Source organism: Cetorhinus maximus, chromosome 10, assembly GCF_964194155.1.
Source record: "Cetorhinus maximus chromosome 10, sCetMax3.hap1.1, whole genome shotgun sequence".
Lineage (NCBI taxonomy): Eukaryota > Metazoa > Chordata > Chondrichthyes > Lamniformes > Cetorhinidae > Cetorhinus > Cetorhinus maximus.
Window position 1 is genome coordinate 83,355,536 of NC_135888.1, and position 72,089 is coordinate 83,427,624.

The 72,089-nt window shown below is 44.7% G+C and overlaps 1 long non-coding RNA gene across 1 annotated transcript; it reads left to right on the top strand.

Annotated features, from left to right (window-relative positions):
* The first annotated feature begins 1,660 nt into the window (after nucleotides 1-1,660).
* LOC144685262 (uncharacterized) lies at nucleotides 1,661-49,182 on the top strand. The gene is made up of 3 exons (XR_013577686.1): nucleotides 1,661-1,686; nucleotides 47,848-47,993; nucleotides 49,154-49,182. It is a non-coding gene; the product is annotated as an uncharacterized LOC144685262 (long non-coding RNA).
* Nucleotides 49,183-72,089: the final 22,907 nt, after the last annotated feature.

Below are 72,089 nucleotides of genomic sequence, written 5' to 3' on the forward strand. Positions count from 1 at the left end.
TCTTGGTGTCGGGTTGATAGGGAGTTCTTGTTGTCGGGGTCACGGGGAGTACTTGTTGTCGGGTCACGGGGAGTTCTTGTTGTCAAGGTCACGGTGAGTTCTTGTTGTCGGTGTCATGGGGTGTTCTTGTTATCGGGGTGACAGGGCGTTCTTGTTGTCGGGTTCATGGTGAGTTCATGTTGTCGGGGGGTTGGGGAGTTCTTGTTGTCAGGGTCACGGAGAGTTCTTGTTGTCGGGGTCACGGGAAGTTCCTGTTGTCAGGGTCACGGGGTGTTATTGATGTCAAGGTCACGGTGAGTTCTTGGTGTCGGGGTCATGGGGAGTTCTTGTTGTCGGGGTGATGGTGAGTTCTTGTTGTCAGGATCATGGGGAGTTCCTGTTGTCGGGGTCGCGGGGAGTTTTGTTGTCGGGGTCACGGAGAATTCTTGTTGTCGTTGTCATGGGGAGTTCTTGTTGTCGGGGTCATGGGGAGTTCATGTTGTCGGGGTCACGGTGAGTTCTTGTTGTCAGGATGATGGGGAGCTCCTGTTGTCGGTGTCACGGTGAGTTCTTGTTGTCGGGGTCACCGGGAGTTCTTGTTGTCGGGGTCATGGGGTGTTCTTGTTGTCAAGATCACGGTGAATTCTTGTTGTCAGGGTCACGGGGAATTCCTGTTGTCTGTGTCACGGGGAGTTCTTGTTGTCGGGGTCACGGTAAGTTCTTGATGTAGGTGTGATGGGGTGTTCTTGTTGTTGGGGCCATGGGGAGGTTTTGTTGTGTGGTCACGGGGAGTTTTTGTTGTCGAGGTGACGGGGAGTTCTTGTTGTCGTTGTCACTGGGAGTTCCAGATTATCGGGGTGATGGGGAGTTCCTGTTATTGGGGTCATGGTGAGTTCTTGTCGTCAGGGTGATGCGGAGCTCTTGTGTCGAATTCATGGGCGTTTTTGTTGTCAGCATCATGGGGAGTTCTTGTTGTCGGGGGTCACGGGCATTTTTTATTGTCGGGGTGATGGGGAGTTCTTGATTTCGGGATCATGGTGTGTTCTTGTTTTCGGGGTGACTGGGTCTACTTGTTGTCGGTTCACGGGGAGTTCTTGTTGTCGACGTGATGGGGAGTTCTTGTTGTTGGGGTCACAGAGTGTTCTTGTTATCAAGGTCAAAGTGTGTTCTTGTTGTCGGGGTCATGGGGCGTTCTTCTTATCGGGGTGATGGGTAGTACTTGATGTCAGTTCACGGGGAGTTCTTGTTGTCGATGTGATGGGGAGTTCTTGTTGTCGGGGTCACAGGGTGTTCTTGTTATCAATGTCAAGGTGAGTTCTTGTTGTCGGGGTCACGGGGAGTTGTTGTTGTCGGGGTGAAGGGGAGTTCTTGTTGTTGGGGTGATGGGGCGTTCTTCTTATCGGGGTGATGGGTAGCACTTGTTGTTGGGGTACGGGGAGTTCTTGTTTTCGGGGTGATGGGGAGTTCTTGTTGTTGGGGTCACAGGGTGTTCTTGTTGTCAAGGTCACAGTGAGTTCTTGTTGTCGGGGTCACGGGGAGTTCTTGTTGTCGGGTGATGGGGAGCTCTTGTGTCGGGGTCATGGGGAGTTCTTGTTGTCAAGGTCATGGTGAGTTCTGGTTCTCAGGGTCATGGGGAGTTCTTGTTGTCGGGGTCATGGGCAGTTCTTGTTGTCGGGGTGATGGGGAGTTCTTGTTGTCGGGATCATGGTGTGTTCTTGTTTTCGGGGTGACCGGGTCTACTTGTTGTCGGTTCACGGGGAGCTCTTGTTGTCGGGTCACAGGGTGTTCTTGTTATCAAAGTCAAGGTGAGTTCTTGTTGTCGGGGTCACGGGGAGTTGTTTTCGGGGTGATGGGGAGGTCTTGTTGTCAGGGTGATGGGGCGTTCTTGTTGTCGGGGTGATGGGGGCTACTTGTTGTCGGGTCACGGGGAGTTCTTGTTGTCGTGGTGATGGGGAGTTCTTGTTGTCGGGGTCACAGAGTGTTCTTGATGTCGGGATCATGGGGAGTAATTGTTGTCGGGTCACGGGGAGTTCTTGTTGTCAAGGTCACGGGGAGTTTTTGTTGTCGGGGTCATGGGGTGTTCTTGTTACCAGGGTGACAGGGCGTTCTTGTTGTCGGGGTTACGGAGAGTTCTTGGTGTCGGGGTCACGGGGAGTTCTTGTTGTCGGGGTCACGAGGAATACTGGTTGTCGGGTCACGGGGAGTTCTTGTTGTCGGGGTCACGGGGAGTACTTGATGTCGAGTCATGTGGAGTTTTGTTGTCGGGCTGATGGTGAGTTCTCGTTGTCGGGGTCATGGGGAGTTCATGTTGTCGGGGTCACGGTGAGTTCTTGTTGTCAGAGTGATGGGGAATTCTTGTTGTCGGGGTCACGGTGATTCTTGTTTTCGGGGTGACGGGGAGTTTTTGTTGTTGGGTTCACGGTGAGTTCTTGTTGTTGTCATGGAGAGGTTTTGGTGTCAAGTTCACGGGGACTTCTTGTTGTCAAGGTCATGGGGAGTTCTTGTTGTCGGGGTCACGGGAAGTTCCTGTTGTCGGGGTCACGGGGTGTTCCTATTCTCGGGGTGATGAGGAGTTCCTTTTGTTGGGGTCATGGTGAGTTCTTGTTGTCAGGGTCACGGCGAGTTCTTGTTGTCGAGGTCATGGGGAGTTTTGTTGTCGGGATCACGGGGAGTTCCTGTTGTCGGGGCCACAGGGAGTTCCTGTTGTCGGGGTCACGGTGAGTTCTTGTTGTCGCGGTTATGAGGAGTTCTTGTTGTCGGGGTCACAGTGAGTTCTTGTTGTCGGGGTCACAGAGAGTTCCTGTTGTCGGGTTCATGGGGACTTCCTGTTGTCGGGGCCACAGGGTGTTCTTGTTGTCAAGGTCACGGTGAGTTCTTGTTGTCGGGGTCACGGGGACTTCTTGTTGTCCGGGTCACCAGGAATACTTGTTGTCGGGTCACGGGGAGTTCTTGTTTTTGGGTGATAGGGAGTTCTTGTTGTCAAGGTCATGGGGCGTTCTTGTTGTTGTGATCACGGGGAGTTCTTGTTGTCGGGGTCATTGAGAGTTTCTGTTGTCGGGGTCACGGGGAGTTCCTGTTGTCGGGGTGATGTGGAGTTCCTGTTGTTGGGGTCATGGTGAGTTCTTGTTGTCAGGGTGATGGGGAGCTCTTGTGTCAGGGTCATGGGGAGTTCTTGTTGTCAAGGTCACGAGGAGTTCTTGTTGCCGGGGTAATGGGGTGTTCTTGTTATCGAGATGACGGCGCGTTCTTGTTGTTGGGTTCATGGTGAGTTCATGTTGTCAGGGGGATGAGGAGTTCTTGTTGTTGGGGCCACGGGGAGGATTTGTTGTCAGTTCGCGGGGAGTTCTTGTTGTCAAGGTCACGGTGAATTCTTGTTGTCAGGGTCACGGGGAGTTCCTGTTGTCGGGATCACGGGGAGTTCCTGTTGTCGGGGTCACGGGGAGTTCCTATTGTCGGAGTCACGGGGAGTTCCTCTTGTCGAGGTCACGGTGAGTTCTTGTTGTCAGGGTGATGGGGAGCTCTTGTGTCGGGGTCATGGGGAGTTCCTGTTGCCAAGGTCATGGTGAATTCTTGTTGTCGGGGTGACGGGGAGTCCTTCTTGTCGTGGTCACGGGGAGTTCTTGTTGTCAGGGTCACGGGGAGTTCCTGTTGTCGGGGTCACGGGGAATTCCTGTTGTCGGGGTCACAGAGCGTTCTTATTGTCGGGGTGATGGGGAGTTCCTGTTGTTGGGGTCATGGGGAGTTCTTGTTGCCAAGGTCATGGTGAATTCTTGTTGTCGGGGTCACGGGGAGTTCTTGTTGTCGGGGTCACGGGGAATACTTGTTGTCGGGTCACGGGGAGTTCTTGTTGTGAAGGTCACGGGGAGTTCTTGTTGCCGGGGCAATGGGGTGTTCTTGTTATCGGTGTGAAAGCGCGTTCTTGTTGTCGGGTTCATGGTGAGTTCATGTTGTCGGGGGGATGAGGAGTTCTTGTTGTTGGGGCCATGGGGAGGTTTTGTTGTTGGGTCACGGGGAGTTTTTGTGGTCTAGGTCATGGTGAGTTTTCGGTTTCAGGGTCACGGGGAGTTCCTGTTGTCGGGGTCACGGTGAGTTCTTGTTGTTGGGTCACGGCGAGTTCCTGTTGTCGGGGTCATGGTGAGTTCTTGTTGTTGGGGTCACGGTGAGGTTTTATTGTCGGATCACGGGGAGTTCTTGTTGTCGGGGTCACGGGGAGTTCTTGTTGTCCGGGTCACCAGGAATACTTGTTGTCGGGTCACGGGGAGTTCTTGTTTTCGGGTGATAGGGAGTTCTTGTTGTCAAGGTCACGGGGAGTTATTGTTGTCGGGGTCATTGAGAGTTTCTGTTGTCAGGGTCACGGGGAGTTCCTGTTGTCGGGGTCATGGGAGGTTCCTGTTGTCGGGGTCACGGGGAGTTCCTGTTGTTAGGGTGATGTGGAGTTCCTGTTGTTGGGGACACGGTTCGTTCTTGTTGTCAGGGTGATGGGGAGTTCTTGTTGTCGGGTTCACGGGGAGTTCTTGTTAATGGGATCACAGTGAGTTCTTGTTAACGGAGTCACGGGGAAGTTTTGTTGTCGGGGTCACATGGAGTACTTGATGTCTGGTCATGTGGAGTTCTTGTTGTCGTGGTGACGGAGTGTTCTTGTTGTCAAGCTCACGGTGACTTCTTGTTGTCGGGGTGCCAGTGTGTTCTTGTTGTCAAGGTCACGGTGAGTTCTTGTTGTCGGGGTGATGGTGAGTTCTTGCTGTCAGGGTGATGGGGAGCTCTTGTTGTCAGGGTTACGGTGAGTTCTTTTTGTCGGGGTCACGGGGAGTTCTTGTTGTCGGGGTCATGGGGAGTTCTTGTTGTTGGGGTCACAGGGTATTCTTGTTGTCAAGGTCATGGTGAGTTCTTCTTGTCAGGGTCACGGTGAGTTCTTGTTGTCAGTGTCACGGTGACTTCTTGTTGTCGGGGTCACGGGGAGTTCCTGTTGTGGAGGTCACGGTGAGTTCTTGTTGTTGGGGTGATGGGGGATTCTTGTTGTTGGGGCCATAGGGAGGTTTTGTTGTCTGGTCACGGGGAGTTCTTGTCGTCATGGTCACGGGGAGTTCTTGTTGTCAAGGTCATAGGGAGTACTTGTTGTCGTGGTCACGGGGAGTTCTTGTTGTCAGTGTCATGGGGAGTTCTTGTTGTTGGGGTCACGGGGAGTTCTTGTTATCGGGGTGACGGGGAGAACTTGTTGTCGGGTCACGGGGAGTTCTTGTTGTCGGGGTGATGGGGAGTTCTTGTTGTCGGACTCGCAGGGTGTTCTTGTTGTCAAGTTCACGGTGAGTTCTTGTTGTCGGGGTCACGGGGCGTTCTTGCTGTTGGGGTCATGGGGAGTTCTTGTTGTCAGGGTCACCGCGGAATACTTGTTGTCGGGTCACGGAGAGTTCTTGTTGTCAAGGTCACGGGGAGTTCTTGTTGTCAGGGTCATGGGGAGTTCTTGTTGTCTGGGTCACAGGCAGTTCTTGTTGTTGGGGTCGCGGGCTGTTCTTGTTGTCGGGGTGATGGAGATTTCGTGTTGTCGGGCTCACGGTGAGTTCTTGTTGTCGGGGTGATGAGGAGTTCTTGTTGTCGGGGCGATGGGGAGCTCTTGTGTCGGGGTCATGGGGAGTTCTTGTTTTAAAGGTCATGGTGAGTTCTTGTTGTCAGGGTCATGGGGAGTTCTTCTTGTCGGGGTCACGGGCAGTTCTTGTTGTCGGGGTGATGGGGAGTTCTTGTTGTTGGGGTCACAGGGTGTTCTTGTTATCAAGGTCAAGGTGAGTTCTTGTTGTCGGGGTCACGGGGAGTTCTTGTTATCGGGGTGATGGGGAGTACTTGTTGTCGGGTCACGGGGAGTTCTTATTGTCGGGGTGATGAGGAGTTCTTGTTGTCGGTGTCGCAGAGTGTTCTTGTTTTCAAGGTCACGGTGAGTTCTTGTTGTCGGGGTCACGGGGAGTTCTTGATGTCAGGATCATGGGGAGTACTTGTTGTCGGGTCACGGGGAGTTCTTGTTGTCAAGGTCACGGGGAGTTTTTGTTGTCGGGGTCATGGGGTGTTCTTTTTATTGGGGTGACAGGGCGTTCTTGTTGTCGGGATCATGGTGAGTTCATGTTGTCGAGGGGATGAGGAGTTGTTGTTGGGTCCATGGGGAGGTTTTGTTGTCGGGTCACGGGGAGTTCTTGTTGTCAAGGTCATGGAGAGTTCTTGTTGTCGGGGTCACGGGCAGTTCTTGTTGTCGGGGTCACGGGGAGTTCCTGTTGTCGAGGTCACGGGCAGTTCCTGTTGTTGGGGTGATGGGGAGTTCCTGTTGTTGGGGTCATGGTGAGCTCTTGTTGTCGGGGTGATGGGGAGTTCTTGTTGTCGGGGTGATGGGGAGTTCTTGTTAACGGGGACATGGGGAGTTTTGTTGTCGGGGTCACGGGGAGTTCCTGTTGTCGGGGTCACGGTGAGTGCTTGTTGTCGGGATCACGGGGAGGTTTTATTGTTGGATCACGGGGAGTTCTTGTTGTCGGGGTGATGGGGAGTTCCTGTTGTTGGGGTCACGGTGATTTGTCGGGCTCACGGGGAGGATTTGTTGTCAGGGTCACGGGGTGTTCTTGTTGTCAAGGTCATGGCGAGTTCTTGTTGTCGGGGTCACGGGGAGTTCTTGTCGGTGTTACGGGGAGTTCTTGATGTCGGGATCACGGGGAGTACTTGTTGTTGGGTCACGGGGAGTTCTTGTTGTCAAGGTCACGAGAAGTCTTTGATGTCGGGGTCATGGGGTGTTCTTGTTATCGGGGTGACAGGGCGTTCTTGTTGTCGGGCTCATGGTGAGTTCATATTGTTGGGGGGATGAGGAGTTGTTGTTGCGGCCATGGGGAGCTTTTGTTGTCGGGTCACGGGGACTTCTTGTTGTCAAGGTCATGGGGAGTTCTTGTTGTCAGAGTGATGGGGAGCTCTTGTTTTCACGGTTACGGTGAGTTCTTGTTAACGGGGTCACGAGGAGTTCTTGTTGTCGGGGTCATGGGGAGTTCTTGTTGTCAGGGTCACAGGGTGTTCTTTTTATCAAGGTCAAGGTGAGTTCTTGTTGTTGGGGTCACAGGGAGTTCTTGTTGTCGGGGTGATGGGGAGTTCTTCTTATCGGGGTGATGGGGAGTACTTGTTGTCGGGTCACGGGGTGTTCTTGTTGTCGGGGTGATGGGGAGTTCTTGTTGTCGGGGTGCCAGTGTGTTCTTGTTGTCAAGGTCACAGTGAGTTCTTATTGTCGGGGTGATGGTGAGTTCTTGTTGTCGGTGTCACGGTGACTTCTTGTCGTCGGGGTCACAGGGAGATCCTGTTGTCGGGGTAACGGGGAGTTCCTGTTGTGGAAGTCACGGTGAGTTCTTGTTGTCGGGGTGATGGGGCATTCTTGTTGTTGGGGCCATGGGGAGGTTTTGTTGTCTGGTCACGGGGAGTTCTTGTTGTCGGGGTGACGGGGAGTTCTTGTTGTCAAGGTCATTTGGAGTTTTTGTTGTCGTGGTCATGGGGAGTTCTTGTTGTCGGGGTGACGGGGAGTTCTTGTTGTCAAAGTCATGGGGAGTACTTGTTATCGTGGTCATAGGCAGTTCTTGTTGTCAGGGTCTTGGGGTGTTCTTGTTGTTGTGGTCACGGGGAGTTCTTGTTGTCGGGGTGATGGGGAGTTCTTGTTGTCAAGGTCATGGGGAGTTTTTGTTGTTGGGGCCAGCTCTTGGTTGTTTGTTGGCCTGCATTATCTCCAAATTAAAGCAATGCCTTAATTTTAAAGATCTTACCATTGTGCTCAAATCCCTTCATGACCTTGTGCTCGCCATCCTTGAAACCTTCTCCAGCCTTCACTCATCCATTGGCAACCTTATCTTAACTTCAAAGGCCCTAAGCTCTGGGATTCCCCACTAAAACTCTCCACCTCTCTACCCTTCTCCCCCATCTCCCTATTCAAGTCACCTGTTCTAAATTCTCTTTACTAGGCTCAATAAGTTGCTTTAATTTGCAGTCAGCAAGTGAAGCTACAGAATAACAGATCTAGCAAATCTCAGGTCAACCTCTGTCCCTTTTTGTGCATAACCTGCTCTCTCTGATTTTTAAAATAAGTTTACTTCCTCTGGATCTTTCTTGATCAATAAATATGTATTGTTATTACATTAAAACTATGTCCCGTATATCTACATTGATGAGGGAAAGAAATCTCACTGGATGAATTATCATGATGGATAGTATGTAAGCGAAGATATCCGTAGGTACTTGAGCTTCAATATTAGAATTAATTTAGAAGAATTTGTCTGATGTAATAAATATAAGTATAGTGAATGGATGAGTATAAATTGGATCCAGAGCATCATCCAGCTTCAGTTACTTTGGAAGTTAAATTCATTTGGAAATGAAATGTGAGACAATACTTTTTTTTGGAATAAACAACTCACGAACAAACTCACATTCTCGCTTATTTCAAAGCTGTGTACTCTCACAGTTATGTGAGCAAGCCTCTAATTTTGGTCTTCTCAATATTTTGTTTAAAAAATTGACTGCACCCCAAATAATTAGAAAATATAATTGCACGTGTGGGCAAGGATATTACTTAATTAAAACACACCGCTTCATGCAATTAAATTTAGTGGAACAGAAATAGCAGAGAGGTAGTAAGTCTACTTGAATTTATATTGAACGAATGGAGTTAAATTTGCACCTTTATTCTCTATAATACGAGGGACCATTTATGCCACACTGTCTTAAATGACCAAAATACAAAGCGGCCATCATCCAACATGATCTAACTTTACATCTGGGCATAATTCCAAAGAATGAAATTGTTGCTTTGGAATCCATTACAGTCTCTACCACTTGCTTATCACCAGCAGCCGTTAATATCTGGCGGATAGAATTAGCCACTTGCGAGTGCCATGGGAGTGCATTGCAAAGGGACTGCTTATAACATATCAAAAATGCCAATACTATTTCTGGCAATTCAACCTCTTGTATTCAGTGATGTAATCAGTGGAGATAGTGGGCTAGTGGCTATGCTACTGGACTAGTAATCCTGAACCTGGAAAAATGATCTAGAGATGTGAGTTCAAATTCCAGGGCACCTGGAAAAATTAAAATCTGTTAATCAAATGAATCTGGAATAAAAAGCTGGTATTAATAATGTAATGGCCGGATTGCAGCTAAAAAAAAACCTGTTCACTAATGCCCTTCGGGGAATAAAATGTGCCGTACTTTGTCTGACCTATATGTGGCTGTTGACTCATAGCAATGTGGTTGAGTTTAACGGCTCTCTGAAATGGCCGAGCACTCAGTTGTATCAAAATACAAGTATAAAGCTGGATCGACAACTTGGCATCAACCTAAGGATCAGATTCGGTCATGACAAAGGCACACCCAGTCCAGCTGATTCTGCAATACCCTTCTCAGTAACATCGAGGGACTTGTGGAAAAATTGGGAGAGCTGACGCACAGATCAGTCAATCAAAAGCTTGGGATAGTCGCACTCACAGAATAAGACCTTTAAGCCAATGTACCAGACACCATCAGCACCATCCCTAGGTAGATCCTGTCCCACTAGAAGGAAAAACATGTTAGCAGTGGAGGCATAGTGGTCTACAGTTGGGAGGGCATGGGTCTGAGCCCCTCAACTCCGGACCTCATGAAGTTTCACAGCATCAGTTCAAACATGGGCAAGGAAGTGTCCTAATGATTACCACCTTCTGCCCTACTTCAGCTGATGAGTCAGTCCTACTCCATGTTGAACACCACTTGGAAGAAGCACTGAGGACAGCAAAAGCAAAGAATGCCTGAATGGGAGACTTCAATGGTCATGGCCAAGCAGCGCTACTAACTGAGCAGGCGGAGACCTGTGGCAGTTGGTGAGAAAACCAACACAAGGAAAAAAACTACTTGATCTTGTCCTTGCCAATCTATCTTTTGCAGATAGATCTGTCCATGACAGTATTGGTAGGAATTTCAACTACACAGTCTTTGCGGAAACAAAGTGCTGAATGAGACGGTGGTATAAGGTTCTGGTATGTCCAGGGTTAATGTGAGACTGAGTACAGTACCACCCATACAGTGATGTAAGAAGTCACATGACCTGTACCTAGGGTCAGTGTGGTATTGGCCAGAGATATGTTAAGATCGAGAGATAGAGATAGCTCCATGCCTGTACCCTTTACTGTATATATGTATATAGTTACAAGTAGTTAATAAAGACTTGCTATTAACATTCACAAGACCACAAAGACTTCCTTAACAGACACGCTCTGTAACCAACACCATTATGACAGAGAGAGATCCTGAGAAGATCTAGCAATTCAACCTGGGCACCAATGAGGCACCATGGCTCATGACAGCGTGAGATAATCTTTTAGTCACTTCTTTATAAGCTGGAAAACCCAATTTTCTTTAGTCTCTCCTTCTGTAGACTAACCAGAATACTCATGTTCCAGCAACACTGGGAAGGCAATCCTTCAATAGAGTGCAGGACCTCCCATAAACCACTCTCCAAGCTCAAACAGATACCAAAAATACTGTCAAAAGCCACCAAAATACTCTTCAGTATCTATCAAGAGTAAACAGAAAATTACCTTAAAGGAGACGAGTATTCTTTTAAATAGCATTGCAGGGATCTTCAATTTTGGGTTGGGAATTGGCGTTGGTTCAGTTCCGGATCCCAAGCCTGCATAGAATGTTCCAGACCAGACTCTTGGATTTGTCAAGGGCCAGGCCAAATACTGTCAAGGAGCAGGCTTGCCATCCAATTAAGGTTGGCTGGTGGGCACCCAGCGCTAGAAGGCCAATGGGAGGACTTCCAGCAATAACACATCAGCCTCACCACCAGCCGAGGTTGGCACTACAGATTCATGGTGTAGAGGGTGAGGGAGAAGGCCAAGTAAGTTTATTTTTATTTTTTAAAATGGCCACATTCAAACTGATTTCGTTACACCGTCCTACATTAGCATAATTGCTTTACTTTATTTGCAAGGAGTTGAGTAGTTCTCAGCAATGGGAGATAATACATTTTGTTACAGCTAAGAATTTGTTTATAGGGAGTTTAAGTTTTTAAAATGACCACAGCTGCTTGGCTATGACCCTGGAGAGGCAACCTCTCCAGGGAACGGCCAGCAGCTGCAGCCATTATGGGTCGGGAAGTCCTTCCCATGATTCCTCATGCCCCAACACCACTCTCTGAACATGGTCCTGCCAAAGTGGGCTGCCAGCTTTGCTGACTGAAAATATCAGTTGACATGGGAACTGGCTTAAAATAGGCCCTGTGACGATCATTAATTGGCCTGAATTGGCTGTCCACTAGGAAGAGGTGGGCAGCTGATCAGACCCTGAGTCACCCTAGCTCATTGAAAATGGCTCAGCGTTAGGATATTTGTGAGGTATGGGCACAGAGGCTGGCAGTGCCAAATTGCTTGCCTGCCCGCCTCCTATCTTGGCCCCAACCCATTAAAAAATTCGGGCCCATGCCTGCAGCACGTTTCCTGACTGCTAAGACAATGATTTCCCGGTCAAGATTAAAACTTGGCAAAAAAGCTACACTTAAATTTAACAATTGGCTGCTTAGATGCAGGACACGATTTTTAAGGCAACTGCCTAAATAACAAAAAACCTCTCCAGACAAATTAAGTAGTGTAAATCTAGCACAGATCATCATGATGCTAAATTCATCAGTGTCATACTCATGACCTGCCTGAAAAATGGGTGTAACCAAGTGTAATTTAGAACCCGGTATCTTCAATTCAAATGTTTACTTCTCAGTTGTGAAGAAAATAACTTATGTCAGAGTTCAATTATGTAAACTGAGCTGGTATCCTATATTGTGTACAAGAGGAACAAACAAATTTTGGAATTACTTTGGAACGTATTCATGCAGATGCACAATTGTTGTCACTGACCTTGAACATAAGTAGCTGTATGATTCATCAAATGCCATCAAATTAATTTTAGGCTGCTGTATATTACAAAACAAACAATTTCTATATTTAAATGGGAAGGGGATTATGCTGTCATCTGTTTCAGTGGCATAAGTATCAGAATCACAAAAGAATTCAATAAATGATTTAATTTAGCTCCACTCGGAGGAAAAAGGTACTTTTAAAGTAATCCCCATTCAATATTAATAGCACAATTCCTATTTCACTATAGAGATGTGTCTGCTTCATCGTCAGTAACCATTGGGTTTAAGAAGATTGATTCTACTTGTAAACATTGCCATCCCTCACTTCTTATGAAATTATGAGCAGAATCTTAATTCATGGATAAAGCATGCACTTTGATTGGACTTCTATGCTCTACAACAAAACATGTTCATTTGTAATTTCTGTGATTCTCCATTTTACATTTCACCACTTATATCATCATCTTATCCCCATTCTAAGTGTTATTTAGCTGGTTATATCAGATTTCATGCATAAAAGACAAAATTAGCTGAACCTGATTTCCAAGGATTTTACATCTACTTAAAATTGTTCAAAAAGATTGAGACCATATTACAACATATTCTTCAAATAACTACTTAGGTTATAACTCTGTTATCTGTCGAGAAAGGGGAAAAAAGGAAAGAATTATTCTGAAGAGAAATATCACGAATTGGGAAATTCACGCTGACCTATTTTGAATGTGTTTATCAGCATTGAGCAGACCAGTTTCTCATATTTCAAACTGACTTCATTACACCATCCTATGTTAGCATAATTGGTTTACTTTGTTTGCAAGAAAAGGAATAGTTCTCAGCAATGGGAGATAACATTTTGTTACAGCTAAGAATTTGTTTATAGGAAGTTTAAGTTTCAATGACAGACAGAATATTATGTTTGTCTTGTCATGAATGACAGTATGAAATATAGGTCCATAGTTTGCAGAATTGGTGCAACTCACAGCAAGCAACATGAACTGGATGTTTTTAATCATTCTTCAGATCGTGTTATGGTTGTGCCTCAAATTCCTGTCCATGCAAATTAATAATGGCACAATGATGCCAACATTGCATCTGAGATCTCATAAACATCATACAGGTCCACATTTATTGACACTTAACGAATTAAACAAATTGATAAGGAAAAACACAGTGAATCACAGAGAAGAAAACAGGGGTTGGAATCGTCCCAGATTTGCGCTAAGTGTAGTAGCGGGCGGGTAAAACGATGTTTTAGCTGCTGGCCGCAATGATGGCTTTTCACGCCGTATCATCCCAAACCTGCTGCATTAATGAAGCATTCCCGGGAAACACACTGTTTCCATGGCGGACGGGCTCTCATTCGCCTGCCACGCTGTCACCTCACGACTTCGTCACACCGGGCACCATATTTAAAGTGCAGCTGCACGCACACCTCCCTGTGCTTCCAGCTCACGATGGCTGCAAAAACGACATGGCCCTGAAAGGCAAAAAGACTGCAGCCCCCAGGTTCAATGACGCGTCCCTCGAGCGCCTTTTGGACGCAGTGGATGCTTACCGTGAAGTCCTCTACCCCTGCTTTGGCCGCAAGATGGGCAGTGACCTCACTAATCCAGCTTGGGAGGCGGTGGCAGCAGTGGCCAGAGCCAATGCCCTGAAAAAGAGGACAGCCACCCAGTGCTGCAAGAGGATGAATGATCTCCTCCATTCTGCCAGGGTAAGTCACTCTTTTCATCAGTCCCAACACACACACTCACAAGCCTATCACACATCCACAATTCCCTCACTCGCTGCCAGTGCAAGGGACATCGCTATTCACTCTCTCATACACACCTTCATTGTCCTCATCCTGTCATTCTCTCTGTGTGCCCTCAGCACCTTTAAGGTGGGGCTGGCCCTCATCTCTTCAACATTTGTGCTCCTGAAGGGGTCAGGTGCTGAAGGCGGACAAAGGATCAGATGCTTTTAAAGTTTCATGGCTGTGTCACTATGATATGACCCTGATCACAAAGTGCAAAACAGGAATCAGACATTCTCAGAGACTATGTGAAGATCTATGGAGTGTCCTCACTGCATGTCGTCATCATCCTCCTGAAATCAAGTAACTATTAGAGCCTCCACCGCATCTCCAGGAGCATTATCACAGAGGGTAAGTGCGCTGCCATAAGCCAGACTGGAGTCAAATGTTCATTGATCCAATGTGAGGATGTTACGGTGTCTCTTCACTGCATGTCGTCATCATTCTCCACAAATCTAGCAGCTATGAGGGCTTCCTGAGCATGCCTGCCTCGTCTGGCCAGTGTGAGGGCTTCACCCTGCCATTGTTGCCTTCGAGGACCTCCTCACCCTCATCATCATTAATGTCCTCCTCATCGGAGGAGACCTCCAGCTCCTGCATCTCCTCCTCAGCCAGCTGCTATCCCTGTTACAGCGCCAGGTTGTAAAGGACGCAGCAGGTGACGACAATGCATGACACATTCTGTGGCCTATATTGCAGGGCTCCACCAGGCCGGTTCAGGCACCGGTACCTCATTTTCAGCATCCTGATGGTCTGTTCCACCAAGTTGTGAGTTGCAGCCTGAGCCTCTTTATACCTCTGCTCTGCTGCAGTCTGAGGCCGCCACACAGGTGTCACCAGCCTTGTTCCCGAGCAGCCAACCCTGCAGCCTCTGTGGCCTCTGGAAGACGTTAGGGATCTTTGACTGATTGAGAGTGTAGGAGTCACGGACACTCCCTGGAAACTGTGCGCGTATCTGCAGGGTGGGTTGGTGGTGGTCACACACCAGCTGCACATTCAACAAATGGAATCCCCTGCAGTTGACATAGTTGACCCCTTGTTGTGATGGAGATCTGAGCTCAATGTGAGTGCAGTCGATGGCACCTGCACCTGTGGGAAATCCAAGATCTGGGCAAATCCAATCGTTCTTTCATCCTGGCTGTCCTGGTCCCAGATGTAATTCACAAAGTTGCGTGCCCTTGTGAAGGTGTCATCCATGACCTTACGGATGCGTTTGTGGACGGAGGCTTGTGATATCCCAGAGGGGTCACCTGTGGAGCTCTGGGAAGAGCCACTGGTGTAGAAATTGAGTGCCACTATCACTTACATGGCCACTGGCAGTGGATGCCCTCCATGTCCCCGTGGTGCCAAATCTTGCAGTACTGGCAGATGTGGCCGACCAGTCCCCTAGACATGCGCAGTCTTCGGTGACACTGGTTGTCGGTCATCTGCAGTAATGAAAGGCGGCGTCCCTAGGCCCTGGTCCTAGCGAGGAGCTGACCAGTGAGAGCTCACTGTAGCTCTTCACAGAATCACAGAATCACACAGTACAGAAGAGGCCCTTTGGCCCATCGAGTCTGCACCAACATGTGAGAAACACCTGACCTACCTACCTAATCCCATTTACCAGCACTTGGCCCATAGCCTTGAATGTTATGACGTGCCAAGTGCTCATCCAGGCACTTTTTAAAAGATGTGAGGCAACCCTCCTCCACCACCCTCCCAGGCAGTGCATTTGAGGCAGTCACCACCCTCTGGGTAAAAAGGCTTTTCCTCACATTCCCCCTAAACCTCCTGCCCCTCACCTTGAACTTATGTACCCTTGTGACTGACCCTTCAACTAAGGGGAACAGCTGCTCCCTATCCACCCTGTCCATGCCCCTCATAATCTTCTACACCTCGATCAGGTCGCCCCTCAGTCTTCTCTGCTCCAACAAAAATAATCCAAGTCTATCCAACCTCTCTTCATAACTTAAATGTTTCATCCCAGGCAACATCCTGGTGAATCTCCTCTACACCCCCTCCAGTGCAATCACATCCTTCCTATAATGTGGCGACCAGAACTGCACACAGTACTCCAGCTGTGGCCTCACCAAGGTTGTATACAACTCCAGCATGACCTCCCTACTTTTGTAATCCATGCCTCAATCGATAAAGGCAAGTGTCCCATATGCCTTTTTCACCACCCCACTAACATGCCTCTCTACCTTCAGAGATCTATGGACACATACGCCAAGGTCCCTTTGTTACTCAGAACTTCCTAGTATCATGTCGTTCATTGAATACTTCCTTGTCAAATTATTCCTTCCAAAGTGTATCACCTCACACTTTTCAGGGTTAAATTACATCTGCCACTTATCTGCCCATTTGACCATCCCGTCTATATCTTCCTGTAGCCCAAGACACTCAACCTTACTATTAACCACCCGGCCAATCTTTCTGTCATCCGCAAACCTACTAATCCTACCCCCCACATAGTCATCTATGTCGTTTATATAAATGACAAATAATAGGGGACCCAGCACAGGTGCCTGTGGTACGCCACTGGACACTGGCTTCCAGTCACTAAAGCATCCTTCTGTTATCACTCTCTGTCTCCTACAACTAAGCCAATTTTGAATCCACCTTATCAAATTACCCTGTATCCCATGTGCATTTGCCTTCTTTATAAGTCTCCCATGTGGGACCTTGTCAAAGGCTTTGCTGAAATCCATATAAACTACATCAACTGCACTACCCTCATCTACACACCTGGTCACCTCCTCAAAAAATTCAATCAAATTTGTTAGGCATGACCCCCCTCTGACAAAGCCATGCTGACTATTCCTGATCAAACCTTGCCTCTCCAAGTGGAGATAGATTCTCTCCTTCGGAATTTTCTCCAATAGTTTCCCTACCACTGACGTGAGACTCACCGGCCTGTAGTTCCCTGGCTTATCTGCACAACCCTTCTTAAATAGCGGAACCACATTAGCTGTCCTCCAGTCTTCTGGCACCTCCCCCATGGCCAGAGAGGAACTTAAAACTTGGGTCAGAGCCCCTGAGATCTCCTCCCTTGCCTCCCTCAACAGTCTGGGACACAAATCATCTGGACCTGGAGATTTGTGCACTTTTAAGCCTGCCAACACCTCCAATACCTTCTCACTCCCTATATCAATTTGCTCAAGAACCTCGCAGTCTCTCTCCCCAAGTTCGATACCTTCATCCTCATTCCCTTGGGTGTCTTCAGCGGTGTGTGCGGGAGCCCCAGCTGCCCCTTCTCCCTGAGGGTGCTGCTCCTGCCTCTACGCAGCCAAGCGCCTTAGTTGTTCTCTTCTCTATCGTCTTCCTTCTTTGTTTGCCACGAGGCATACAGTTAGTTCACCAGGCTCCATGCTCCTGATGTACTCCTCTTGCAGGATGAAAGAGAGAGAGAGATGCATGGTTTAGCATTGGTGTACTAAGAACCTCCATTGATTAAGTTTGAAGGCCCCTTTAAGCATCTCGGAGAGATTGCTGACCAACACTTGGATGGCCAGAGTTTAGTGTGCTGCATGGCTGTTTGAAACCCGACCCACCTCCGCTCCACTCCACCTGACTGGTGGCAGCATGCTCTGCTCTCAGCTCAGGCGCAGGCATTCTCCTAACCTGCACTGCAAGGCTGCACTGTTAGCTTGAACCATGGGGGAGACTGGTCCAAACTGGGATAATGACATTGCAAGGGGCTGTGTGTGCTTCCACCAGTGACTGCACCATGACCACCTGTTGCAAGGAGATTGTGCGATGTGCCCAGTTGTCCAACTGTTCTGCCGTCCACTAAAAAGCTCATTAGTTTGCAGTCTGTGTCCAAGGGGTGAAAAGCTCTAGAGCACTTGGTAGCACTTTGATGCCTCTGCGTTGCTTGAGTGGGCAGATAAACTAAAGGCCCGACTCCAGTCATATCAATGTGGCTGTGCCTGAACTGTCTCAGCTGCAGAGGAATGGTCACTTAATACAATGTGTCCTTAATGCGTGGCTGCTTTCCTTACTCACTACTCCCGCCCCGCACATGCTTGTTGCTACCTTCAACCACAGGGCAGCCTTTGCTCCCGCCCCAAATGCGCCTCAACCTTGCTACCTTCAACCACAGGGCAGCCTTTGCTCCCGCCCCAAATGCGCCTCAACCTTGCAATCCACCAGCCATCCCTTGTGACCACTTCACTATGTTACTGTGCACTCAACTCCGAGTTCCCCTCAAAGTGCAGCTCGCTAAGTGCACATCTTTTATGTGCTGTTGTGAAACACGTCGACGTGGTGGATGATCCAGCAGAGGGGGAGATGAGTCTGGCGGGCTGGCCTTATAATGAAATGCAGATATATATTACAATGAGGCTTCCGATGTCTGATGGCGGGAAACGTGGCCCATCACTAATGGGCTGAGTGAACAATCGCAATCTGGATTCACGACATTGTGAAACTGATTTTTGGCTATCTCGCCATATTGCCCACTCATGCCACTGAACGTGTGGAACGCTAGCGGGCATGGGCGACTCTGCCCGGGGTAAATGAGAGACAGTAGAGAAATAAAGAAGGGAATTCAAGAGAGTGGATTGGGAGAGAGAGAGAGAAGGGACAGGAGGGAAAAGTAAGACACAAACTTAAAAGGACATTGTAACCCAGTTATGTTTGTGATGTGTTTTAATGGTCCTTGAGAAGTTATAAATGAATGTCATGGTACAGGCGCTAACTATACAAACATACTTGAGCCATGAAGTAATAAATAAACATGAGCATCACGATCAGGAACAGTGAAACTGCTTTCGTAGGAATTCTTGGACATAAAAGTCCAAGATGCATTTAGTTTTCCTTCTACCATCCTGGTAGTTCCATGATGCAATGATAATGGGGGTCATAACAATCAGTGTCTGTGAATTGATTGTCATATCCCAGTATACTCTGAAATTCAAACTCGTTTTTATATTTTTTAAAACTGACTGCAAATAGCTGCAAAAGATTGCTGGCTGAGGATCCCCTGACTTCTTTTGTGGATTGAAATCACTCCCCTGTCTCAAAGAGGAACCAAAGGAACATTTCAGATGATGTTGAATCAATGCCTTTTCCTGAAACTAATTCAAAAGAGTATTATCAATTGAACGGGTCATTCAAAACAAAGACACTGGCTGGTTCAAACTTTGAAGGTGTCAAATAACAACAAAAGATGTGTAATCAACACACCAGCCTTTGTTTGGAAAAAGGACTTTGAACTTGTTAAAATCACATGATGAAAGAGGCTATTTTGTTTGTCTGCTTTAAATTCAGCAAAAGCTGCTTTCAGAGAGACAATTCCACCAAAAGCCATTGGACCATTTGCAGGTCATTCAAGCAGCCAAGGTAATTGTGAGGAACTTGCTTTCCAGAAAATTGGAAGGACATTGAATTTTGGACACTTTCCCTCCTGAGTTGTTTTTAAAAGTCTATTAATTTAATTCTGGGCTGTGAATATGCCTATTTTTCAAGAAACCACAGGTCAACAGCTCAATGCCCAGTGGGGACACCTGATGAGAGGAGAGTTACTTTGTTTGCCGGAGTTAAAGAAAAGCTGCTGTTGCCAGGCTAGAGACTCTTGCCGATTGGTTCAAAACACTTGACCTGGGAGAAGTATTTTCTAAACATTTTATTCTTTTTGAACTCAGGTTCAGAAAATCTGTGTGTTCCTTGAAATGAGGCTGCAAAAGGAAGACTTTCTCTCTCTCTCTCTCTCTCTCTCTCTATACCCCCACATGCTTTGTGTTACATGCAGTCCAGAGTGAATTAACCTTCTGTCAGAAATTTCTAATCAGAATAGCTCATCTGTATTTTTGAAAGTATGCACAATTGTGACAAATGAGAGTTATCAAAGACAATGTTTCACTGGAGATCCATCTGAAAGGGCTTCCAGATCTACTGTGACTAGAATTCTGTTAGGTCAACAGCGTTGAGACCTTTTCGAACCTTTTAAAAACATTCCTATACACCAGCCTCTGCAGAGACCATGTTTGCTTTGCCCTGTTTTGTGTTTGTGTGTAAGTGTTTGGATGTTGGGATATCTGTTTTGTAAAAAGGGTAAAATTATTACTCTTCCAAATTACACATTGTATGTTAACTAGTTTAGCAACTCGTTTTAAAAAAGATTGTTTTATAATAAATTACTTATTCTGTGTTTATTGAAAGAATCCTGCTGAAAGTCTTTTAATGCTTGGTATAGCGGTATCAAAGGTAAACAATTGGCCATTTTGGTGGGTGAATTAAACATTTTAACTATTGTTGCGACCTGTGGAGAAGTGGGGCTAAAATTAATTGTGCATTCCTCCCACTATGGTCCATGACACAATAAACAGCAATACCTTTAAAGTGGGAGAAGGCATCCCCCCCCCTCAACCTGTTCCAACTTGGAATTCACCTGAGAACCAACCTCCTGGAAATTCGACTATAAGATGCCTTGTAGCTTACTGAGAATCCTTACCAGACTTTCACTTTAACTTTGAAGCATCACCTCCATCTAAGAAACTGCAGTTCTGTCACAAAAGAGTCTGAGATAATTATAAGCTCAACCATATTGTTTTACCTTCATCTGTGTCTAATCTTTGTGTATGTGAGATTGTATATGAGACATCGTGTTTTGCAATCTGGGGTGAGTGCATGATAATACACAACCATCTTTATTTTAAAACTCACAAAAAAACTTGCTGCTGGACTTATTTAATTGGGGAATTTCACTCCGAGAGTATGAAAACTCACCTCTCTTTCACAAACATACTGATCATGGGCAGTGAAAGGAAACACATAAATTCTGTCTGTGACATATTCTACAACAGACCCAGACAAGAGGTGAGGAATGACTGAGGGTTGGAGAGCTTTTGGAATTGTAGGTCCAAAGTCACATTTGTTCTTCCAAGCATGCTATATATACCACATCATGTTTTATCAGCATGTTATTGCTGATCCACATTAAAAGGTCAGGAAGAGTGTAGAGATTAGCAGCAGTCATTTGTTTTCCAGCAACCAATATGGGTGCCTTTCAAAATCTATCAGCTATGTAAATTCCATATGTTTCTTTACTTTATAACAGGGGATGTCATACTCATGTTATAGTCAGGTTGGGCTGCATTTAACAAAGCAATTGAAACAGATAAAGGTAAACCATTTTGATATTTATATTTAAATTATATGTACTGCTACAACAACTCCATGCCTTATGATAAATGTAATTCCTTAATTCTCTAATGTCTGCTGCAATGTTTAGCTTATTCAAGCTGAAGAAGGACCCTTAACAGAATTGAAATTAGTGTCGATTGATATATGGATGACCACTGAGCATATAGCCAGCATGTCACCTCAGGTGTTTGTAACATATTCCTAATTATCGTCCTTTGTTTATCATCTTAAAGTGGCAGTGAATACTCCTTTGAATATCCCACCTGATTGATCTCAGAAAGAACCAGGGATTAAGTTAACTAAGTCCCTGAAAATGAGCATTACTGATGGCAACTTTGTGCTGCCCACTAATTATAATGATTTCTGCATGCTGCCAGCGCTACATGCTGTACATTGGAAGCATACACCAGGAGGGGGGTGGGGAGGCAATATGCACAACTTAAAGCTAGCCTGCATCTATTTAAGTTTGGGAAGGGAGTCACTTTAAAGGTGAATCCGACCTAGGAAAGAGTGAAGAATGCCTGTCCTTTGAAGAGTGCAGACACGCAGGTTTTTGGAAGCTGCACTGGAGACCTTGGTGGAGGGGGTTGAAAGGAGTTCGGATGTCCTGTATCTTCAGGGGGACAGGAGGCCCACAAGGCAGATGGTAGAAGGCAGTGGGAACAGATAACCATGGAGGTCAACACTCAGAGTATGGCCCCAAGAACCTGGATGCAGGGTCGCAAGAAGTTTAATGACCTCAGACATGTGGTGAAGGTCAGGGCAGGCATCTTCAAATGCCATATCCTAATAACTGAACCACTAGCTTCAGCCATTTCTCAATAGATTACATCTCCATGACCCACTTACCAACAACTTCTTAAAATCAGGACTCATGCCTAACATTCATATGCCTCATATGAACTAAGAGCAGGAGTAGGCCATTTGACCCCTCGAGCCTTCCTTCAATAAGGTCATGGCTGATCTGACTGTGGCCTCAACCACAATTTCCTGCCTACTCCTGATACCCTCTACCTCTGCCTTAAAAATATTCAATGATTCTGCCTCTACCACTCTTGGGGGCAAAGAGTTCCACAGACTCATGAACTTCTGAGAGGCAAATCTTTCTCCTCATTTCCATCTTAAATTGGAGACCCCTTATTTTTAAACTGTGTCCTTTAGTTCTAGTCTCTCCCACAAGGGGAAACATCTTTTCAGTATCCAGGATACAGTATAAAACATGATGTGGTATGTATAGCATGCTAGGAAGAACAAATATTACTTTGGATGCTGAAAGCCACCCTTCAAGTTGCATGCAGTGTTACTATCCGAGCTGGTGGCTACGAATGTGAAATCAAGTGATGATGTGTCTTCATCATCATTGTCTTCTAAACTCCAATGGATACAGGCCCAGCCTGTCCAACCTTTCCTCATAAGATAACCCCTCCATCCAAGGAATCAGTCAAGTGAACCTCCTCTGTATTATTTCTGATACAATGATGTCCTTTCTCAAATAAGGAGACCAAAATTGTACATAGTACTCTAGTTGTGGTGTCACCAATGCCCTGTACTGCTGTAGCAAAACATCCTTACTTCTATATTCCATTCCCCTTGCAATAACCAACAACATTCCACTTGCCTTCCTACTCACTTGCTGTACCAGCTTACAAGCCTTTTGTGATTCACTGGGTTGTCCAACATATGGCCCACGGGCCACAATCTGACCATCCATGCCCCTGTCTGGCCCACGGACTTACTGTTCAAAATACAGCTCACTAGCGAGCCTAACAGCAGCAAATGCGGGAGAGAAACTGCCTGGATTGAAAGATGTGATTGGAAGATTGGTGAGCAGTCTGGTGACTGGCCATGGTACATTCTCTTTCCGCCTTAGGCCGCTCTCTCTCTATCACCCTCCTCAACAGGCGCCTGCCCCCTAAAGAAGCACAGGTGTCAAGATGGTGGAGCGGGCCGGGAATCCATGAGGAACAGTAATTGCAGCAATAGCACCTTCCTGACTCCCCCACCCAGGGCAGCTGGAATTTCTGACAGGGTGGAGCGAGGAAGCACCTTCACAGCTGTCCTGAATTCCTCCTCAGAGGTAAAATGTCCAAACCTCCTGGACTCAGGCAGAGAGTGAGTGAATAATCTGTGTTGTGTGTATGTGTGTGTGTGTGTGTGTGCGTGCGTGGCGTGAGAGTGAATGAGAGAGTGAAAACCCTGTGACTGGGAATGAGTTGGACATACACACACCCTTCCCCTCCTCCTCCTCCCTCCCCAAAAACCTATCCGCAAAGCAGGCTAGGAGAGGTGGAAAACCCAGGCAGCAAGGCAACCTGCTTCTGACCCCCACTCTTGTATGAATTCTGCTGAGGCCACCACAGAGTGTGTGCCACCAGAGGTGAGTTCAAGGTCAGTGTTAGTTAAACCCAGCTCCTTACCTTGGTCCCTAATCCCTTCCCTGGTGATCAGGACTTGGGGCCTAATCTGGCTCTCTCTCGCTCTGCTTCTTAAGTGAACAGGCAAAAAAGGTTATTGGTTCGCTCTGCTGCTTGGCACTTTTTAATGATCATTCCTATTAATTACTTTTTAAAATGATCAATTTATTGCTTTAACATTGACTTTTTAAACATTCACGTTTAATGTTGAGCGAAACCTTATCCATCGACCCTTTGAGGAGAAAACAATCAAAATGTGGACACTCACCTGAAAAGGTTAGACAACCCTGATGTGCCAGGACACCCAGATCCCTCTGAACCTTTGAGTTCTGCAATCTCGCTCCATTTAAATAATATGCTGCCTTTCTATTCTTCCCGTCAAAGTGGACAAGTTCACATTTTCCCACATTAGGCTCTGCCAAACTTTTGCCCACTCGCTTAACCTATCTATATCCCTTTACAGACACTTTATGTCCTCTTCAAAGGTTACTTTCCTGCCTTTTGTTGTCTCACCAGCAAATTTAGCAACCAAACATTTGGTACCTTCATCTAAGTTATTGATATAGATTGTAAATAGTTAAGACACCAGCACTGATCCTGTGGCACTCCACACATTACATCCTGGCAACATGAAAATGACTCATTTTTGCCAAAACTCTGTTTCCTGTTAGCTAACCAATCCTCTTTGCATGTTACCCCCTACACCATGAGTCCTTATTTTGTGTAGTAACATTTGATGTGGCACCTTGTGAAATGCCTTGTGGAAATCGAAGTACAGCACATCCACAGGTTCCCCTTTATCCATGTTACTTGTTACTTCCGCAAAGAACTCTAATAAGTTTGTCAAACATGACTTCCCTTTCACAAAACTATGTTGACTCCTTATTGCATTAAGATTTTCTAAGTGCTCTGTTATAACCTCTAATAATAGGTTCCAACATTTTTCCTGTGACAGATGTTAAACCAACTGGCCTGTAGTTTCCTACTTTCTGTCTCTCTCCTTTCTTGAATAGAATTGAAAGCACAAGTCCCAGCTTGCCAAAGGCAAGGTAGCATAGTTGTTCTGTTGCTGAGGACTCTGATGGGCTAGGTTACAGAGAAAGACTAGTGGGTGTATACCAGGGGTGTAGTGCCAAATTTTGAGGTGCCGGAGCTCTAAGAAAATGTGTTGGCCATATCATTTCTAAATCTAATTTTATGTTGTTTTCTTATGTATTAATAATTTGAGTTCCCAAAAATCAGTAAAACTATGCTTTTTAAGTGAAAATATAAGTGCCCCCACTGCCACCACCCTCTTTGTCATCCCTCCCTCTAACAACCTCCCCCACCCCAACACACCCTCAGCACTACACCACTGGTGTACACACCAAAATGTTTGGTGCATTGTGAAGCTTGTCAGAAAGTTTATATTGAATGTTAGGGAGCATGGACGAGTCTGGGGCCAACTTGTCACAGGGCTTCGTGCAGTACTTGAAACCCATTCTTTAGCATGCAACTGGTGCCCAAATCTAGCAACACACTTGTGGAAACAGCCATTATATAGTTTCTGATGGTCTTTCATTGCAACATACCCAAAGCCAGAGTGCTGCAGGGGAAACTCAAACTATTGACACTATAGCCCTGGTTACCACTGTTCAAAGGGGCTTCCAGGATGTCACTACATTTCAGCAATCTGAACTCCAATAGATTGCAAGGTTTGCTAAATGACCATCTCAGGAGAGTGACAGTGACTCCAATGGGCATAAATCTGCTGTCTTCTCTCAGGATGACAGCATTCACCATTCCACCCCTATCACTCTGCTAGGTCCCATGCTGTTGCCTCAGCCAACCAGTCCGTACTGCTGCCACCCACACTGAGATGGTGCAGTCCTTCTAATTTCAGAGTTGTTTGAGATCATCCTACCGGGCTATCTGCGGTCTCCCCCATTGTAAGTCAGAAGCCTTCCACCAGCCATACTTCTGCCACTGGATAGCACCCTTTAAGTGCACTAGGACAGGCAAAGGCACACGGAAAACAGGCAATAAGGGGAATGCATAAGGATTATTTTTGCATGTAATATGGCATGGTTTCATTTATAAATTTGGATTGGAATATCCATTTTGCTTTGGCATTGTGGCCAAGATGATGATGGGCAGAATTTTCCCATGCCCTCTAGGCATTAGGCATGCTCGGCGGCGTGAGTGCACAATATGGCGAGAAGGCCAGACATCAGTTTCACGACTTTGCGAAACCAGTTTGCGATTATCCGCTCAGCCCGTCAATGGCAGGCCACATTTCCCACCATCAGATGTCAGGAACCTCATTGTGATACATTTGCAAACCATTATAAGGCCAGCCCACTGGAATCATGCCCCCACTTGTCTGCCCACTCACATCCACATGTTTCACAACAGCATATCTAAGGCATGCACTTAGTGGGTTGCACTTTGAGGCGAACTTGGAGGTGAGTGCACGGTAACATTGCGCAGTGCTCACTTGGGTTGCCTGTTGGACCTAAGATTGAGGTGCGTTGGGGGGTGGGGGTGGGGGCAAGTGCTGCCCTGTTGTTGAAGTGACTTGGGGGTGGGGGCAAGGGCTAATCTGCGGTTGAGGCGACTTGGGGGTGAGGCCAAGAGCTGCTCTGAGGTTGAGGCAACTTGGGGATGGGGGCAAGGGCTGCCCTACATTTAAAGGTAGTGCACAACCATGTGGGGAGGGAAGTGGCCACACATTATGGAAATCTTGAATAAAGTGCTACCAAATGCTCCAGAGCTTTTTACCCCTTGGGCACAGACTGCAAAGTAATGAGCATTTTAGTGGACTGCAGAGCAGTTGGATGACTGGCACATTGTACAATCTCTTTGCTAAAGCTGGCCATGGAGCAGTCACTGGTGGAGGTGCTCACAGCCCCTTGCAATGTCATCATCCTGGTTTGGACCAGACACCCCCATGGTTCAAGCTGACAGTGCAGCCTTGCAGTGTGGGTTAGGAGAATGCCTGCGCCTGAGCTGAGAACACAGCATGCAGTCCAATGAGCAAAGCTACTGCCAATTGGTCAGGTGGAGTGGGGCGGAGGTGGGTGGGGTTTTGGGCAGCCATGCAGTGCACTAAACTCTGGCCATCCAAGTGGTGGCCAGCACTCTCTGGGATCTGTTAAGGGGCCTTCAGACTTAAACAAGAGAGGTTTTAGTATACCCATGCTAACCACGTGTCTCTCTTTTTCATCCTGCAGGAGGAGTACATCAGGAGCATGGAGCCTCTTGAACCAGCTGCCTGCCTTGTGGCATACAGAGAGCTGAGACGATGGAGAAGGGAGTGACAGAGGTGCCTGGCTGCACAGAGGCAGGAGCAACACCCTCAGGAAGAAGGGGTGGCTGGGGTTCCCACACACGCTGCTGAAGAGCCAGATTGAGGCGCCGTTGGTCAGCTCCTAACTAGACCCAGAGTCTATAGACGCCACCTTTCATTCCTACAGATGACCGACAGCCAATGTCGTTGAAGACTGCGCATGTCTAGGGAACTGGTTGGTCACATCTGCCAGCTACTGCAGGATTTGGCGCCATGAGGGTATAGAGGGCATCCACTGCCAGTTGCTGTGAAAGTGACCATGGCATTCAATTTTTACACCAGTGGCTCCTTTCAGGGCTCCACAGGTGACCTCTGTGGTATCTTGCAAGCCTCCACCCACAAATGCATCCATGAAGTCATGGATGCCATCTTCATGAGGGCACACAACTTTGTGCATTTCACCTGGACTAAGAGAGCCAGGATGCAAGAGCAATTGGATTTGCACAGATCTTGGGTTCCCACAGGTGCAGATGTGATTGACTGCACTCAAGTGGCGCTCAGATCTCCATCACAACAAGCGGTCAACTATATCAATCGCAAGGACTTCCATTCACTGAATGTGCAGCTGGTGTGCGACCACCACAAATGCATCCTTTAGGTCTGTGCATGGTTTCCAGGGAGTGTGCACAACTCCTACATTCTCAGTTGGTCACAGATTCCCTGACATCTTCCATGGTCCACAGAGGCTGCAGGGATGGCTCCTCAGGGACAAGGGCTACCTGCAGAGGATGTAACTGATGTCACCCGTATGGCAACCTCAGACTGCAGCAGAGCGAAGATGTAATGCGGTTCATGCTGCAACTCGCAGCTTGGTGGAGCAAACCATCAGGATGCTGAAAATGAGGTTCTGGTGCCTGGAGCAATCTGGTGGGGCCCTGCAATACAGTCCAGAGAGGGTGTTACACATCGTCATTGCCTGCTGCACCCTTTACAACCTGGCACTGCAATGGGGAGAGGAGCTGGCTGAGGAGGAGATGGAGGAGTTGGAGGTCTCCTCCAATGAAGATGACACCGAGGGGGATGAGGGTGAGGAGGTTCTCGAAAGTGATGATGATGGCGATGAGGCCCTCGCACTGGCCAGACGATGCTTGGGAGGCCCTCATAGCTGCTAGATTTGTGGAGGATGATGACGGCATGCAGTGAGGAGACCCCATAGATCTTCACATTGCATCTGTGAACGTTTGACTCCAGTCTGGCTTATGGCAGCGCACATACCCTCTGTGAGAATGCTCCTGTCATGGAGACGCGGTTGAGGCTCTAAATGTCACTCAATTTCAGGAGGATGATGACAACATGCAGTGAGGACACTCCATAGATCTTCACATAGTCTCTGAGAATGTCTGGCTCCTGTCTGGCCAAGGGCAGCTCGCTTGCACGCTGTGATCAGGGTCACATCATAGAGACACAGCCATGAAACTTTAGAAGAAACTGTTCCTTTGTCTGCCTTCAGCACCTGACCCCTTCAGGAGCTGGTGCGCAGCATCACTGGTCACAGATGCTGAAGAGATGAGGGCCAGCCCCAACTTAAAGGTGCTGAGAGCACATAGAGAGAATGATGGAACTCTGTGACGCCTGCTCGCTACATTCTGGCAGCAATGACCAGCACTGCCGAGGTGCAGGCATCAGTAATGTTTCCAGGGAGTGTGAGGCTGGACCATCACTTTGGCCTGAAGGCCGCACAGAGCACAGTGAAGATGCCCTGGACTGAGACACCTGCCTTTATCTTGTGCAGGAAGGTTTTACATCTGAGTGACAAGAACACTGCTCATCAGAACAAGGAGCCACAGGCAGGGAGACATTCTTGGGAATTTATTTACAATAGTGAACAGTATGAACAAGTGATTAACACCACGCCCAGGCTGTGCAACTACATTGTCTTAACTTTCCTAACCCTGCCGTTACATTTTGGTGCTCCTCGGACATCCACAGTGGAGGTAAAGGCACCCTGCTGACTGCTACGTCTTATCTGTGGTGACCTTGGCAGATGTCCTCTGGAGGGCTGAGACCTGGAGGGCCCCAGCCTGTTTTCAGCGTCCTGCTATGTGGCAGTGGTGTCCTTGGCGTTTGGAGCTGGAGCTGCTGAGGTCGCAGGAAGAGGGGATTCGGGTGGGCTGGACACTCCCAGAGCCACCTGGATGGATGGCCCCAGGGGTACACCTGCTGATCCTCCTCCCTGTGGGTGCCTGACATCCCCTGGCTGGGTCCTTGAGGAGAAGGAGTAGCTGGAGTGAGATTGAGCTGAACTGCACCCCTCTCACATGCACACTGTTGGAGGCCAACTATGTCATCGGCAATGGAGTTCAGCCCACGCAGCAATGCAGGAGCAATGTCCTGGACCAAGGTCTCCATGGCAGCTAGTGTCGATGTCAGCATGTTGGCATGCTGGCACCATTGTCATGCAAGTATAATAATTCCCATAATATTATTGTGATTTATTATAAAAGTAGGTTAATAGTGGGGTTTAGATAGTTTGTCTGTGTGTGTGGGATTTAATTGAATTGGAGACAGCTGGCCTGGAGGCTTTGGCTTATCAAAAGAAAGCAAGGTTTGAAATGCTAACTACGTAAACATGGCTGAAGTTTTAGAAGGTGAAGTGAGAATTTGCATTTTTAGATAAATCAGGGTCGTTTGAATTTCAAAGAGATGGTCAGATGTTACACCTAGCCAGAGAAGCTAGGCCAAGCAGTGTTTTTATTTTTCCCAAAGGTTACTGATAGCATTAGCACCACAAATAGGTTTATAGTATGAGAAAAGTAAAGTTCCAAAGGCATAGGGAAACAATGGAATTTGCATTAAAAAGGAGAAACATGTCGAAACAAGAAAAGGCTATGTGTCAGAGAGGAAGCCATTGCAAGATCTATCTGAAGTGTGAAAAACCTTAAGTATTTATGCATTAAGCTGCTGTTCACAGAAACTGAAGCTGGGAAAAGCCACTTTAAATTCTACTGTCCAGGGTATCCTGGTGATTTGCCTGGATCTGTTTAAAATTTAGTTGTTCTTTACAGTTGCCTTAACAGGGGTGTAGCTAGAAGTCAGATTAATTAGGGGTTTTAGGAATTATTATTGTAGTAATTTGTAAACCCATATCTTGTGCTTGAAATCTTTTCTTTTGTTAATAAATGTTTAATTTAGTTTTGTAAAAACTCTAGAGAGTCTTGGTTGACTTATTACTACTGAATTCAGGGCATGCATCTCGAAATAAAATACAAATTGCAAAATCGACGTGACCCCATGATCAAGTTTCCCTTGTGGATTTGATCCACCTGGTACACATCATCTGCCGGGCCATAACAAACTGGGGACTTTTTGCGAGATATTTGAAAATCCTTGATTGGTTTGGAGTTGGTGAATCTTATGGTTATGAGTATGAGAAGTGCTTTGAATTCAGGAGTTGGTGTGAGGGATTTTTTAAAGTGGTGAGACTGAAAAAATTGCTGTATCCATGGCTAAAACTTTTTTTGGAAGCAGAAGATAGAACTCTGATTATTACAAAAAGCATCTAAGGGTAAGTTAACAGAGTTGGGGGATAAGTTGCAGCTGAAGTTACATGTAGGGGCAAAGAAGGCAGACTCAGTAATACATAATAGCACAAAATTTAAAACAGGAAGGGATACTAGAGAGACCATGCTCTCCAGGGGTGAGTCAATTGAGTTGGCTAAGATCCAATTGAAAATTAAGTAACTTGAACATGAAAAGGAAATGAAAAAACTTGAACTGGAGGCAGAAGAAAACAAAAAGGAAAGAGAAAGGCCATTCCTAATGGAACTGGAAGAAAGGTAGGAGAGAGAAAAAAGACAGGAATGGAAATTTGATATGGCGAGGTTAGAAAAGGAAGAAAGAGAGAAGGAAAGAAAAAGAGAGAAGCAGCTTAAAAAGCTGGACTTTATAAAAGAGATCCCAGATGCTGAGGAAAGTTCTGATGATGAAAAACCTTTAACCTAAAACCCAATGAGGAGATGTTTAAATTTGTGTAAGCTCTTCTGAAATTTAAATAAAGAGATGTGGAGGCCTTCTTTATGTCATTTGAGAAGATAACTAAACAGATGAAATGGCCACAAGAAAACTAGACATTGTTGTTACAACCTAGGTTAGTGGGTAGAGCACATGAGGTTTACGCTTCACTGTCAGAAGAAATGTCAGTGGAGTGTGATGTGGTAAAAAAGGCTATTATGAGTGCATATGAGTGGGTTCCTGAGGCATACAGGTAAAAATTTAGGAATGTGAGAAAACAGCCTGGGCAAATTTATATTGAATTTGAGAGAGTAAAACAAAGTAATTTTGACCGGTGGATATGAGCATTAAAGCTAGAGACAACATATGCATTTCTTAGAGAAGTAGTTCTTTTGGAAGAATTTAAAGATCCATTCCTTCGGTAGTGAGAACTCATGTGGAGGAACAGAAGGTTAAAATGATAAAACAAGCAGCAAAAATAGCTGATGATTATGAGTTAGTTCGTCAATCTAAACCCTTTTTCATCACCCTTTTAAGTCAGAGGATAGAAAGTGGGAAGATGAAAGGAAAGTGAGTAGTCAGGGAAGAGAAGAAGGAGGTGGAAATTCCCAGGAAGCTTTTTCTCAGCCTAAAAAGGAAGATTCTGAGGGTAGAAGTGACACTCGAAAATGGAGGTGTTTTCATGTAATAAAGTCGGGCACATGAAGTCAGTGTGTTGGAAATTATAAGGAAAATCTGTTGGAATTATTGGGTTGCAGAAAAGTTCTGGAAGTATAAGTACTGTGGGTTCTGAGGTTCAGGCACAGGAGAAACCAATGGTTTATGTATAGGCAAAACAGGAAAAATCAGTGATAGGTAAAGAAGTGGGAATGTGTTCACAATTTACCCAAGGGAGTTCTGAGGAGCAGATTGTGGAAAAGTTTAAAGCTTTTGTGTGTGAAGAGGAAGTCTTTCCATGTGTACAGGGTGGAGTAGGTAAAGATATTAAAATTTTAAGAGACACAGGGGCTAGTCAATCCTTAATGTTGTGGGATAGTGATATTTGTTGTTCCAAGGGAGTATTGGAGGAACAGGTGATAATAAGTGGGGTTAATGGAGATGCTAAACCTATTCCATTGTGGAAGGTAAATTAAAAGAGTAAGTGGAAAACAGGTGATGTGATAGTTGGAGTAGTGAAAAAATTGCCCATTGCAGGGGATCAATTTATGTTAAGTAATGATATAGCTGGGCTACAGTTGTAGGTAATGCCTATGGTAGTTGAGTAGCCCGTAGAAGTGTTTTCAACAGAAGTGTTGCAGAGAGAGCATCTGGGATTGTTTCCAGATTGTGTGGTAACAAGATCACAAGCTCACAGGTTGAAACAGGAAAAACAGGAAGTTAAAAGGCAGGGAGAAGGTGTTGAAATTCAATTAGCTGACACTGTCATTGATAAGATTGCTCAGGAAAAAAGGTTAGAGGATAATGCAGCTGAAGTACTTAGCTCAAGGCAGTCGGTAGAATTACAGAAAAAGCATTCACAAATAAGACAGTTATATCAGACAGCTTACTCAGAAACAGAGGCAGGATGTATTCCGGACCTCATTACAGCCTTGGTTCAAACATGGACAAAAGAGCTGAACTCCTGAGGTGAGATGAGTGTGACTACCCTTGACATCAAGGCAGCATTTGACCGAGTGTGGCATCAAGGAGCCCTAGCAAAACTGGAGTCAATGAGAATCAGGGGGAAAACTCTTTGCTGGTTGGAGTCATACCTAGCACAAAGGAAGATGGTTGTGGTTGTTGGACGTCAATCATCTCAATTTCAGGGCATCACTGTAGGAGTTCCTCAGGGTAGTATCCTAGGCCCAACCATTTTCAGATGCTTCATCAATGACCTTCCTTCCAACATTAGGTCAGAAGTGGGAATGTTCGCTGATGGTTGCACAATGTTCAGAACCATTTGCAACTCTTCAGATACTGAAGCAGCCCATGTCTAAATGTAGCTAGACCTGGACAATATCCAGGCTTGGGCTGACAAGTGGAAAGTAACATTCGTGCCACACAAGTGTCAAGTAATGACCATCTCCAACAAGAGAGAATCCAACCATCACCCTTTGATGTTCAATAGCATTACCATCACATAACATCACTGTCAATACCCTGGAGGCTACCATTGACCAGAAACTGAACTGGACTAGCCATATAAATACTATGACTACAAGAGCAGGTCAGAGGCTAGGAATCGTGTGATGAGTAACTCACCTCCTGACTCCCCAAAGGCTGTCCACCATTTACAAGGCAGAAGTCAGAAGTGTAATGGAATACTCCCCACTTGCCTGGATGAGTGCAGCTCCCACAACACTCAAGAAGCTGGACATCGTCCAGGACAAAGCAGCCCGCTTGATTGGCACCACATTCACAAACATTCACTCCCTCCACCACCGCTGCACAGTAGCAGCAGTGTGTACCATCTACAAGATGCATTGCAGGAATTCACCAAGGTCCTTAGGCAGCAACTTCCAAACCCACAACCACTACCACCTAGAAGGACAAGGGCAGCAGATAGATGGGAACACCACTACCTGGAGGTTCCCCTCCAAGTCACTCAGCATCCTGACTTAGAAATATATCGCTGTTCCTTCACTGTCACTGGGTCAAAATCTTGGAAATCCCTTCCTAACAGCACTGTGGGTGTACCTACACCACACAGACTGCAGCAGTTCAAGAAGGTAGCTCACCACCACCTTCTCAAGGGCAGCTAGGGATGGGCAATAAATGCTGGCCCAGCCAGTGAAGCCCACATCCTGTGAATGAATTAAAAAAAATGTTATTACCTTAAGGGTAATGTGTTAGTGAGAAAGTGGCACCCGTATCAGGTTTCAGCTGATGAAAGCCGAAGGGAAGCACATCAGATTGTTATACCATTTGGACATTTGGATATAGAAATGAGATCCTGAGAATAGCTCATGAAATTCAAATGGTGGGGGGGCTGGGCAGGGGGGCATTTAGGAATTATAAAGACACAGGCAAAAATACAAAAACACTTTTATTGCCCTGAGCTGCATAGAGATGTAGTTAAGTTCTGTAAAATATGTCACACATGTAAGGTGATAGGAAAATCACAAGCAGTGATTAAGCCGGCACCTTTAATTCCAATTCAAGCATTTGAAAAACCTTTTACTAGGGTTATGATTGATTGTGTAGGACCCGCCTTAAGACTAAAAGTGGAAATCTGACAATAATGGATGCGTCTACTAGATTTTCTGAAGTGATACATTTGAGAAATATTACAACAAAGAGAATTGTGGAAGAGTTGACTAAATTTTTTACAAGATATGGTTTACCAAAAGAGATACAATCAGATCAGGCTTCAAATTTCATGTCACAGCTGTTTAAGGAAATAACGAACAGTTTGGGGATAAAACAGTTTAAGTCAACAGCTTACTATCCTGAATCACAAGGGGCTTTGGAAAGATGGCATCAAACTTTAAAAACTATGATGAGGGTGCATTGTCAAGACTATCCACAGGGGTTGCATAGGGGAATTCTATTCTTGTTATTTGCTATTAGGGATTCTCCTAATGCATTGACTGGATTTAGCCCTTTTGAATTAGTATATTGTCATGAGGTAAGGGGACCACTGAAATTGATTCATGCGAAATTGGTGGGTCAAAATTTGGAAACTACTGACCTCGATTATGTATCAAACTTCAAAGAAAGATTGGACAGAGGATGTGAGTTAACTAGGGAACATTTAAAGATATCACAGCAAGTGATGAAAATGAAGGCAAATAGGAGAGCCACAGCTCATAGTTTTGTTGCTGGGGAAGAAGCATTAGTTCTGTTACCAGTACTGGTGACTCATTAAAGGCAAGGTTTAGTGGGCCTTACAGGATTGAAAAGAAACTGAGTGAAGTAAATCATTTAATAAATACTCCAGATAGAAGAAAGCAGCAGAGGGTGTGTCATGTATATATGCCTAAAAGGTATTTTGCCAGGGAAATAACCAAAAGGAGTTATTAGTGGTGGTAGATATGGAGAAAGAAGTAGAAATGAAAGATTCTGAAATTGATTTTCCTCTAATCAAATTGGATAATGAGGGTGTACTTGAAAATTTAAATGTAATATTGAGTTGCCTTCCAGTTAAATGTCAAAGTGATTTGAAGAAGCTATTGCAGTCACACAAAGCTATTTGTGGGAATAAGCTGGGGAGGACAAATTTAACTGCACATGATGTCAGCGTAGAAGTTTCATTATCGATAAGGCAACATTCTTATAAGTTAAATCCAGCAAAGTTATCACAAGCACAGAAAGAAATTGAATTCATGAGCCAAAATGACATCATTGAGTCTAGTTGCGGTAAATGGAGTTCACCTATTGTGATGGTACCCAAACCAGATGGAACACAAACACTGAGTGTGGCCTATTGAAGGGTGAATGCAGTGACAAAAGTGGATTTATATCCTATACCACAGTTGAAAGATTGCATTGAGAAAGGGGGACAATCAGTTTATCACAAAGATTGACTTGCTGAGAGGATATTGGCAAGTACTGTTATTGGAGGGAGCAAAGGAGATATCAGCTTTTGTGATGCCAGATGGACTATATCAGTTTAAAGTCATGCCATTTGGTATGAAAAATACACCTGCAACATTTCAAAGACAGACAAACAAAGTAATTGTAGGTCTGAGCAACTGTGCTGTTCATATTGACGACTTGATAGTTTTCAGTCAAATGTGGGAGGAGCATTGACAACATCTGGAAGAATTATTTAGTTGACTACAAGGAGCTAATTTGGTGATGAACTTGGCTAAAGTGAATTTGCAAAAGCGCAAGTCACATATCTAGGCTATACCATTGGACATGGTAAGGTGGCTCTGAGAGATGTGAAAGTAAAAGCTATCGTAGATTTCCCTGTGCCTACAACAAAAAGAGGAGTTTTGAGATTTCTGGGAATAAGTACATTTTACCAGAATTATGTACCAAATTTTAGCAGTGTGGTTTCTCCATTGACTGAGCTATTAAAAAGGAACACAACATTTCAATAGACACAGGAGTGTCAGAAGGCATCAGACAGTTTGAAAACTGTATTGACTATGACACCAGTTTTGGCAGTGCCCAATTATGCCAAGCAATTTAAATTGGCCATTGATGCGAGTGATATAGGCATTGGGGCCGTACTCTTGCATGGAGATGAAACCGGAATTGAGAAACTGATAGGGTATTTTTCATGGAAGTTGAAGGTACAACAGAGAAAATTTTCAATGATCAAAAAAAGAGGTTCTGATTTTGGTGTTGGCATTGCAGCATTTTGTAATTCATGTTGCAAACAATTCATCAGAAACAATTGTTTATACAGACCACAATCCTTTAAAGTTCCTTGACAAATTTCGAGACCAAAGTACAAGGTTTTTCAGATGGAGTTTATTACTGCAATCATTAAATCTATAGGCTATGCATGTGGCTAGATGAGAAATTGCAGATGCATTGTCGAGTGTTTAAAGCTCAAAGGAAAATTGGACATTTAAAACCTGGACTGAAATGACTTCTGTTGATGCCAAGGATTTGTGTATATATATTGTTATGTTAAAGCACGCATCTGGAAATGTAATAGTGTGTGTATATAGGTAAGTATTGGAGGTAGTGTAAGGTAGGTTAAAAAAATGAAGCCATATTTTTAAATGATGACAGTTCATTTCCTTGTCAGGAGGGTGGTGTCATGCAAGTATAATAATTCTCATAATATTATTGTGATTTATTGTAAAAGTAGGTTAATAGTGGGGTTTGGACAGTTTGTCTGTGTGTGTGGAATTTAACTAAATTGGAAACAGCTGGTCTGGAGGCTTTGGCTTATCAAAAGAAAGCTAGGTTTGAATTGCTAAATATGTAAACATGGCTGAAGTTTCAGAAGGTGATGTGAGGAGCATTTTCATTTTGAGATAAATCAGGGTAGCTTGAAGGGTCGGTCACGAGGGGACATAAATTCAAAGTGAGGGGCAGGAGGTTTAGGGGGGATGTGAGGAAAAGCTTTTTTACCCAGAGGGTGGTGACGGTCTGGAATGCACTCCCTGGGAGGGTGGTGGAGGCGGGTTGCCTCACATCCTTTAAAAAGTACCTGGATGAGCACTTGGCACATCATAATTTTCAAGGCTATGGGCCGAGTGCTGGTAAATGGGATTAGATAGGTAGGTCAGGGTTTCTCACATGTTGGTGCAGACTCAATGGTCCGAAGGGCCTCTTCTGCACTGTGTGATTCTGTGATTCTGAGATAGTTGGATGTCACACCTAGCCAGAGAAGCTAGGCCAAGCAGTGTGTTTATTTTTCCCAAAGGTTACTGATAGTATTAGCACCACAAATAGATTTATAATATGAGAAAAGTAAAGTTCCAAAGACATATGGGAATTTGCATTAAAAGGGAGAAATATGTCTAAAGAAGAGGCTATGTATTGGAGAGGAAGGCATTGCAAGATCTACCTGAAGTGTGAAAAGCTTCCAGTATTTGTGCGTTAAGCTGCTGTCCACAGAAACGGAAGCTGGAAAAAGCCACTTTGAATTCTACTGTCCAGGGTATCCTGGTGATTTGCCTGGAGCTGCTTAAAATTTATTTGTTCTTTACAGTTGCCTTAACGGGGGTGTAACTGGAAACCAGATTAATTAGGGGTTTTAAGAGTTATAGTAGTAATTTGTAAACCTTTTTGTGTTCTTGAAATCTTTCTTTCTATTAATAAATCTTTAATTTAGCTTTGTAAAAATCTCTAGTCTTGGGGAGCTTATTACTACTGAATTCAGGGCACACATCTCGAAATAAAATACAAATTGCAAAATCGTTGTGACCGCGTGATCAAATTTCCCTCATGGATTTGATCTGCCTGGCACACATCATCGGCAACATCATAACACTATCACCTCAGCCTGAAGGCAGACAGACTCCTCTATCACACCTTGCAACCTGAGGAGTGCAGTGGATATCCCTTCCTGATGTTCCCGAGCTTGCCTTTGCAGTTCCAGCAACTGTGACATGACCAAGTCCAAATGTTCATCATCTGACTCGGACTCAGCAAAGTGCTGGCGTCCAGCAGTCCCCCGAGTGCAGTGAAGTCCCTGCTGCTGCCTACTGTGGATCAGAAAGTGCCATGTGCTCACCAGATTGTGATGCCAAGGCTTATCTAAAGCTAGGTCCCATTAAAGTGTGTGTCTCTGCACTGGTGGAGAGTGTGGGTGAGCGCTGTGACAGGATTTCAAGGAGGGTGCCTTCAAATTCCTCTTCAGAAGTTTCTTCAGGGCTTGATTGGAGGCAATGCGTTGTGGACTCCGTCGGCTGTTTGGCAAATGTGCCTGTGAAAGCAAGGGGAGATAATTAGTGCATGGCAGTGGCCTGTGAAACAGAACACAACACTCACAGCATAGTTGTCTGATTGATGTTTCACTGCTGAGTACTCACTTGGTAAAGCACTGCCGACATCACTGTCAGTGCAGGAACAGCCCAGATCATTGCCAGTCAGCTGGATGACTGTTTTCAAAGTCCGTGAGGACCTTAATTTCAGGCATTTCTCCACCAGTCCCTCTTGTTGTGTGCCAGCTTTTCCTGCATGAATAGAGATGAAGAGAGTGTAAGCAGGGCGCCTGCCAGGCTAGATGATAAGTATGTCTGGCATGTTTGGGTGGTGAGTGGTCCCATGGATGGGATGAAGAAAATGAAGGTGAGTGTGAGAGAGTGAATGGTGATGTCCCTTGAACTGGCAGTGAGTGAGGGCCCTGTGGATGTGTGATGGGTTTGTGAGTGTGTGAGATGAGAGTGATGAGAAGAGTGACTTACCCTGGCGGAATGAAGGAGATCATTCATCCCCTTGCAGCACTGGGTGCCTGTCCTCTTTTGCAGGGCATTGGCTCTGACCACCACTGCCACCGGCTTCCAGCCGGATTAGTGATGTTGCTGCCCAACTGTGGCCAGAGAGGGGGTAGAGGACATCACGGTGAGCCTCACAGTGTCCAAAAGGTGCTTGAGGGATGCGTCATTGAACCTGGGGGCCGCAATTTTTTTGTCTTTTGGGGCTATGTCTTCCATGCAGCAGTCCTAGGCTGGAAGCACTGAGAGGTGTGCACGTGGATGTACTTTAAATGTGGAGTCTGACGTGATGAAGCGGCAAGGTGACGGCGTGGCAGGCGACTCAGAGCCCACCCCGCCATGGAAACGGCGTGTTTCCCGGGAATGCGCAATTAATGCGGTGGATAAAAGCAAAAAACTGCAGATGCTGGAAATCCAAAACAAAAACCAAAAATACCTGGAAAAACTCAGCAGGTCTGGCAGCATCTGTGGAGAGGAACACAGTTAATGTTTCGAGTCCGCCTGACTCTTCAACAGAACTAAGGAAAAATAGAAAAGAGGTGAAATATAAGTTGGTTTAAGGGCCCTCTATCCAGCTCTTCTTGTCCCATCCCACCCCCCCTCCCCTTAAACCAACTTATATTTCACCTCTTTTCTATTTTTCCTTAGTTCTGTTGAAGAGTCATGCGGACTTGAAACGTTAACTGTGTTCCTCTCCACAGATGCTGCCAGACCTGCTGAGTTTTCCAGCTATTTTTGTTTTTATTAATGCGGCGGATTTGGGACGATACAGCGTGAGAAGCCGCCATTGTACCCTCTGGGTAAAACATCGTTTCTCCCGCCTGCTAACACACTTAGTGCAAATCTGGGATGATTCCACATGGTGTGATGGTCAATTACAGAGGGAGGGTAAAGAGCAGAGGACTGTTGGTGAATGGGGATTTGGAATTGAGGTTACTGGTATTGCGCTTGAATTCATCGTCATTACAGCACATAGGTAAGCCTTTTTGCCCATCAAATAATTGCCAAATTAGCTGAAAAGTTAATTCTTCATGGGCAGCCTGGACAGAAAGGAGTTACATAAGTTGCAACCTCTATTCCTCTTCCTCCTCTTTGATCACCTTTTCCTGTGCCACCTTCTCCTGCATCTCTGCTTCTCAGCTGGTAGATGGCAGCAAGGGCTGTCCCCTCATGATGGCAAGGTTATTGCAGTACGTAGCATATGACCACAAATCTTGATATGTAATTCTCTGGAGTGAATCATTGCTTCAGGATGCCAATGGTATGCTCCATCAGGTTTCTTGTGGCAGCATAGCTCCCGTTGTATGCCTACTGTGCCCATGTACATGGGTTATGAACTGGAGTTGTGAGCCATGTTGTCGGTGGATAGACCTTGTTGTCCTGTAGCCACTGTTTGGTTTGCTGTGTTTGAAAATAGAGCTGGCTCAGTGGACTACTGTGAAATGAATACATTGGCACAACCGCGAGGCACTGACCTGCATGTTGGAGTACCAATGGTCACACACTAACTGGCCTTTAACAGAGAGGCATCCCTATTTTTTATGGTACATGGCATTGACATGAGGCACATGGAAAACAATATGCATGTAGCCTATGGTACCCTTTATCATATGGAAGACTGCAATCTTGCAAACACTTGTGCCCATTCCACCTGCTTTTCTCTGGTGAGAAGGAATGCAATGAAGGCAGTTTTCTTTGTAAAGAGACCCTCAGTGACCTCGCTTATGTAGCAGCATACTGAAAACTGCAAGATGTTGTAACTAGCTCCAGTAACAGCCTGGAATGAGCCAAATGAATAAAAGTGCATGGCCACGGTCACCTTCACATCCACTGGCAGTCCTTAACCTGCATTGTAGCTGAGGCATCCCATTACCATTGCCATTGCTGAATCCCCCTCTGTCAACATCCTGGGGGTTACTATTGGCCAGAAACTGAACTGGACTAGCCATATAAATACTGTGGCTACAAAGAGCAGGTCAGAGACAAGGACTCCTGAGGCGAGTAACTCACCTCCTGACTCCCCAAAGCCTGTCCACCATGTTCGAGACACAAGTCAGGACTGTGATGGAATACTCGGCAATTGCCTACATGAGTGTAGCTCCAACAACACTCAATAAGCTCATCACCAATGAGGACAAAGCAGCCCGCTTGATTGGCACCCCATCCACCAACTTAACCATTCAATCCGTCGAACACCGATGCACAGTGGTAGCAGTGCATACCATCTACAAGATGCACTGCAGCAACTCACCAAGGCTAATTCGATAACACCTTCTAAACTCACGACATCAAAAAGGACAAGGGCAGCAGATGCATGATGAGATGCCGATGCACGGGAACATCACCAACTGCAAGTTCCCCTCCAGGACGCACACCATCCTGACTTAGACATATATTGCTATTCCTTCACTGTCGCTGGGTCAAAATCCTGAAACTCCCTCTCTAACAGCACTGTGGATGTGCCTACACCACATGGACTGCAGCGGTTCAAGAAGCCCACCACCACCTTCTCAAGGGCAATGCAGGATGGGCAATGAACACTGGCCTAGCCAGTGATGCCCATTCCCTGTGAAAGAATAAAAAAAAGTGGCAGATTTTGGTGAGGATCTCCTTAGTGAAGCATAGATGTCTCAAACATTGAAGTTTATGTAGGAGAATTGCTCCCTGAGCACCCAGAGTAGATATGATCTCCTGCTGAGTGCCCTTTGACCCTTCTCCCCCTCCCTTTTCTCCCGGAGGTGCGTCATTTTCTGTGTGGCTGCTGTTCTTTCTCCCAGTCATGCTGTATTCCAAGGGGAATGGTTTCAAGTGCACCATTGTCTGGGAACAACTCATTCATGCAGATGTCTTGAAGTCAGCAAAAGTATTTCAGCACCTGCCACAACATGCTCTGCACACTTTTGAAACTTGAAGCAACTATAGAAAGCACCAAAACATGTAGAATTATAGCCACTTACAGAAGAAAAAAAGCAACTAACCTGCAAGTAGTTAATGATTCCTTTAAATAGCAGTGGTGTGGGTTCAAGTTGGATTTGAAACATTAACTTTGTTTCTCTCACCACAGATGCAGACCTGCAGAGTTTTTCCAGCACTTTCTGCTTTTATTTCAGATCTCCAGCATCTGATGTATTTTGCTTTCATTTTAGTGGTGGGGGTTCCTCCATGTTGTTTCACGCTGTGCTAAGCCGTGTGACGTTAAGAAAGAGCTTAGGCTGAAGTGTAGAGCTCTATTGCATTCTGATTGATAACATGATCTGCCTGCTCTTCATGTTCTGGCGCACTTTATGCCAGAAATGTGTATGCGCGGTGTAGCCCTCATTCTGTAACTTTAAAGGTGCTTGTAGCAACCAAAAGAACAGGAGCTACTGAGTCTAATTTTGTGATCCCCCTCACCACCTCCCCAAACCTCAAATCTTTGTCAGATTGCATTCAGCAAACATCGTGCTTTTGTACTGCAGCTGTGCACTATAGTTAATGGTGCAACTTCCTTTTTTGTTAATTAAAGTCAACCAGGGACTATTTATTTTGTGTAAAATGTATTGTATTATCATCATGGATAGGGCATGCTTTGCAGAGTGCACTGTTATTCGTGCCAGAACTTAGCTCAATATTAATTTAACCTCTCAAAATAAAGGATGTGAAATGAATGGGAGTAGGGCTGCTTCTGCTCTGTTTTGTGAAGATGCTGATGATCAGTTTAATTTTAGAAATTCAATTCACTGATCCAATGTCTCTGAACTATCTTTATACTGATTGTAACCTCCAGCACAGTGGAGGAGAGTCGGGAAGACCTAGAGCTAATTGTTAAACCAGACAACTCCCTTCTAATTTGCAGATTGTCTATGCCTTTTGACATCTGGAAGGTGTGTGACTGTATTTGCATAGAGAGGGTAACCATGCTGGTTCAAACCAAATACTATTTGCCTTAGCCTATGTTAAAAAAATCAACTGTCGAACCATCATTAGTTATATGAGCAGGATTTTCCCCTCATCAGGTGGGCGCAGTGGGCGGGTCAAGGAGTGGCCGCGAAATGGACCGCCACCCATGATCGGGCCTCGACCGTGTTTTCACGCTGAAACGCTCAGCGCTGCCGGGGTGTGGGCAGGAGGAGGGTGAGTGTGGAAGTCTGCACGTGTGCAGGGGAGCACGCGCTGATAGCTCCCTGAGGGCACAGAGCTGCCTCAGGGAGCTGACAAATTGGACTCTGGCCAATAAAGATTTTAAAGATGAAATAAACATGTCCTCACGTGTGATTCAGTCACATGAAGAGAGACATGTTTGAAATGATGGCAAAATTTTTACCGGTTTTACATTTGCCATTGTAAGCCCGTGGATGAGGTTTTGTTAAAAATGCAAAGGCCGCCTGGCCTATTTGCCCACCCGCCAACCAAATGATTGAGCGGGCAGTGAAAAACACAAATTAATTACTTGCTTAAGGGACTTATAAGGCCTGTTAATTGTCAATGGGTGCACTGCCAACTCTCGGCACTCCCGCCGACTGAAAATCGCGAGAGTGCACGGTGACATCAGGATGCTTGCCTGACGTCATTGTGTGTGATTTTATGCCCAATTGGGTTGAGCACGCGCCTGCCCAACGAACGAACGCAAAATCCTGCCCTATGTTTATTTTCCTTCAGACAGTTCCTTTCTGCATTAAATTTTCTGTAAACACAAATACTTGCAGTCTGCCTTTAGAATGGCCTTTTTTCGTCAACAAGCATTGTTAAGATAACAGTGCAAGATCTTTATCAGTTGGAAAGCATTTATCAACCAGAGAATTTGAACAGTTAATGGTTTAAGGGATCAAGGAAAAAACTTCTTAGAGCTTTGAACCACTGACTGATAATAAAGGGAAAGTCACCCTTGTACCTATAGCTCTACCTAATACTTACAGTCCTACTGATGCTAAACGTCACTTTTTACAAAGCCCCATTTATTTTTTTCCCTATTCTAATAAGTGATTTCAGGAAGAAAAACTAACAAAGCAACATCTGTTGACCAGCAATATGTTATGTTTGATTCAGACAATCTAGTCCATGGTGTTCATACTGTGTGGTACTTGAGACAGGCAGCCGCATATATTTGTCTTCTCAAATATATTGCAAAACCAGTTTTTGAGATTGTACAGCAAATCAAAGCTTTTAAATAATATTCAGTATTTCTACATTGCTTCCATCTACTCTTTATCCTGCTTTCTAACTGATAGTATCTATGTTTCATTGTGGATTTATCCGATTTCCATGTATTGACTAGCTTTTGTGTCCATTGCTGAATTTGTTGAGGATAAATCATTTCTGCTATGGCCGCAGCTTGGTGGCAGCAGATCACTGTAGATCACAGTTGATATTTTAGCTGGTCTTATGAAATAAATTAATTCAGCAAGTGTGAATATTGTTCCATGGTTTCAGCAGGAAAAAATTGGTTGGTGCCTAATTATATTAGTAACCTTACACTGGACTCTCAAACATACGTCGGACGTGTCATCCTGTACATTTCTTTTGGCCTTACCTTAGATCATTATAACAATGCTACTAATATAGTTTAGGAGTATAGGAACAGGAGTAGGCCACTCAGCTCTTTGAACATGTTCCACCATTCAGTTAGATTGTGGTTGATCCGTATTTTAACTCTATCTTTCTGGTTTGGGTTTGTAATCTTTAATACCCTGGTCAGACAAAAACCTATCAATCTCAGTTTTTAAATTTTCAATTGATCTAGCCTCAACAGCTATTTGGGTGCAAGAATTCCAGATTCCATCTCTCCTTATGTGACGGTGCACTTCCTGACATCACACCTGAATGCCCTAATTCTAATTTTAAAGTTAAGTTCCCTTGGTCTGAATCCCCGATCGGAGGAAATTGTTTATCTATATCTACCCTTACTCTTCCAGTCTCAAGGGAATACAAGCCTAGTTTATGCAACCTGTCCTCATAATTTAACTTTTTTAGCCCCAATAGCATTCTTGTGAATCTGTGCTGTACCGTCCCAAGACCAATATATTCTTCCTGAGGTGTGGTTATCAGAAATGAACACAATAGCCTAATGGGGTCTAACTAGAGCCATGTATAACTGTAACACAACTTCCACTTCTTTGTATGCAGCCCCTTGAAATAAAAAATCATCCCATTAACACTTTAATTAGTTTTTGTACCTGTTCAATAATTTATAGTGATTTCTGTACTTGGATCCCTAAATCCCTCTGCTCTTCCACATTTCCTAGCTTTTCACCATTTATCTATCTTTCTTGATGTTTGATCTCTTCAGGGATGCTTTGAGGACATCCTTGAAGAGTTTCTGCTGAACTCCTGGGAGACTTCTGCTGTGACCAAATTCCAAGTAGAACAGTTGCTTTGAGTGTCTCGTGTTAAGCATACAATCAACATGTCCTGCCCCTGCAGAGCTGGTTTTGAGTGATTAGCGCCTCAAGGCTGGGAAAGTTGACTTGGGAGAGAACACTGCTGTTGTACCACCTTCCTTGCCACCAGATCTGGAGGATATTGCGGAGGCACGACTAGTGGTACTTCTCCAGTGCTTTGAGGTGGCTGCTGTAGGTTGTCCAAGTCTCCAAAGCATGTAGGACTACGGGGATCACTGCTGCCCGGTAAACCATGACCTTAGTCTTAGGTTTCAGATCCTGGACCTCAAATATCCTTCTCCTCAGTGAGCCAAAGGCTGAGCTGGCACATTGGAGGCGATGATAAATTTTGTCATCTTTGTCGAAAGGAGGCTTCCAAGATACGGAACATGGTCCACATTTTCCAGGATCTCACTGTTGATGTCAATTAACGGGGGAAGGTGTTGTGCTGTGGGAGTTGAAAGGAGACCTTAGTTTGCTGGGTGTTTAGTGAAAGGCCCATTTTCTTGGAAAAAGAGTTGACAGTAATCTGGAGCTCAGTTTTTTGAGTGAGTGGACACACAAGCTCAATGACTCATGGAGTCACTGACATGTGACTGATTAAAATGGAGAAGCTTCTTTGGGAAGGCACTGAACACGTGGATACACTTTGTCAGGAACACACAGAGGCAAAGTTGAGGCATTGGAGAGAGCACACAAACCTCTAAACACCTCACCTACCCGACCTTCAAACATCACCTGCCCTGCATGTGGCAGAGCCTACAGATCGACCGCACTTTGGACTTAGCAGCCATCTCAGGAAGCAAGTCATCCCCGATTGAGGGGGACCAAGAAAAAGCTCTTTCTTGATTTATCTTTCTTGGGTCCATATTGAAATCCATCTACCACAATTTTCCTACTCACTTAATCTATTGATGTCTCTTTGCAATTTTCTGCCCCCACGCACTCTATTTACTGGGCCAACTAACTTGGTGTCATCAGAAAATTCGGGTATATGGCTCTCCATTCCTTCACTTATGTTATTGTAAATATAATGAACAACTGAGACCCCAGTGCAGATCCCTGGGGAACACTAATAGTCACGTCCTGCCAATTGGAGAACATACCTATTATTCCTATTCTCTGTTTCCTACCGACCAATTCCCTACCCATAATCAATCGATTACCTCCAATTTCATGTGCTCTCATTTTTGTTAAGATCTCTTATGTGGGGTTTTGTTGAATATCTTCTGGAAATCCATATAAATAACATCAATTGACTCCCTATTTTCCACGATAGTTACCTCCTCAAAAAATTCAGCTAAGTTCATGAGGCAAGGCTTACTCTTTACAATTCCATGTTGGTTCTTTCTGATGAGTTCATGCTTGTCCAAGTGGTCAGTAATTCTGCTCTTAATAATAGATTCTGGTAACTTCCCCACAACAGATATTAGACTAAACGGCCTATAGTTCCTGGTTAATTTCTCTTACCCTTCTTAAATAGTGTAGTGACACTGGCAATTTTCCAATCTGAGAGGACAATTACTGAATCAAGAGCTTTGGAAGATAATCACTTAAGCATCTACAATTTCCTCTCTTTTTTTATTCATTCATGGAAAATGTGCATCATTGGCTAGGCCAGCATTTATTGCCCATCCCTGATTGCCCTTGAGAAAGTGGTGGTGTGTTGTCTTCTTGAACCGCTGCAGTCCACGTGGTGTAGAAACATCTACAGTGCTGTTAGAAAAGGAGTTCCAGGATTTTGACTCAGCAACAGTGAAAGGATGACAATATAATTCCAAGTCAGGGTGATGTGTGACTTAGAGGAGAAGCAGGTGGTGGTGTTCTTGTGCATCTGCTGCCCTTGTCTTTCTAAGTGGTAGAGGTTGTGGGTTTGGAATTTGCTGTCTCAGGAGCTTTGGTGAGCTGCTGCATTGCGTCTTTAGATGGTACACACTGCTCCACTGTGCGATAGGATGGAGGGAGTGAATGTTGAAGGTGGTAGATAGGGTGCCAATTATTATATACATTATATTTAGTGTAAGCAAAAGCATTATCATAAAGAAAACAATGAGACAAAAGATAGATAAGTCTCCAGCACCTGATGATTTCCACACCAGGGAATTAATAGGTGTAAGAGGTACTTCCATTGGTACCCAGGTGTGGAAATCATCAGGTGCTGGAAATTTATCTATCTTTGGTCTCATTGTTTTCTTTATGACAATGTTTTTACTTGTACTTAAGTATGATACGTTTCTCTCCTTGATTTATTTTTTCATGTTTACATAGCTTGATCCTCATTTTAATCATCTTTCACGTTTTGTTGAGTATCAAGCACTACAAATGGAAGAATATGCCAAGAATAAAGTAAAAGTGAAAAAAGAATTCAGACTGAGCTGGTTGTCCTTTTCATTTCATTTTCTCTCCTAGGGGCAATTCTAAACCTACCCACCCAGCAGGCACTGGATGGGTGGGAAGTTTATATCACGCAGGTTACGAATTGGCTGGAGCTGCCGGGGGATGACTGCTTGCAATTTTAACCTGTTCAATTGAGCAGTTGACAAGCACCCCTACTCAAACTCAATGGGGATACAACTGTAATTTTAACACAACTGCTTGAGCATGAGACAGTAGTGAATTTCCCACCAGGCAGGCTAGTGGGGAAGCAGATCAGGGCCACAAGGTGGGTAAAAAAGGTCAGGTTTTGTAATCTTTTTAAAACTTTCTTTGTGGGGGCAGGCAAAGCTTAGGCCTGTACTATTGCAGAATCACAGCCACTTTCTCAATGCAAAACCCCTACAGGATGGCCCCTCCAGCAGATCCCACCACTTACCTGGTCCATGACCTCTGAGCCATGAAATTCTCTCCTATTTCCAACCAACAGCTCACCTAGCTGGCTGCATTTCATTGAGGTTCAGGAGTCAAAAATGCCCTGGGCCTCTTTTCTGGAGCAGCAGGTGTGTTTCTACATTACACCACTATTCGCCCACTGAAAACTGTTCCGGAGTATACATTGGGACCTTAACCTTTCTCTGTGTGAATATGGAACAAAAATTTTATTACAGCTCTGATACCAGTTCAAAATTGGAAGTGGCTAATTCTAATTAAAGGAAGCCTACACCTCTTAAAGGGCTGGTGCATTGTAGTTGCCGGAAGTGGTGTCAGGACATTAATTACTTTTGAATTTTTTTTCAGGCTGGTTCCTCCTCCAAGATAGGGAGTACCAAGATTTTCTGATAAGACACCAAAGGCTTTGGTGCAAGTCATGCAGGAAAGTAGAGATATCGCCCTCAAGGGGCAGGAGGCTCTTGAGGCCTACGTGAGGAGACAATGGGAAATAGGTAGAGATCAATATCAGGAGTATAGCTCCATGATCATGGGTTCAGTGCAGGAAGAAGTTTAATAATCTGACAGACGTTGACAAAATGAGATGAGTTCTATCTTCAAATTATATATCCTACCACCTGCACCACCAGCCTCGTCCATTGTTAATTCCCTAAACCCCCACCAGCCACCTACCTCTATTAATCAGCACTCAATGCTTCAAGTCATATATTTTGCCAGAAGCATATCTTCAGCCCCTTTGTATTCAAACCCTTTTGAGATAAAGACCAACGTTCTGTTAGCCTTATTGATCAAATTTAGTTCCTAGTATTTCACAATAATCTATTTCGGTGCTAAGAAGCAGGCAATTATGTTTTTTGAGTTGCTGCAGAAATCTAGTTTGTAACATACTTAAATAATTGGTGTAAATTTGGAGTTAATTAATAAGTTGCCCATTTCAGCATTGCGAATATATATTTCAGAGTTTATCTGAATATTTTGACCAAAAATACAAAATCTTTTTATTGACCAAATATTTTTCACATATTATTACACAGGCAAGATAAAAATAAATCCATTAATAATAATCATTTTACAGAGTTTAATTGATGCTAGTTCGCAGACAGCAAACAAAATTCTCCACTTTACATCAAAATTGTTCATTGCATTTTCCAAAACCTCAATGCATCGAATCTGCTGTACTTTGAGCACAAATTATTTGTAGGTAGAGCTTATTGTATAGAGGGACAGTAATATTTTCCGGCAATAGGTACAGTGCATATAAATGTAACCAGTGTCCCTAATACAGCAGTATTGCAAATTATCAATTTCTATTTCTTTTAAAGTCAGCAGCTCACGCTTCACTGTTCACATGTTACTGATGCTATTTTCAATTAATTCTGCCTCTCAGTCACTGTCATGACCTTATACAGAGTTACATAAACGTAATGCAGGTGATTGGTGCTCAGGGAGTTACTATCATTGAATTGAATACTTTGATTGGCTCCATTATGGTTAATTTTAGAATGCGACATGCATGACACATTATGATTCATTCGAGTATTTCTGCTCTGGGCTTGTTTGTACTTCAGATGCTCTTCAATCTTTGAAATGTAGTAATTATTTTCAAAGTAAAAGAATGTTGTAGGTTGATTTTATCTCTTTCTTAAGCTTGCAGACTGAGAATTACAATTGGCACAAGCTCACTAAATCCAACAATTGAATTGAGAATTGTAAACAAAACAATTTCAATTGAATAAAAGCAGAAAATGCTGGAAAGAAAAAAAACTCGGCAGGTCTGGCAGCATCTGGGGAGAGAGAAACAGCGTTAATGTTTTGAGTCTGTATGACTCTTCAGAGTCTTTTCTCTACATTGGATACTGCGTACAGCTATTTTTCCACTCAGATTCCTTGAGCAGTGAGTTGGAAAGAAGTTCCAGTGGAAGAGGCGGCTTTTGAAAAGATGTGACACAGGAAAGATTTCTATTTCCTTTCACATAAGACAATAGCGAGTATTCCTGTTGGAAGCAAAAAGAAAAATGCCACAACAAATCTTCACCTATCCCAGCTGTAAGGTTTCCTCCTAAAGCGTTTTCCTTGCCCTGCTTCCACTAGGTTGACTATAGAAATTTCTCTTAAGAATGAATGAAAACAAACATTTCCTTGTCCATTCAGTTGCTTATTTGAAGCCCAAACCTTCGCCTGCACAGCTGGTGGTCCTGTCCTTAACTGGTTGATGGTAATCAAGTACTTGTGCAGAGACTAGCTAGCAGTGCAAACGCATTGACTGAAAGCTTCTTTGGAAAGGAGAACTGTGCTGGTGCTGCAAGAGCGCAGACGTGCAGATTGGTGGCAGGCTGGTGTAAGCTTGTGACGTGCAATGTGTTCAGGCTTTTCAATAGCATGATGATGAGCTTCATGCAGCTTATAGACGTCTTCAGCTCTGAAGAAGGATCATACGGACTCAAACGTTAACCCTGTTTCTCTCCCCACCGATGCTGCCAGGCCTGCTGCGTTTTTCCAGCATTTTCATTTTTATTTCAGATTTCCAGCATCTGCAGCATTTTGCTTTTCATTTCAATTAAATCATGCATTTACCCCTCAGGTGGTCAATCTAAGATGACTGCAGGTCACTGAAGAGTGATCTTTGACTGAAATCATCCTGCTTGGTCCCATTGAAATGTATTGCTATGGACAGGATAGAGATGGTAGGCTGGCTCCCCTTTTGTCACCTCTCAATTGACTGCAACAAGATGTGTTTTTAAAGAAGAAGTGTTTTACCCCCTTGAGTGCTGTGACTTTCAAGAATAGGCACCAGACAGGCTTTCTCGTAGGTTTAAATTAAAAGAAAGAATAAATGTTTATTTTACTCAACAGTAGCTGCCTCATTCACACAAGACACACACAGACACACATAGACATACACACAAGAATAGACAATTACAAAAGATGTAGCATGCACTTAGAATTCTTAAAGAGTCCATAAAGTCAATTTTACTATCAATTCTTGAGATGGTAGCCGTAAACATTGCAGGCCTGAGAATTCTCTCTTGGTTTGCTGAAAACAATGGAGGTTGGAAGATTCTGGCAATGATTTCATGGTGGCTTACTCCATGTAATAGCAGGTATCTGGCTTTTCCAGTCAAAGTTGCAGTTGGGTCCCTGTAATGAAGCCAAAGGCCCAGATTTTTGTCACAATGGAAAGCCTGTCCATCATGGTGCAAATAGTGGAACTGGCTGAAAATTGTAAGTCCTGCTCCCGACCATAGCACTTTCCATTTTCACAGGCATGGGAATGGGGATGGGGCACGTTTCATGCATGTGCATTTGACAGAGGCATTTAAATCATCACCTGTCTCCACTCTAGTCTTATTCTGGTAGCCTATGAATGTGGAACCTAAAGTGAACAAAGTAGCTGTGAACTTGGTCTGAACTTGGAATATTTCTTTGGGTAGCCAGGGGACCTCTTTAGAGAAGTAGCATACCCCTGTTGAATTTGCTTAAAAATGTTATTCACAGCCCAGAAATGGTACAAAAAAATTCAAGTAGTCTTACCTTAACTCAAGGGAGTAAGATGGTGGGGCTCCTGATGACACAGGCCAATTATTTTTGCCCCTACTGACTTGTGCACTCAGGTGCCAGGAAGAATTTTGTGCTGGAGAAGGGCACATAGTGCTTCGTGTGAAGGAACATAGGTGGAATGACACATAACCTCCTACCCCTTGCATATTTCTGATATGTAGATGATACATTTGCTATATTTAAATCTGCAGCAGCTGTAATAATTAGCTTGCATGTCTTAATAGGCTCCAACTTGCACTCAAATTCACCTTTTAAATAGAGCAGTCAAATGAATTCCCTTTCCTTGACGTACTAGTTGAGAAATCTTCCAGGGGGTTCTCTACCATGATCGACCGCAAGCCTACATTCACTGATCAATGCACACATTGGGATTCTAACAGTTCCATGCCCTATAAGATTGGCCTTATTGGCAACCTCATAAATAGGACTCAAATCATTTGCTCACCGTGCTAGCTGGATGCTGAAATAGGATGCATCAATGACATCCTGCGGGATAATTGTTGCCCTGATTAGGTCAATTCATGCTGAATGAATACTTCTCATCCATCTTCACCCAAGGGAATGAGGATGAAGGTATCGAACTTGAGGAGAGAGACTGCGAGGTTCTTAAGCAAATTGATATAGGGACTGACAAGGTATTGGAGGTGTTGGCAGGCTTAAAAGTGGACAAATCTCCGGATGATGTGTCCCAGGTTGCTGAGGGAGGCAAGGGAGGAGATCGCAGGGGCTCTGATCCAAATTTTTAATTCCTCTCTGGCCAAGGGGGAGGTGCCAGAGGACTGGAGAACAGCTAATGTGGTTCTGCTATTTAAGAAGGGTTGTAGAAATAAGCCAGGGAATTACAGGCCAGTGAGTCTCATGTCAGTGGTAGGAAAACTATTGGAGAAAATTCTGAAGGAGAGAATCTATCTCCACTTGGAGAAGGCATTGTTTGATCAGGGATAGTCAGCATGGCTTTGTCAGAGGGGGTTCATGCCTAACAAATTTGATTGAATTTTTTTGAGGAGGTGACCAGGTGTGTAGATGAGGGTAGTGCAGTTGATGTAGTTTATATGGATTTCAGCAAAGCCTTTGACAAGGTCCCACATGGGAAACTTATAAAGAAGGCAAATGCACTTGGGATGCAGAGTGATTTGATAAGGTGGATTCAAAATTGGCTTAATTGTAGGAGACAGAGGGTGATGACAGAAGGATGCTTTAGTGACTGGAAGCCAGTGTCCAGTGGCGTACCACAGGCACCTGTGCTGGGTCCCCTATTATTTGTCATTTATATAAGCGACATAGATGACTATGTGGGGGGTAGGATTAGGAAGTTTGCGAATGACACAAAGATTGGCCGGGTGGTTAAAAGTGAGGTTGAGTGTCTTGGGCTACAGGAAGATATAGACGGGATGGTCAAACGGGCAGATAAGTGGCAGATGGAATTTAACCCTGAAAAGTGTGAGGTAATACACTTTGGAAGGAGTAATTTGACAAGGAAGTATTCAATGAACGGCATGACACTAGGAAGTTCTGAGGAACAAAGGGACCTTGGCATGTGTGTCCATAGATCTCTGAAGGCGGAGGGGCATGTTAGTGGGGTGGTGAAAAAGGCATAGGGTGGAGAGGGAGCAGCTGTTCCCCTTAGTTGAAGGGTCAGTCACAAGGTGACATAAGTTCAAGGTGAGGGGCAGGAGGTTTAGGGGGGATGTGAGGAAAAACCTTTTTACCCAGAGGGTGGTGACGGTCTGGAATGCACTGTCTGGGAGGTTGATGGAGGGGGGTTGCCTCACATCCTTTAAAAAGTACCTGGATGAGCACTTGGCACGTCATAACATTCAAGGCTATGGGCCAAGTGCTGGTAAATGGGATTAGGTAGGTAGGTCAGGTGTTTCTCGCGTGTCGGTGCAGACTCAATGGGCCGAAGGGCCGAAGGGCCTCTTCTGCAATGTGATTCTGTGATTCTGTGAATATTATGCAAACTCATGAACAAGACTAAGGCTATCACTTTCAGCCTTGAAAAGTGCCCAGTCTACCTCAGATTACCCTTAAAGGGCAAGATATCTCAAAGATTTGAGTAACAGGTAAAGTTAGCTGTTTCATGCTGCTGCTATGCAGTCGCAACACAAGTGGTATTCACCACTAACAGCATGCTGCCGTCAAACCAAAAAGATGTTCTGCCTATCACACAAATGAACAATGTAGTATATGAATTTCAGTGCCAGTGTGATGCTAGGCATGTAAACTGTACTGTAAGAAATTGGGATCTTGAATAAACAGACATTTCCTACATAATATAACACAACGTCGCTTAGTTTATGTTGTCATTCCTAAGTTAAAATGGAGTCTTCTGTACCCCTTTATCATTGCAGTTGTTTAAAAAGGACCAGGATATGACCCTCAACAAGATGTAAACTAAAAAGCTGATTTTGAGCAGGGTGATGCACAAGGTGGGTGGTAACCACCCTGACATTTTGAGTGCCTGTCCTGTATCCATTGGTCAGAATAGTTAGGTAGATGGTTGACACTGGGTAATCTACCAGCACCCCAAAAAAGAGTATATAGATCGGTGTCATACTGGGTGGTAGTGGGCTGAGGGGCTGCCGAGGTACTACTGAGGTACTGCTGAGGTGCTGCTGAGGTGGCAGTGCTCGTTGGGCAGCTGCCTTCTTTAGATGAAAGATGGACCAGAGGAGGAGGAGGAAGATCGAGGGATTGAGGGAAGAGCTTCCTAACACAAGAGAGCGGAATGCTGTTATCAGAAGCTGTTATAGGTCATATACTCATTTTTCTGTGTAATTAGTTAATTTACCATATCTAAACTGTTGTTTCTTGACAAACTCAATAAACTATCTTAAAATTACATACAAATAGTCAACTGGTCAGTAGGATACCTATTTAGGTATCCGTGGGTCTGAATCCAGAAATCTTACAGTACGTCCCAAAGACTGGTGGATCATATCAAACACCATCTCCCTTCCATTGTTTGCAATGAGCAAGGTATAGACTATACCCAACCAGCCCACGCTTGCAAAACTCAAATCACAGTGTCCAACATTAGATGTGATTCTGCGATTGGACAACATTTGCTAAATAATCCTCAGTGTGTTCAGAATTACGCTGACAACCAATTTAAGATTATCAGTCGGGCTTGCAGTGTGGTGCATTTACGTGTACTGGAAGCTACATATATTAATACACAGGGCCCTGTTCTTTGCAGACAGAAAAAAGCATGAACACACATTGCACCTGTTTCAGCTAAACAAAATAAGTGATAGCCATTCACTGGTGCATACTTCAGGGCAATGCCTCAACCAGTCAGAATCAAGCTGCCCAGTTTAAATTTCAAACAACGCTTGGCAGTTAACTGTCAATGACTATTAACTGGTGCATTGTCCATGGTAACACCTCTGCCAATCAGAGTTCACTTGCCAACCAATCAGCACTCTCTTCTTATACAGTATAAGGATGTTGCTTCCCCTGACATAGGTATTCTTGTAATTGTCCCTTTGAGTGCAAGATGCAAAGCTTTGATAAAATGTCTTTTTTTCAGCAATACTCAAGAAACAACTGCTGGCCTAGTGAGCGTTGCCCACATCCCATGAATGAATAAAAAAGACATAGGAGATGGGCATGGCATCCTCACATATAGAGGCCATGGAAACCAGTGAGCAGTCGGAGGTCAGAGATAGGGCAGAAGGTCAGGAGGAAGTGGCTGCTGTCCGCATATCAGGAAGGAGGAGGACGAGAAGCAGGACAACCAGGTACTACCCTGTGGGAAGGGTGTACAGACCAAGGACACCATACCTCAATATGACGGAGAATCAGTGCCGAAGGCGAATGAGGCTAAACTGTGAAGTGGTGACTGACACATGTTGCATGGTCCAGCAGCAACTCAAGCCACAATCCATCAATCCCCATGCCTTGCCAGTGGCTGTGAAGGTAACCATTGCTCTCAATTTCTCTGGCTCAGGATCTTTCCAGGAATCATCAGGAGACCTGTCTGCCAAATCCCAGTCAGCAACACACAGCTGTATTAAAAAATTCTTTCGAGTTATCAACAGTCACAGATTGCAACTCTTTCGAGTACAGTCACAGTTCTTGGTTTCCGGGAGTGGGACACGAACCCACAACTCTCTGATTCAAAGGCGAGGGTGCTATGAACTGAGCCACAGCTGACAAAGCGTAACTAATTTCTGCTTCAATGAATAGGCAGCGATGGTTACTAACACATGTATAGCAGATGTTGGCTTTGGCGGAAGGGCTGGGGAGGTGGAGGAAGATGAGGGTACTGAGGAGCTCTCTATACCTTCACCCTCCTCAGTAACCTGCACAGACATGGGTTGGCCTTCAGGTGGGGTTGATGGTACAGGTTGCTGGTGTGCAGCAGTTGTCCATCTCAGCAACCGCCGTGCCAACAGTACGATAGTCCTGTTAAGGGTACATAGCTCCACATGTATTCCATGGATGTCAGTACTCATACCCTGAGCCAACTGATCCAGTCTACTGAGGGAGGCTCTCACCTTTTCCTGGCTGATACACTGTCCTTGCACCCACTCTGAGTGCTGCTGCATGTGCCCTCCATGAGACTGGCCGATATCTTATGGTCAGACCTCATGTGGTTGAGCACCTGGGACAATGCGGTGCTCATGACGGTGATGGACTCCTCCATTCACAGTCCAAGAGCTCCCACTGCCTCAGGGAATTCTGTCAGATGTCCACCCATCAGCTGCTGATTACTGTTCCTCAAAAGGTGACTTTTGAGGCTCCACATTCCTGCCCACTGGAGCATCATCGTGACTTTTCTTCCTCTTCAGAGGGTTCTGTGCGCAGAACACCCCCTCCTGCCCTCTGGTGCAGTGACATTCACTCTATGCCAACGAATCTACATGCATGCCACATCCCTCTGGTGTAATTGTATCTGAATTGGCATGGTGTGGGCTAGTATGGTGTGATGCTGTGTACTTGAACATCTCTTCTTCCTCTCAATGCCCAAGTGATGATCTGGCCCAGGGCGGGGGGTGGTGGTGAGGGAGCAGAGCTTGAACCTGTGCGAGACACAAAAGGCGTTATTTAGGTACCCGTCTCTCTGATGCATGTCATTGCATTAACCATTCCTGCACTGCCCTTATGACACAACCCCATCCTAGAACTCCCTCTCATGTCAACGTCTCCTTGTGCTCAAGAAAGTGGCAGCATGATCTCCACCATGACCACCATGTGCCAAGGTGCATCATGGTGCTCATTCACATGTGTTTTGTGTGCACCTACATGAGCTGAGTACACTGTTACGACCCAGATAGGAGGAGTGCGCAGTTGATCTAGCCCCACTACTTCACAGATTACACCATGGGCAGAATTTTCTGCCTGTTGGGTGGGCGGGCCCGGTCCAATCTCCGGCAGGCGGGGAGCCGATCCCCGCCGGAGATGCGGGCCCCACCGCCATTTTACGTGGACGGGTCAATTAAGGCCCGCCCAGCGTGACGTCCGGTGGGAAGTGCTCTGTGCTTCCTGTGCGGGCGGGGGGGATTCCCCAAAAGTGAGAGTGTGCTCTTTCGCGCATGCGCACTAAAGAGCGCACATCTCCCTGAGGCTAAATGCTGCCTCAGGGAGATCGCTGACACTTTTAAAAACATTAAAAATAGAAAAGAAAATCCTTAACATGTCCCCCTCATGTGACAATGTCACAAGAGATGGGACATGTTCATAAATTACACTAAAACATTATTAAACTGTTTAAATCCCTACATGAAACCTCATCCCACCGGTGGATGAGGTTTCATGTTTTTTTTATTTGCCGCTGGGGCTCCTGGCCTGCCCGCCAACCTTAAGATTGGACGGGCAGGTCCTTTAATTGTTTCAATGATCCTGTCAATGGCCTCAATTGGCCATTGACAGGTCGGCGGGCGCACAGCTGGTTTTGCTGTGCCCCCGCCTTCCTGAAGATTTAAATGGGGCGGGATGACGTCGAGGGATCCCCCCAATGTCATCCCGTGTCATTTTATGCATTGGCGAACGGGCCCCGTCCCCTGCTCACCGACGGCAAAATTCTGCCCCATAAGTTTAAAAGTTTGATTCGCTCACAAAATAGCCAATTTTTTACATTCACTGCTGTTACCCAGAACAAAAGAGACTTTCACCAGGATTCTTTCAATAAACTCAGAATGATTGACTTGTTATAAAACAAAACTTATTTTTTTAAAACAAATTGCAAGAACTGTTTAACACACGATTGTAATCTAGAAGTATAACTAGCTAGCCCTTTTAAAGTACCCCAGCACGTGCACAGACACACACGCACGCACACACAAACAAACAAACGATAAACAGGTAGTGTCTCTGTAGACATGGACGGTTGGAAAGAAACTGTATACGAAAAGGATAAAGTTCAATGCTGTTGATCCCTCGTTTGAAAACTGTTGCTGGTCACCATAGTTGTCGGGATGGAAACAGAATTACCTGGAAAAACTCAGCAGGTCTGGCAGCATCGGCAGAGAAGAAAAGAGTTGACGTTTCGAGTCCTCATGACCCTTCAACAGAACTGTGCCGCCAGACCTGCTGAGTTTTTCCAGGTAATTCTGTTTTTGTTTTGGATTTCCAGCATCCGCAATTTTTTGTTTTTATCTCTGTTTTTTATTATTATTATAGTTGTCGGGATTTTCTTTCTCAAGGAGCCACGGTGTGGATGAAAATAGGTCCGGATCAATCCTTCTTGTCTCAGGTTTCCAAATGCAGACAAGGTATATACAGATGATGAGTCTCTGGTTGTAGGCTGATAACCACACGCAGAATTTCAGGCAAGGCAGCGAGTCAGCCAGTTAGGGCAGTCTTCCTTCTCGGCTTATTCCCCAAAAGACTGAGTTCAAAACCAGTAGGTTCAAAACTTAAAGCTTGTCTCTGTCATGTAATTTCCAGTAAATCACTAGCCTTTGCCCTTACCAGTTTCCCCCCCCATCAATTAAAGTGATTGCAGTTCAAAACAAACAAACAGCTCTTTCCCCTCAGGTACCATACTGGTCAGGTGATTCCGTGCAAAAGGAATGCTTGTTAACAGGTCCAAGGTGAACTTATGACCTTGTTAAAAAAAAACTCCAGGTGGGCATTCAGCTGTTTAGATAATGCAATGGCTTTCCATATTTTAAAAGAGAAATATAGTTTTGAAACAACACATACAAGTCTCAGTGATGAAGCAGAGGATGTGCTATGGCTTGCATCTTAGTTGCAGCATGCAGATATGACCTTTCCCTTGGAGCTATGCATGGATGAGCCAAACTACTCAACTTGCCACAACATAGCAGGTCATTGAACCTTTTCCTGAATCGATGAGCACTGATGGTCTCCTGCTGCATTCACTGCAACCATATTTTGAATTCAGGCCTTCTTGGTTGCTGCGGGGGCATTACGGAGGCCAGCAGGATAGAGGACTGGTCTCCTCTTCTGGACCTCTTCCACCAAGATGTGAAGGCCCTGGTCAGAAAATGGTAGTACGGCTGGACTCATCCCTTTCCCCAGGTCTCCTCTGTGTGACATTCTATGAATAAAAATGTAAGACAAAAAGGGTCATGAGCCATTCAGTTCATACGTGCTTACATGCACTATCCATTTTCACCATATCATCAATGATTACTGGTAAGGTTTGGTAGAGAAAATGGCTCTGTGCAAATGCTTGGTGCCATGTATGTTGTGATGTGACTCCAAGGTAGCATGCTGTGCTTGGCAACCACTGGCAGCCTTACTGATTTCCTTCCTCTTAGTTACACTGTTATGCAGTGACAGTGTGCAGCTGTGAGGGACCTGGTCAAGGGTCAACAGTGTGAGCACACCCTGATAGATGGGTGGCAAGAGGACAAGTGGTTGGGATAATGAGCATTGCACTGTTCATCAATCATCCACCCACTGAATCTTGGCACTGAGTCTAACTACATGACAGCATAATATCTGTACCAGATAGTGGTGGCAAGATGGTGCCATCTCCATGGCCGTCTCGTGAATCCATTCCATGTTTCAGTGGTTCAGTAGAGTACACTTTGATTAGGCAGTAACAATGATAATTCTCCCATGGGGAATGCCCATGATGGGCCATCAATTCCAGGGTCAGATAACAGTTGGATAACATTTACAGCTTTGACACTCACCTGACAAGGCAATGATGTCTCCTCTGAGGCACAGGGACTTCACCATCGTTGACTTACCTCTCAAATGGGCCTTTCTGAAGGCCTACTTTGTATCTGCACCCAAGTTGCTCAACCCACGGTGGGCCCACCTGCTGGTTCATTCTATTCTAGCCTGGCCCCTGAACTGAAAATCGGAAGTTTGGGCAGCCATTTTTAAAGGTTGGGTTTGAGGAGTTGGGAATTCTCCTGTCTCTGCACACCTGATATGAGAGGAAAAAATCTAGGCCATAGTCTCAGGTAAAAAGAATAGCTCTACTTTTCTGCCTGTAAGTGAATTTCTAGGCAGGATTCTTCCTTTTTTCTGGGTGAGATGTCTTCCCTCTGTTATCTTTGTATCTCAGATGACTGCTCTGAGCTGCCCTTGTGAAATAATAAGGTGTTTACTATCACAAACCAGTTTCTGATGTATAACCACAGTATCAGTGTTCCCATTGTCCACACAAATATTTTGATGGGCCTAATCAAGTGTCACTCAATGGAGACCGAATGTTAGCCATTTGCATCTTTTTGTGATAAAGTGGCTTTCTTCACACCCATCTGGTGGAATTTCAATTTGCAAACATCAAAGCTGAGTGACTATTGTATCTCAGTTTCTGTAGACATTTAGACAGCGGTAGCTGTTAACTCCAAAAGGGATCTGTTGCATTCCTATGTCTCTTCAATGGAATATACCCAAAAGGTCATTTACATTTTAATGACTCCCCAAAGGCATGCCCAGATGTGAGTTTGTCCCTGTCTGTACAGAAAACACAATAGAAGGTCACCTGATCCCTTATGGTCAAGGTAAATTGTCCATAATCCATGCTGCTTTTTAGGTGTAAAATGTCCATCTTCTTCCTAAATTCACAGGCATATGACATGGGCATAACAGTGTCTTCTGTCTCCTTTCTTCAAGCACTCCTTGTTGATATGTATCTTCTGTTTTTCTTCACTGGTCCTGTCTGGCACTTTTTGGGGTTTACATGTAGAATGCTGTTTTGAAAGAGCTCCATACACAATCCTCTTCTGGATGTGGATTGGTTAGCTGGTGCATGATCAGCTTTTGGTTGCTTAGCATATTCCCAAGTTGCCTGCCATTGGCTCAATCATTTAAGGATTTCTTCCTGCCCTGCTGTGATTACCTGTCTGGTTTCAATCAGCCTCTGCTGATTTTTAACCAGTTTGTTGTGATTATCAGTTCTATTCAATTCAAATTGTTTTATTCAATTCAGTTGTATCACTGCAATTAACAAGTATTGGTGTAATTAGCAAATATTGCATCCATTCGGTTTCCCATAGCAAACACTGCTCTGAACTTGTGGTCAGCTCATTAACCCTTTCCTTACAATATCTTGATGATTTACCAAGCTGCAATGTTTTGTGCTTGTTTGATGTTGGTTAAAGGGCAATTAGGGATGGTCAATAAATGCTGGCCTAACTAGTGATGCCCACATCTTCTGAAAGAATAAATAAAAAAACATTATGGGTGGGACTTTCTGCACCTGTCAGCTGCCATGGTCCTCCGGTCCTGTCGCAAGTCAATGGACTTCCGGCTGGGGCGCCGCCTTGCCCATGGCGGGTCCCGCCCCCAACGGAGCTGGAAAATCCTGGCCTATGTGGCACCAGCAGGGACAGCAGTCAATTGAATTACCAGCTTCTGAACCAGGTCAATAACACCTTGAGGTATGTCAAATGAATTATTGTAATATTGCCTGTTCTCCAAATTATCCATTTTCAGTAATAACTTATCGTTTAATTTTCATGTTTCCAAGCTGTTTCAATCTTTGAGTCTATTGGTGCTATTCTGCCTTGGTTCACTCAACCTAGTTGGCTCAAACCTGCAGATTCTCCAAAGAAAGCATTTAATCTTGAGCTCTGAAGTAATCAGGAGTCATTTAAGTTTTGTGACAATGGCTATGGTGCTCTATGGGAGCCAAGCTCCCCAAAGGCTCTGGCACCAAATGTTTACTCCTTTTTGAAGCTCGCAGGTTTAAACTATGACCATATTCTTTGCTGTTCTGTAAGGTTAACCACCATGGAGGTGGCCTATAAGACTGGTTGAAAAAATGTGTTGGCAGCAACATGATGTCAAAGCTGGTTGTCATTAAAAGCTTTTTTGCAGATTGTTTAGTTTCAAACATGCACTTTGTTCCTCAGTGTTTAAAAAGTGGTGCATTGTGTTCCATTGTTAGTACAAGCTATTATTTTGAAAGCAGCTGGAAAATGAATGGAAAAGCACTCATGTGTGTTGCCCTGCGTCATTGTAGAAGCTGAGGGTACAGAGGGAAGTGGAGATGCCACCGAACAATAACTCCCCGTCATACCAATCACCTTAGGGGCTGTGTGCATTTGGCCTTACGAGTTGTTTGAATCTATGCCACCATGTTGCATTATTTCACTAAGCAAAATATTAAATTTTGGTCTTCCTTATCATTCCCTTCAACTATACAGAAAATAGAATTTAACAGGAAATACAGCTGCATATAGGGAAGATGGGTGGGTGGTGAGAAGGAGTGAAGGGAAGTGGAATATTGTTAGAGTATTTCAAACCAAAGATGGAATTTGGAGGAATTAGGATCTTGCACAAAGAGAGGAAACAGATTCCTGATGGATTCGGGGTGATCAAGGGCTCTGCCTCGATTTAATGATGCAGTGCTTGATGTATGAGGGTGAGGAGTCAGGGAGAGAAAAAGGTGCGGCCACAAAGAAAGTATGGCTGGACTTCATTCAGCAGTGAATGAAATACAGCCATCTTCATAATGATAAGTTACAACATTTGTACCTTACCAGTATTAATTAACTCATACTTTTTCTCGCTACCAAGACCTGTACATATGCAGCAGCAGTCAGTCAACAGTGCAGGTGATGAATCATTAGGCTAGCCGATTTCTTATGAGGGTGCACTGCCACTGGCTGCATGATTCACCAATTAGATACTGGCACTAGGGTGGGAACATTTAGCTAGAGAGTTCCCGCCCTAGTGTCAGTATCTGAATTGGTGAATCATGCATCCAGTGGCAATGCATCCTCTGAAGAAATCAGGTAATCTAAGGATTCATCATCTGCAATGTTGACTGACTGCTGCTGCACATCTACAGGTCTTGGCAGAGAATTGGGTTTTCATCTAGTGGCTCACACTTCATAAGTGAGCAAGAGCAGATACTGGTGGCAGGGACAACTGTGGAGAATCTATGTCAGGGTGCACAGACCTCTCCAAGCTTTGCTCAGCTCAACACAGGTAATGTACCCCAGGCACCATCAATGGAATGGATGATTATGGAGGGGAAGCTGAAAATCTGTGACACACTGACAAACCTTCCACATACACTGTCCATGATTGCAGGGGGCATGTAGGAGTCCACCCCAAGCATTAGTGGATTGATGTCTCAGTGCATTGCAAGGATATCTTCTTCCATGGATAGATTGACCAACTTCATGAAACATTAGTTGTAGCAATCAAATGAGGAGAGTGCGAGAGGAGGACTCTGGGACAGACAATCAACAGCACCTAGAGGAGAGTGTGAGAGGGGGACTCTGGGACAGGCAGTCAGCAGCACCGAGAGGAGAGAGCGAGAGGAGGACTCTGGAACAGGCAGTCAGCAGCACCTAGAGGAGTCGGGAATTGAAAAGGAGCACGAGAGGAGCCAGGAGTTGAAAAGGAGCGTGAGAGGAGTCAGGAGTTGAAGAGAAACATGAGAGGAGTCAGGAGTTGAAGAGAAGCACGAGAGGAGTCGGGAGTTGAAAAGGAGCACGAGAGGAGCCGGGAGTTGAAGAGAAGCACGAGGGGAGTCGGGAGTTGAAGAGAAGCTGGGAGAGCAGGGGTGGCTGAGGGAGTTCGGTGAGGAGGGAACGAGGTGATCCTTTGAGTACCATGAGTATGGCCGGGTAAGCATTTACTACTTTTATTGCTTATAGTTTTTAAGGTCTTATTTTGTGGTTCTTCATTTGTAGGGTCTATATTCTGTAACAATGAGGAGCAGGGAAGAAGGGCCCAAGAATAATTGATATTAAGTATCTTTCAAAAGATTTAATTTAATTTAAAGGGGTAAGTCATGGCAGGAGAGCTCAGAGCCGTGGTGTGCTCCTCCTGCTCTATGTGGGAAGCCGGGCACATTTCCAGTGCCCGGGGCCAGCATGTGTGCAGGAAGTGTCTCCAGCTGCAGCTCCTGGAAGCCCGGGTTTTGGAGCTGGAGCGGTGGCTGGGGACACTGTGGAGCATCCGTGAGCCATAGTGTATCATGGATAGCACGTATAGAGAGGTGGTCACACTGCAGGCTAAGAGTCCACAGGCAGGAAGGGAATGGGTGACCACCAGGCAAAGCAAGAGGACTAGGCAGGCGTAAAGGAATCTCCTGTGGCTATTCCCCTGCAAAACAGATATACCGCTATGGATACTGTTGGGGGGAATGGCCTCTCGGGAGAAAACAGCAACAGCCAAATTCATTGCACCATGATTGGCTCTGCTGCACAGGGGAGGAGTAAAAAGTATGAGAATGAAACAGTTACAGGGGATTCAGTTGAAAGGGGAATAGATAGGCGTTTCTGTGGCCGCAAACCAGTCTCCAGGATGGTATGTTGCCTCCCTGGTGCTAGGGTCAAGGATGTCTCAGAACGGCTCAAGGACATTCTGAAGGAGGAGGGTGAACAGCCAGTGGTTGTGGTACACATTGGTACAAATGACTTAGGTAAAAAAAAGGGATGAGGCCCTAAAAGCAGAATATAGGAAGTAGGAAGTAAGTTGAAAAGTAGGACCTCAAAGGTAATGATCTCAGGATTACTACCAGTGCCACGTGCCAGTCAAAGTAGAAATAGCAGGGTATATTGGATGAATACGTGGCTGAAGAGATGGTGTGAAGGGGAGGGTTTCAGATTCCTGGGGCATTGGGACCAGTACAAACTGGACGGGTTACACCTGGGCAAGACCGGGGCTGATGTCTTAGGGGGAACATTTGCTAGAGTGGTTGGGGAGGGTTTAAACTAAAATGGCAGGGGGATGGGAACCTATGCAAGGAGTCAGAGGAAGGGGAATCAAAGACAAGAACAAAAGGCAGAAAGCGGAATAAGAAAAGTGATAGAGAAATCAAGGGCAAGAATCAAACAGGGCCTCATTGAAAAATAGTGGGAATGGGACAAGTAATGTTAAAAAGACAAGCCTTAAGTCTTTGTGCCTTAACGTGAGGAGCATTCGCAATAAAGTTGATGAATTAACCACGCAAATAGATGTAAACAGGTATGATATAGTCGGGATTACGGAGACATGGCTGCAGGGTGACCAGGGATGGGAACTGAACATCCATGGGTATTCAGTATTTAGGAAGGACAGACAAAAAGGAAAAGGTGGTGGAGTAGTATTGCTGGTTAAAGAGGAAATTAACATAATAGTGAGGAAAGATATTAGCTCTGACGATGTGGAATTTGTATGGGTAGAGCTGAGAAAAACTAAGGGGCAAAAAACGTTAGTGGGTGTTGTATATAAACCCCCAAGCTGTAGTGGTGATGTTAGGAATGGCATTAAACAGAAAATTACAGACACATGTAATAAAGGAACATCTGTAATTATGGGTGACTTTAATATGCATATAGATTGGGCAAATCAAATTAGTAACAATACCTTGGAGGAGCAATTCCTGGAGTGTATATGGGATGTTTCCCTGGACCAATACATTGAGGAACCAATTAGAGAACAGGCCAACCTCGACTGGGTATTGTGCAATGAGAAAGGAATAATTGGCAATCTAGTTGTGCGAGGCCCCTTGGGGATGAGCGACCATAATATGATAGAATTCTTCATCAAGATGGAGAGTGACGTAGTTGATTCTGAGACTTGGGTCCTGAATCTTAATAAAGGAAACTACGATGGTATGAGGCGCAGTTTGGCTATGATGGATTGAGAAATGTTACTTAAAGTGATGACAGCGGAAAGGCAATGGCAAACATTCAAAGAGCGCATGGGTGAACTGCAACAATTGTTATTCCTCTGGCACAAAAGTAAAACAGGAAAGGTGGCCAAACCATGGCTTGCAAGAGATATTAGAGACAGTATTAGATGCGAGGGAGAGGCATACAAATTGGCCAGAAAAAGCAACAGACTTGAGGATTGGGAGCAGTTTAGAATTCAGCAAAGGAGGACCAAGGGATTGATTAAGAAGGGGAAAATAGAGTACGAGAGTAAGCTTGCAGGGAACATAAAAACTGACTGTAAAAGTTTCTATAGGTATGTGAAGAGAAAAAAGATTAGTGAAGACAAATGTAGGTCCCTTACAGGCAGAAACAGGGGAATTTATAATGGGGGACAAAGAAATGGCTGACCAACTAAATACATACTTTGGTTCTGTCTTCACAAAGGAGGACACAAATAACATACCTGAAATGTTGGGGAACACATGGTTTAGTGAGAGGGAGGAACTGAAAGAAATCAGTATTAGTAGGGAAATGGTGTTGGGGAAATTGATGGGATTGAAGGCCGATAAATCCCCGGGGCCTGATAATCTACATCCCAGAGTACTTAAGGAAGTGGCCCTAGAAATAGTGGATGCATTGGTGGTCATCTTCCGAGATTCTATAGATTCTGGAACAGTTCCTACAGATTGGAGGGTAGCTAATGTAACCCCACTATTTAAAAAGGGAGGCAGAGAGAAAACAGGGAATTATAGATCAGTCAACCTGACGTCGGTAGTGGGGAAAAATTCTAAGAGTCCATTCTAAAAGATTAAATAGCTAAGCACTTGGAAAACAGTGGCAGAATCAGACAGAGTCAGCATGGATTTACAAAAGAGAAATCATGCTTAACAAATCTACTGGAATTTTTTGAGGATGTAACTAGCAGAGTTGATGAGGGGCAGCCAGTGGATGAGGTTTATTTGGACTTTCAGAAGGCTTTCGAAGAAGTCCCACATAAGAGATTAGCGTGTAAAATTAAAGCGCATGGGATTGGGGGTAGTGTATTGAGATGGATAGAAAACTGGTTGGCAGACAGGAAACAAAGAGTAGGAATAAAAGGGTCTTTTTCCGAATGGCAGGCAGTGACTAGTGGGGTACCTCAGGGATCGGTGCTGGGACCCCAGTTATTCACAATATATATTAATGATTTAGATGAGGGAATTAAATGTAATATCTCCAAATTTGCAGATGACACAAAGCTTGTTGGGAAGGTAAGCTGTGAGGGATGCTTCAATTGCTGAGTAAGTGGGCAAATGCATGGCAGATGCAATATAATGTGGATAAATGTGAGGTTATCCATTTTGGTAGCAAAAACAGAAATGCAGATTATTATCTGAATGGCTATAAATTGAGAGAAGGGAATGTGAAACAAGACCTGAGTGTCCTTGTACACCAGTCGCTGAAGGTAAGCATGCAGGTGCAGCAGGCGGTAAAGAAGGCAAATGGCATGTTGGCCTTCATAGCCAGATGATTCGAGTACAGGAACAGGGATGTCTTGCTGCAATTGTACAGGGCCTTGGTGAGACCACACCTGGAATATTGTGTGCAGTTTTGGTCTCCTTATCTGAGGAAGGATGTACTTGCTATAGAGGGAGTGCAGCAAAGGTTTAGCCGACTGATTCCTGGGATGGCAGGACTGACATATGAGGAGAGATTGAGTCGATTAGGATTATATTCGCTGGAGTTCAGAAGAATGAGGGGGGATCTCATCGAAACCTATAAAATTCTAACAGGACTAGACTGGGTAGATGCGGGAAGTATGTTCCCGATGGTGGGGGGAGTCCAGAACCAGGGGTCACAGTCTGTGGATATGGGGTAGACCATCTAGGACTGAGATGAGGAGAAATTTCTTCACCTAGAGAGTGGTGAGCCTGTGGAATTCGTTACCACAGAAAGTAGTTGAGACCAAAACATTGTATGCTTTCAAGAAGGATTTAGATATAGCTCTTGGGGCGAAAGGGATCAAAGGGTATGGAGAGAAAGCGGTAGCAGGCTATTGAGTTGGATGATCAGCCATGATCATAATGAATGGCGGAGCAGGCTCGAAGGGCCGAATGGCCTACTCCTGCTCCTAGTTTCTATGTTTCTATGTTTCTAAATGAGCTAATGCAGGTCCTGGCCATGGCTCTATGGAGTCTGTATGCCAACATCTTTGGCACCTTAAATAAGATGCCAGGCAACCTGGCTCTGTCCTTAAAGAGAAAGATTTGGATTTATGTAACTACTTTCATGACCTCATGGCATCCTTAAGTGCTTTACAGTCATTGAAGTGTAGTCACTGTTGTAGTATAGGGCACATCGCAGCCAATTTGCACATGGGAAGCTTCCACAAACAGCAACAAAATAATGACTAGATAATCTGTTTAAAAGTGACATTGATGAGGGATTGGCCAATAAACTAGGGAGCATTCACTTGCTCTTCTTTGAACTACTGTTACGGGATTTTTTACATCCACCTGAGAGGGATTCTAGTTTAATGTCTCATCTGACAGATGGCGCCTCAGACAGTGCAATCCTCCCTCAGTTCTGCACTCTATGCTTGCAGTTTGTCACTGATTTCCACCAAGCTACTCTCTATTTGAGTGGTAGGGACATAGGAACAGGAGTAGGCCATTTAGCTCTATGAGCCTGTTTCACTGTTGATGTGATCATGGCTGATCTATGAGTTAACTCTATTTGTGGAAGAGAGTTCCAAACTTCTACCAACTTTTATGTGAAGGAATGTTTCCTTATTTCACTCTGAAAGGTCTGACTCTAATTTTTGGATTATATTCCCTACTCTTAGACACCCCAACTAGAGGACATAGTTTCTATCTGCTCCCCTTACTATTTTGAAAACTTTGATCAAATCACCCCTTAATCTTCTAAATTCCAGGGCACACAACATTAGTTTGTTTAGTCTTTTCTCATAATGTAACCTTAGGAGTCCAGGTATCATTCTGGTAAATCTATGCTGCACAGCTCTTCAAGACCAGTATATCTTTCCTAAGATATGTTGCCCAGAACTGCTCACAGTACCCCATGTATAATCCCAACCAGAGCTTTGAATAGCTGAAGCAGGACTTCTACCCCCTTGATTTCTATTCTTCTAGATCTAAAGGCCAACATTCCATTAGTCTCTTTGTTGATTTTCTGTACCTGCTCATGACAGTTTAATGACCTGGATGCCCAAGTTTCTTTGGAACTCCACTGTTTTAGGCTTTTCAAAGTATTTTTTAGGTCCAAAGTGGGTGACCTCACATTTGCCTATATTAAATGTTTTTGCCACAACTTTTCCCATTCACTTAATCTATCAATATATTTTTTTAATTCTAGGCTTCCATCTACACTGCTTACAATGCCACTTATATTTGTGTCATTGGCAAATTTGGTTCTGTAACCTCCTGTTACATCATCTAAGTTGTTAGTGAATGGGGAGGACCCAACGCATACCAGTCACAGCTTTCCAATTAGAGTGGCTGTCCATTAATCTTACCCTCTGTTTCCTTCTGCTCAGATAATTTCCTAACCAGGTTTATAATATGGCTTTAATACCACGTATTAAACATCAACATCAGCTAGCAGTCTCTTCTGAGAGGCTTTATCAAATTCCTTCTGGAAGTCTGTATAAATAACACCCATAAATATTTCCCTGCCCACTACTTTAGTCACCTCTTGAAAACATTAAACCAGGCTCATCAGGCAACATCTGCCCTTTACAAATCCATGCTGGTTCTCTCTGATCAGTTGAAAATTCTCAACGTGTTCAGTCACTCAATCCTTAATTAACGACTCTAGCAATTTTCTGATAACAGATGTTAGGATAACTAATCTAAGATTCTCTGTCACATGATTGCTTAATTTCTACTTTTGTACAATTTATCACTTCATAGCTGCTACCGGGGCACCTATATACAACTCCCATTACAATCTTAAATGCTTTTCTAATTCTTAATTCTACCTAAAAGTCTCCACTGACTGCTTAACTCTTATTATATCCTCTTTTATCATTGAAGTGATTTCATGCTTAATGATTAATGCTACCCCTCATCCTCTACCATTTTACATACAAACATATGAACAAGGAGCAGTAGGCCAGTAGTCCCTTGAGCCTACTCCGCCATTCAATAAGGTCATGGCTGATCTGATAGTAACCTCAAATCTTCATCCCACCTACCCCCGATAACCTATCACCCCCTTGCTTACCAAGAATCTATCCACCTCTGCCTTAAAAATGTTCAAGGACTCTGCTTCCGCCACCTTTTCAGGAAGACTCACGACCCTCTGAGAGAAAAAGTTTTGCCTCATCTCCATTTTAAATGGGCGACCCCTTATTTTTAAACTGTGACCCCTAGTTCTAGATTCTCCCACAAGAGGAAACATCCTCCCCACATCCACCCTGTCAAAACCCCTCAGGATCTTATATGTTTCAATCAAGTTGTCTCTTACTCTTCTAAACTTCATCGGATACAAGCCTAGCCTGTCCAACCTTTCCTCATAAGACAATCCACCCATTCCAGGTATTAGTCTGGTAAACTTTCTCTGAGCTGCTTCCAACGCATCTACATCCTTGCTTAAATAAAGTGACCAATACTGTATACAGTACTCCAGATGTGGTCTCACTAGTGCTCTGTATAACTGAAGCATAACCTCCCTACTTTTGTATTCAACTCCCCTCACAATAAATGATAACATTCTATTAGCTTTCCTGATTATTTGCTGTACCTGCATACTAGCCTTTGGCGATTCATGCACTAAGACACCTGGATCCCTCTGCATCTCAGGGCTCTGCAATCTATCACCATTTAGATAATATGCTTCTCTTTTATTCTTCCTGCCAAAATGGACAATTTCACATTTTCCCACATTATACTCAATTTGCCAGATCTTTGCCCACTCACATAACTTATTTTTTATCCTTTTGTAGCCTCCTTATGTCCTCTCCACAACTTACTTTCCTACCTACCTTGTGTCATCAGCAAATTTGGCAACCATCCCTTCAATCCCTTCATGCAAGTAATTTAAATAAATTGTAAACAATTGAGGTCCCAGCACTGATCCCTGTGGTACACTGCTGACTACATCTTGCCAATCTGTAAAGACCCATTTATGCCTTCTCTCTGCCAATCTTCTATCCATGCCAATATGCTACCCCCAATACCATGAGCTTTTATTTGATGTGGCACTTTATCAAATGCCTTCTGGAAATCTAAGTACAGTATATCCACTGGTTCCCCTTTACCCACAGCACGTTACTTCCTCAAAGAACTCCAATATGTTGGTTAAACATGATTGCCCTTTCACAAAACCATGTTGACTCTGCCTAATTATCTTGAACTTATCCAAGTGCCCTGCTATAGCTTCTTTAATAATAGCTTCTAACATTTTCCCTATGACAGATGTTAAGCTAACTGGCCTGTAGTTTCCTGCTTTCTGTCTCCCTCCATTTTTGAATAGTGGAGTTACATTTGCCATCTTCCAATCTAATGGGACCTGTAGACCTTAGAGACTGGTAGGTTTAGTTCTCAGGCCTGACCATCTTGCAGCCATGTCTCAGTAATGGCTATCATGTCACGTTGTCCATGTTGAATTTGTGCCGGCAATTTATACAATATTTTTCCTTATACTCAGTTTGTTTGTATAAAAAAATGCTTATTTGGGCCACCTACCCTGATCTGTCTTTTAGCTCTTATGTTTTTACTCAAATTTTAATGACGTTACGTCTTTTAGTTTTCCCTTTACTTGTAATACTTAGAGCACAATTTCTGACTACTCTTCCCTTTCACTTGTCGTAGAACTATCATTAATACTACCTTTTCCACTTGAGTCCTCTGCCACAATTTATTAATTTAAAGTTCTTGTGACCACCCTAATTACCCTTTCCACCAATTCCTAATACTCTCCAAACAGGCCCTCTTTTTTATGTTGTTGGTCCCAACATGGACCACAATGACTGGACCTTCTCCCAACCCCTCCAATATGCTTTCAATTAAGCTTGAGATGTCCCTCTTACTGGCACCACAGGCAACATACTATGTGTGACTTTCAATCGAGCCTACAAAGGATGACATCTGCTCCCCTAATTATTAAATCTCCAACAATTATCAGATTACTCTTCTCCTCCATTCCCCTTTGGACAGCCTCCTGCATCAACGTTTCATGATCTGCATTCTGGCTGTCCTCTGACAGTGTTTACCTTGACCCTCACTGGTAGCTAGAGCTGTGTACTTATTGCATATGCTCAGTTTCTGTGAATCGTATTCTCTCACTTACCTGGGTTCTCCTGAGGAGGGGGAAAAAACAGTTCACAATAGTCAAAAAGCAGTACTACTGGTACCAGTACTACTGGAACTCCATTTTCAGGTATGCAAGACCAGGTCAGAGAAGTTTTACTAGCACCAGTCTTTTACCAGTTTTACTGGTTTTTCTTTCCAAAGCCTATGAGCAAAATTCGGAGCAAACTGTTCAGCTGCTGCCCACTGCCCACACCCCCATAAAGTGTTAGAGTGTCACCATCTTGCACTCTAACTCAGAAAGACCTCTTGCTTCTCTCTGTAATTTCCTTGTAAATTTGTTCCTCTACATCCTTCCCACCACCTGATGGCCTATAGACTACACTGACCAATGTACCTGCACCTTTTTTTTCCCTTAGCTCTAGCCAAATAAATTCTGTCCTTGACCTTCTGGGACATTTGCTTTCTTCAGCACTGCAATGCCCTCCTTAATCAGTGCCGTCATTCCTCTCCCTTTTCTTCCTTTCCTATCTTTCCTGAACACCCTGTGTCCAGGAATATTTAACACCAAAGCCTGACCTTCTTTGAGCCAGGTCTGTTAATGTCACAACATCCTATTTTCACATGTCCATCTGCATCTGAACTCCTCAATCTTATTTACCACACCCTGTGCATTCACACAACTGCACAGTCACTCTGAATCAGGCTTTATTACTTTTCTTCTTACTTTGGCCTCACCTAATATACA